Source organism: Herpailurus yagouaroundi, unplaced genomic scaffold, assembly GCF_014898765.1.
Source record: "Herpailurus yagouaroundi ecotype Mexico unplaced genomic scaffold, PumYag 165, whole genome shotgun sequence".
In the NCBI taxonomy this organism is placed as follows: domain Eukaryota; kingdom Metazoa; phylum Chordata; class Mammalia; order Carnivora; family Felidae; genus Herpailurus; species Herpailurus yagouaroundi.
In genome coordinates, this window is record NW_024412406.1 from 28971782 (window position 1) to 29043870 (window position 72089).

The following is a 72089-nucleotide window of genomic DNA, read 5'->3' on the forward strand; positions in this document are numbered from 1 at the left end:
AATTTGATGTCTTTACGTAAATAAATAAGAAATACAGGTAATGTAGTTTTTGCCACGCTCCGTAAAATATTTCGCACCTGCTTTTATATAAAAAGTAATGTCTTCAATCATTTATAACTGATACTGAAAAAGAGGCACCACATTGACTTCCTAACTTCCAGTCTAAGAATCACAGGCTAATGTACAGTCACAATTAGGGTCTGAAATCCGACCACTTGTCATGTCTTGTTGTGATGATTAAACACTTAACAAATGCTCTCGTCCATTAAGTAAAGCTTTATCCTTCCCAACTTCTATCCTGGGGTTTTTGTCACAAATAATGGAGAGACCAAAAAAACGTTTGAGAAAAGGCAGAGATTTCTTTACCGAAGTGGAAACAAATAACGAGCGGGAGGAAAGCAAGAGACTAAAAAAGAAAAACAGTCAGGCTTCAGAGAAATTGGGACAATTTATTACATTTCATTTCTATTCTTCATTTAGCTTTTAGAGGCTTCACAAGGGTTGTAAAGAATGGGGCAGGGGGGAGGAAATGTATTTGGAGAAGTGTTGCCATAGACTGTAAATTAGAAACTCTCGAGTTGGGGAACCTGGGTGGCTCAGTCGGTTACGTATCCAACCCCTGATTTAGGCTCAGGTTATGGTGTTGAGGTTTGTGAGTTCCAGCCCCAGCTAGCGCTCTGCAGTCACGGTGGGGAGCCTGCTTGGGATTCTCTGTCTACCTCTGTCTCTGCCCTTCCCCAATCCATGCTTGCTCTCTCTTTCTCTCTCTCAAAAAAAAAAAAAAAAAAAAAAAAAAAGTACCTCTGCCGTGTCATGTTCTTAAAACTTCGCAAAGAAGGGGCTTCCTTTCTGTTCGTTTGACTGTTGGACTGAGCACATGCTAGCTCACTGAGCAAGGCTGTGTGTTCACAGTACGAGAGGAATTAAAGCTCGCAAGATTGTGGGAAACACGGTACGACAAAAATCCTTTTTTTTTTCTCCCTGTATTTGAAAACATCCGTGGAGGTATTGACGCTGAAACAGACACTTAGGTGTCGTTTTATTGCCCTTCTAAGAAGACCGGATCACGCAATCGCTCAGGCCCAACATCACGCGCGCCCAGGCCACGCGTCTCTCGGCAATTCTTTGTCTCCGCTTCAGAGAGCAGGGCTGGGGTGAAAAGAACACTCTTGCCCTTTTGGGAGGCCGCTCCCCCTATTCAGCAAATCCAGGGCCTCCGTCCTGCCACTTCTCTATCCCCACTGTTCTCGGGAGATGAGCATTTTCCAGGAGGAACTTGCATAATGCACGCAAAGGAAAATGAGTAAAATCCCACGCAAAGCCGTCGGCGCGTTGGTAGCGCACCAGGCAGCCGGGACGCAAAGCCAGCAGGTGACACGGCCCCCAGGTCCCTGTGCGCCCCTCCATGCTGTCCGGCTGCTAGACCGAACCACCACCTTGCAGCTTGAACTGAGGTGGGCTCTGGGTCTGAGCTGACAGCAACCCAGGCCACATGGAATCCCCGACCCCCCTGAATCTGTTGACCAGTGGCTGTGGCTAAACTAGTCGTGTCGCTGGGCGCCTGGCCACCCGACCCTCCTGCCCCGGAACCCGCTCCTCTTCAGTCCAGTCTTGCCGTTCCACGTAATAACACTCACGTGAAAATAATTACGTCAACATTTAGCGCCAACTGCGCACCGGGTTTCATCTCATTTTCCACACGAAGAAAGGAAGGCGCAGTTCACAGGCTTCGGGTCCAGATTCACGAGGCAGTGGGATGCGAGTCAACCTAGAGCCGTCTGACCACAAAGTCCATGCCCTGACCTGACCGTAAGCCTTGGCTTTGAGACTATGGTGGCCTGAGTTTTCAACCTTTCCCTCCCCTGGCAGTCTCTAGCTTCCGGTTCCGTTCTGCACCGGAAGCCTCGCCTCACCCCGGGCCCCGGGCTTCGGAGCTAGCAAGTGTGAAGGCTGTGTCTAATTACAGAGGTGCCCAGCGTCCCTGGGGCAGGCTAGCACCTCACCCCTGCCGCCTGAGGAAGGAGCAGTGCTGAAAGTGAACCCGGAGGGCTCGCCTTGTGCAGCTCTTCAAGGAGACCCTTCTCAACCTAACAGAGACAACCTTCTTCCTACCTCTGAAGCATCTCTGTTCGGGTCACCCACCAAGTTCCTCTTGCTGGAATGCTCCCAGCTCTTGTTCATTTCCACGGTTTGGAAATAGCACGGGTTCCCACCCCCCCCACCCCACCCCACCCCACCCCCACTTCCCACTGGTACCTCAACGTTCTCTCGTCCTTTCCTTCAAACACAGGCATTGACAACACCTTTTCATGTTCTTCTTCCCACCTACAAAACTTCAGACACATCTCCACGGGCATTCCCAAGGCCCTCACATTCTCCTACCCTTTCATGAAGTGAAAGTTATCCATCCACAATATGCCATATTTAAGCCACATCTGATAGATACTAGGCACCGTAGTATATCAGAGATATAATAATGAACGAGGAACAGTCGTACCCTGGAGGCATTGATAGTCTAATGCTGAGGCAGGTCTGCAAACAACTTGATTTGACTGAAGACGGAATGACAGAGATGCTATAATAAAGATAAAAATAAAGGTCTTTTTTGCACACAGAAACGGATAATTTATTTCTGTTAAATGCCATGCCGAATGAAAATGCAGAAAACGACAGGCCGATGATTTGGGAAACGTAGTTGAGTTCAGGTAGCTGGTGGCTTCCAGAACAAGTGAAATGCACGTACTGTAAAGAGCAGATGGTGGGCACGTCGAACGAAGAGTCTGGTCATGGGCCAACCTTATGACCAAAGGCCATCAAGACCCATTGAAAATTGGGTTCCAAGAAAAAACAGTTCTATTGAGTGTATGTAAAAGCATTACTTGAAAACATTCTAGAAACGGGTCAGGGGTCCAAAAGGTCAAGCCTCAAATAAATAGGCAAGAGAGAAAACTATGATTACTGTCTTGTACTTGTCAAATCACCTCTTGGGAGGTAAATGCTATGTTCCAAAAAAAAGAATGTGTTCATTTTATAAACAATATTCGTAAGAAAGTGGAAAGCTGTCTAGCATAATTTTGGCAGTCCTCCAGGGTTCCATCTGCCTAACGTGATGCCTCCTGGGATAGCATACCCCTTCTGCTTTCTGAAATCCCACTGAAATTAGGGGCAGGGCCATAATGGCATTTTTATTTTTATTTTATTTATTTATTTTTTAAATTTTTTTTTAGCGTTTATTTATTTTTGAGATAGAGAGAGACAGAGCACGAACAGGGGAGGGTCAGAGAGAGAGGGAGACACAGAATCCGAAACAGGCTCCAGGCTCTGAGCGATCAGCACAGAGCCCGACGTGGGGCTCGAACTCACGGACCGCGCGATCGTGACCTGAGCTGAAGTCGGACACTTAACCGACTGAGCCACCCAGGCACCCCTCCCACTCCTGGCTTTGGTGTTATTTTCTCATACATGTTTTTACATATGAAGCTTAAGCCAGACAGTATATGGTGATTGGTTATTATTTGGTTTGAAATACCTGATTGTACTTTAAAGAGATTTAAAAGTGGGGGGAAATATTTTTTATATATATCCATATACTTACCATTCTGGTACTCTTCATTCCTTTGTATAAATGCAAATGTTCATCTGGCATTATTCTCTGACTGCCTAAACAACTTCTTAACATTTCTTGTATTTCAAGTCTGCTAATAATGACGTCTTTCAATTTCTGTTTGTCTGAAGGATCTTTATTGCACTTCCGCTTGGCAAGTCTGTCATTCTAAGTTGACGGTTTTATTGTCAGTACGCTAAAAATGTTGTTCCAGTGTTTTCTCGCGTGAATTGCTTCTGAAGAGAAATTGGTTATTCTTCTTTTCTTTATTCTGCTATGCATAATGTGTCTTTTTTCCCCCTCTGGCCACTGCTAATATTTTCTCTTCAACACATGTTTTCAGCAATTTGATTATGATGTGCCTTGGTGATTTTATTTGTGTTTATTCCGCCTGGCGCTAATTGAGCTTCTCAGATCTGTGGATCTATTTTATACATTCAACTTGGAAAGTTTTCAGTAATTACTTGTTCAAGTAATTTTTGCTCCCTACACCCAACCCCCCCACCGCCAGCACCCACCCCCCCACTGCCACTCCTTTCTGAGACCCCATCCCATGTATGACAGGTTGTCGGATGTTGTTCCACAGGTCACTAATCTTTTACAGCTTTTTTTCCCCCTTCTCTGTGCTTCATTTTATTTTATTTTTTTTTTCAACGTTTATTTATTTTTGGGACAGAGAGAGACAGAGCATGAACGGTGGAGGGGCAGAGGGAGAGGGAGACACAGAATCGGAAACAGGCTCCAGGCTCCGAGCCATCAGCCCAGAGCCCGACGCGGGGCTCGAACTCACAGACCGTGAGATCGTGACCTGGCTGAAGTCGGACGCTTAACCGACTGCGCCACCCAGGCGCCCCTCCACCAAACTCTTATATTGAAGCCCTAACCCCCCACAGTGACTGTATTCGGAGTTAGGGCTTTTAGGAGATGTGAGTGAGGTTATAAGGGTGGAGTCCTAACCTAATAGGTTTGGTGGCCTTATAAGAAGAGAAAAGAGATTGGTCTCCCTACACGCCCACCAAAGGAAGACCATGTGAGGCCATAAGGAGAAGGTCACCCTCTGCAAGCCAGGAAGAGAGCCCTCACCAGAATCCAAGCCTTGCTGAAACTTGGTCCTGGACTTCTAACCTCCAGAATTGTGAGAGAATTGATTTCTGTTGTTTAAGCCCCCCAGTCTATGGTATTTGTCATGGCAGCTCAGACTGACTGATACCTTGGATGAGAATTCTAATCAGCCCTCTTGTTTTACAAAGCTTATTCACCCCAGCTTCTGCGGACGTGGACGGTTCCCAGCCCCGGGGAACATTCCCAACCCCGTGGAAGCTCCGAGAACTCTCTGAGCTAACATTTTTCTTTTTATGTTTTTATTTTAATTCCAGACAGTTAACATCCAGTGTTATAGTAGTGTCAGGTGCGCTGGTGATTCTGTCAATATCTGTCAAAGCCTCAAGAGGATCCCTCTGTCACTCTCCAGAGCCTCCTCTCTGGTGACCTACCACCTACCCCGAACTTTCCCCCTCGAATTCTAGCTTCCTCACCCTCCTTGGATTCTGGTCCTTTTCTCCTCCACTCTGCCTGGGTTTCCTGCCCCTGCAGGAGGCCTGGAGGTCACCTCAGACGGTCAACTGGAACCATGATGAGGTTCACCTTGCTTGTTTCCCTCCTGTCAGTCTTGCACTGCCTCTTGTCCGAATAAAAATACTTCTTCTTCTTCTTTTTTGTCTGAATGATTTTCTAGTGGTTTGCGGAGAGAAGGCAAGTTCCATAGCGACTCATTTTTCACGGGTAAAACCGAATTTGAAAATTTTCCCCAGAAAAGTCAGAAGCACTCTGAGTCAATCGATAGCTTTTTGGTGCTCACATCAATACTATCTTCTATGTTATTGTATCGAATCGTTAGTCCCTGGATTACAGGGTTTTCAATCCTTACCAAACACCTGGAATCAATGACTTGGGACCGTCTGTGAGGTTTGCTCTGGGATAGAGGAAGGACAGCAATGGCATTAAAACAGTGAAACCTTTCAAGACTTTTCTAAATTTTGAGCAATTTCAAAATTTGCTAAAATTCAGACTAAAGGGATCAGGTTTGTTATAACATTTATTATAAAACGGAACGCTTCTCACTAATTGTTGTAGAACAATACTGGCAGAAAAAAAAATCTAGGTTTTGTTTTCGGTAACCCTCAGAATTTTCTGTCTATTAGCAATGACTAACTTGAATAAACAATATTAATGTGAAACATATAACATTATTTTTTTGCAAAGTGTGTACTAACTTTGAAACACTTTAGTTTATCCAATGGGTAGATTGATTCTAATATAACATTTAACTCCCCGGGATCCTTTCTGGACTTTCTGAATCCTCAGCTACATCATCTTAAATTCAGCCACTGGGCGGAAGCCTGCCTCTCATACGGAACTATGAACAACTTCATTGCCTGCCATGTGGTTCAGCGGACCAATCAGCTGCAGACAGAAGCAACCTGCCCTTCCTCAGGTGGCAAAATGCCACACTGGCCCTGCTCACAGCAGGAGCGGATGGTCACCCGAAACCATTTACCCCTTTTCAGAAGCCCCTGTCATACACTGACTTCAGGCTCCCAATACAGCTGAATTTTTAAACAGCCATACATTTCACATAGGACCTTGTAGGAATATTGCCAACACTTTCTCGACTTAAGCATAGATTAAACACACGGTTAGCCTGGCCACCATATACAGTTGAACAGTATGACATGTCCTGTCAGCCTCTAATAGTTCAAGGGTCTACCGACAAAGTCCTGAGAAACAAGAATATGACCTAAGCCTGTATTGGAAAGGAATTGATCAGTGCACAAACTCGGTTACTTAAAACACGTACCTGTTTTAACACAACTCAGTGGGAACACCTTTGGTCTATCTGGGCAAGTATTCTAGTCCATTAGGATATCTGCAGATAAAGTGAAAAACAGATGACTCCAAGAGGTATGCTGCTTTTTAAACCGATTTTGTCTTCTTACTTTGTTTTCTGCAAACAGCTTTCGGACTGTGATGAATTTGCATGATAGTATTATTTTTAATTGATACATAAAATCTTCGTGATGGATAATGTTCGTATTTTTATTCCTCACCACCATCTTGTGGTTTTATTTATTTCAAAACCGAAGATTTTGCTTCTTAATTATGAAGTATATCAAATGTGCTGAACGGTCATAAAATAGTATTTCTGAGACCTACGAGAGCAGTGTTGTGCCACACTCACGAGCTCTTTCTGTATTTCCGAAAGAAAATATTAAATGCTAACGACCCCATCCAATTGCCAAACCTTCTCCTCCTTCTTTCTTTAACTCCTTCACAATCATCGCTATATTTAGGTTGGTGCCTATGGTTCCATAGATGATTTTGTCACGTTATTGCATGTACATATATCCGCAATCACGTTTCTCTTATGAACTTGGCCTCGGAGTGGATAGTTCAATAGGATGTAGGAAATATGCAAAATGCCAGGGACAGATGCTAACCAGTTTTCTTTTCTCCCAAATGGGGCTCTTATATCCATCTTTGGCTTCCATAGAAATCATGCACAAACTTATCCTAAGTGGTGGCAGTCAAACGCATATGAGGACTGTGACCTCTACCCCCTGGTTATGAAATACAGTTCAAACTACCAATGTTCCTTTGCATCCATATCTCACCAGCAAAAAGTGAACTACTTTTCCTCAGGAGATGAAGCTGGTTTTTTGCCATGGGAAATTATTCCTTGAAAATTCGGTACATTTGTGGGAATGTCACTGAGAACTTTGTGCGATAGGAAGTAGAAAAACAAATGGAATAACATCAATTGGCCTGTTAAGCATCTCAGGATTGTGCACCGTTCACACTGGGTTGTAATTGGAACAATTCAGAGACAAGTTAATGCAAAATTTAGGAATGGGAACCTTGGAAGGAAAATGCACACGCAGACCGACCTGGTGAGTTGCGTGCGTATGTGAGTGGTGTTAACGAAAATTCAACCAAGTACATTTTAAAGATCTAATCGGCTTTCTTCATCGATTCATGAGTCAGACAATGAGCCGTCTAGCAGGTTGAGGGGAGCTCCAAAGGGCTACAGAAAAGGAAAGGTTTTAAGGTAGAGAGGGAGCAGAATAAAGGAAATTATTATCAAAGAATCTATTGTTTTAGGTAAGGTTACCCTCCTAACAGGAATGGAAGGGATCTATCAGTAATTTCCTAGTGTGACCAGAAAATTCCCACATTGACTGGCTAAAGGTGACATTTCTGAAGGATTATAACTGCAGTTAGATATTAAGTCTTGGTTTATTGACCTAGGGCCTTAACCTAACTGACGCCATTTTGAGACTGTCGTTTCTTTTTAACAGTGTCCACACCACATTCCCTTGGTCCTCAACACACTGTACTCCATTCCTCATTCAGCACCTCAGTCCAACGACTTCACATTCCGGCCTCACGGAGAGAGAACTTGGAAAACAAACGGAAGGGAAGTACCCTTAAGCCACCTGCCCTCACTCAGCGTTCCTGGACAACTGTTCAACTTCACATAACTCAGTATTTACATATGCACAGTGTTCCATTTGGGCTATTACAATCCCCGCTTCCATTTGTCTAAGGAGAAATTGCTGCTTCATATTTACCTGCAGAGAGTTCCCTCCCCTGGGTTCTGAAAGCATTCGCCACATGAGGGCATGGTAATTGGTTCTCGACTTTCTGCTCTCCGAGGTTGTGAATTCTTCAGAGGCAGTGTCTCCTGTCCGGAAGGAGTGTTTAAGGGGAAATACAAAAGTAAAGACAGTTTGCATCCTTGATGAACGAGTAGTATCTTCATTTGGTGAGTGCATACTTCTAGCATGCTCGTGTGCATATAATTTCTCAAAGGATATAAGCTGCTTCTTTCATGTTATTTTTATAAAGTTTTTTAATGTTTATTTGTTTTTGAGAGAAAGAGAGAGAGAGAGCGTGAGTGGGGGAAGGGCAGAGAGAGAGGGAGACACAGAATCCAAAGGAGGCTCCAGGCTCTGAGCTGTCAACACAGAGCCTCACGCGGGGCTCGAACTCCCGAACCATGAGATCATGACCTGAACCAAAGTCGGACGCCTAACCGACCGAGGCACCCAAGTGCCCTGAGAGTTCCATATTTTTAAAAGCCTCCATAATTATATTAAACCTTGATATTTATTATCATCCATAATTATTCAAAGAATTTATTTTTACCTATTATATATGAGACTTTGCTTGGGCTCTAAAGATGCCACAGTGAACAATTTAAAGTTACTGTCAACTGGTTTCTGTTCTAGCACATGCTTTATTTTCCCTGGTATTATGTGCTCTGATTGTTGATCTGAAATACTTTCATTCATCACAACTATGTTTGAGATTCCTTTTCTAGGAAAACATTAAGAACTGCTTTTTTAATAATTTATATCAGAAACAGCCCTTACGATGCAAAAAGTATGCATTACCGCGTATGTTACCTTGTTACTTTCATCCATTCTTCATATCTTGAGGCCCTGATTGGCTCTATTGTACATCTAGCAAAGTAGAGCGGCCCATATCAAAAACTTATGTGAATTCCGGACATTCTCAATTGTACATAACTTTGCAGAGTCTCGCAGAGAATGTACATGGAATTGAAAATAGACCTAGCACCTTCCTCGGGTAGCCAGTGACTAGGAATTGTTGATTTGTACCTGTACAACTTGCCCCACTCGTAGACACAGGCTTCCGGGTATGGAATGAATTGGCCATGGGGAACAAAGACACGGCATGGGGAATACAGTCGATGGTACGGTAATCGCGTTGCGCGTTGACTGATGGTAGCCAGACTCGTGCTGCCCACAGCATCACACGGAGAAGTTGAATCGCTGCGTCGTACCCCTGAAAATAATGCACCGCTGTGGGTCAGCTAGACTCAAACGAAAACATGAAAACAGGTAAAGTGTTTTACTATCACAGAAAAGCAAACTGCCCCACTCCGACTTCAGAGAAATGTCGCAAGGCTCAGCAAGCTAATGATCAGAAGCATTTGGATATCCATTCGAAACGGGGGACTGGATAATGATCACAGGAATCTGAGGTCACACGTGCAGACCTCTTGGTCTGCCAGCTGCTGCCTCCTCACATCCCATCTCACCAATCCATATGGTTGTAATTTTTATATTTATTTTTGAGAGACAGAGGCAGAGCGTGAGCAGGGATGGGGCAGAGAGAGAGGGAGACACAGAATCGGAAAGAAGCTCCAGGTTCTGAGCTGTCAGCACAGAGCCCGACACGGGGCTTGAACCCACGAACCACGAGATCATGACCTGAAAGTCAGACACTTAACCGACTGAGCCACCCAGGTGCCCCTCACCAATCCATATAAATTATACTACCCTTTGGAGAAAAAGCCTATTTGCCTGTAGCTATGGTACCAGTATATTCTTCTCAGGTAATGAGAATCGGGATAACCTTTTTGCTTCCAAATCAGTCAACTTAAAGTGTGTCAATTAATCACCTATTGAAGAATACTGAGATTTTAATTTTAGCTTTATATCCAGTACAGTTTACGGATGAGCCATTCAGAGGAGACCAGCACTTGCCGTAGGTATTTACGAGATTTATTGCACAATAGAGATTGTATTCTGTCAATTAGAGAAACAACCAAACTGTCTGATACAGAATTTTCGTAACGTTCTACTACCTAAGTTAAAATCATTACCTGCAGCTAAATAAACATTTATAAATTGGCAATGTTTGATATTCAAGTGGTCAAGCAAGTTTTTGCCCCCCTACTAAAGGAAACAGGATAAATAAGGACCCCCCTGGGGCGAGCTTAAACTGGACAGTTTGAGCAGTAAGCTAAAAACAAATGACTTTGTTTTCTTTTGTTTTGCTTTGGTTCCAGGTGTTTTCATAGAGTGTGAAGAGTAAGTCAGTTAAAAAGGTTCGTGGAAACAAGCATTTCAGGGAGGTTTGGGAGACTCGGAGGCTTCAACCTGAGGTCCTTCCCAGCGTCTGTCCTTAGGAGGGCTGCTGTCTCATCGTGAGAATGACAACAAATCCTTATCGTTCAAAACGAAATGCACCTGAAAAATAGTATCATTGGCAACTTACACTTTGGGGGAAAACTAGTTCAGACAAGGCTTCCAGGGACAGAGGTGTTATTATATTATTGTCACACTGAATTCATTCTTAGCAACTCTGACTTTAAAAAATTTCTCCCACTGGAGGGGCGCCTGGGTGGCTCAGTCGGTTAAGCATCCGACTTCGGCTCAGGTCATGATCTCATGGCTTGTGACTTCGAGCCCCGCGTCGGGCTCCGTGCTGACAGCTCAGAGCCTGGAGCCTGCTTCGGATTCTGTGTCTCCCTCTCTCTCTCTCTGCCTCTCCCCTGCTCACGCTCTGTCTCTGTCTCTGAAAAAAATAAATAAACATTAAAATTTTTTGTTTTAATTTCTCCCACTGGAAAATGTTCCACAATCAGGACTCTAGACTCTTTCTTCTTTGCCTGTTGATCAGCATGGTCGAGGGGGTGAGAAAAGTAAGACTCTGCAGAGGGAGAAGTTGAGGACTCAGAAGTTGAGGACCCCCCACCCCCACCCCGCGGCAGTGGGGAAGGGGCAAAACTCTGAACCCAGGTCTTAGCACTTCATTGATAACCTCTGTCCCATTTCCTGACCATCTGGGATTCTAACACCAGGCATGGCTGAGCCTTGTCTCCTCTCCCATGAAACAGATTGGACAAGATCAGTTCCTAACTGATCTACCCTTCGGAATCATCCGAGGATGCCTGCTAAGGACACAGACCCTCTGGGCGACACGTAGAGATTCCAACATGATGCATCTGAAGATCTGAAGAGGACGGGCTGAGGGAGGGGACAGTGGGAGGCGGAGGGCCAGGGCTAGTCCCTTTGAACAAATGCCTGGGTTGTTAAATCTGGTGCATTCTCCCAAGCTAACATCCTAACCTCTTGCAACTCCAGGCACACATGAAGCATCCCAGGCATATAAGAGCGTAGAAAGGGGCATATACGAAGCTAGGAATCAAATACCATTGGGCAGGTGGCATTTGAAGTTTCGTCTCCCACTCGCTGCACGTGTCAGCCCAACTGTGGGTGAGAAACAGAATGTCACCTTTCTGTTACACACACACACATCGGATTCACAGGAGCGTAGAGGACAAGGCAGCCATCGAAAAATAATAAATGAGCTTTCACTTCTGTGAAAGTTAGAAGAAAATTCTAAGGTCTGAATATTTTCACATCCCCTGGGAGACAGTCAACAATGTCTCAGTCTCCTGTGGGAACATGAGCGATTTTTGTTATATCTGATCTGTTTCATATGCCAATGGCGAGCTGTCAGAATTAGAGCACTTCATTCCCGAACTCATAAAGTGATTCAAATGAGAGGAGTAGCAGAGAATCTGTCGAGAAAATGAAAGAATCTTAGGCCTATTTCATTTAGGGAGGGTAATAGCTGAGACCCTTTCCCATTCAAAAAGAATCACTTTCATCAGCTAAACCAATTATCTTCTGAAAAAAAATTTTTTTCTAAAAATAATGACACTTTTAAGTTGAGCTACCTTATAAAGACAGGCTAGAAAGTAAGAAAAAACGAACCCTAATACATACCCTTTTTGGAGAGTGCTCTAAGAGTTTATAAATTACGCTGAGGTATGTGACTCTTTTAATGGGCAAGCACGTCTACCCATCAAGACAACTCAAAGTTCTTCTTTCTTCTCAATCTGGGTTCCTCCTTGCAAGGGAAGAAGTTTATAGCTGCTGAGATTTGTTACTAGGTGCGATTAAGCATTTTCTACCCAAGACTTTATCTACAAAGGCCCTTATTCTCAGTTCCCAGTTATAGGGTCCTGGACTGCTATCCTCTGTATTGGCTCAGGGACCACATCCTCTTGGTCCCATTCAGTGGTTACTCAGTTGTTAGCCATGCCTGGAAGACGGGCCAAGGTATGCCCAGGAGGGAAAGCCTGAGGCTGTCAGAAAAGCTTTTCAAATTCCAGAGTGGGTGCTTGAGGCTCTTTAGACCTGCTTCGTTCTCACCTGGCGTCCAGAGACTTCGGTTCATTAATTCCTATCAACAAGATGCTGAACTTTCTCTTGCGCCCTTGTTCCTCACTCAGGTTTGGTACTTCTGTGCTGACCCTGGCCATATATGGCCCTGGCCCTGCCAGAGCTCTGCTTTTGTTTCTTAAAATTATATATATATATATATATCTCAAATATATATATATCAAATATATCATATATCAAATATATCAAATATCATATATATATATATATCTCAAATACCATTGGGCAGGTTGCATTTGAAGTTTCGTCTCCCACTCGCTGCACATGTCAGCCCAACTGTGGGTGAGAAACAGAATGTCACCTTTCTGTTACACACACGCACATCGGATTCACATGAGTGTATGTGTATATATATATATATATATATATATATATATACACATATATATAGGAAAATAGGAAAATAGGTAACCAAGCAAGCAAGCAAGACAGGCATCCAAATTGGAAAGGAAGAAGTAAAAAACTCTCTACTTACAGGTGAACAATCTTGTATAAAGAAACTCCTAATGGATCCACTAAAAAAAAAACCTATTCGAACTAATGAAGGCGTTTAGCAGGGTTGTAGGATACATGGTGAATATACAGAAATTCAGTTGTATTTCCATGAAGTAGCAAAGTACTAACCAAAACTAAGAAAAATTTTTCATTTAAAATAGCATCATTATGTTATACATCAAAAACAAATATAACACCATGTGTTAAAAAAAAAAAACTCCTAGAAAAAAATACTTAAGAACAAAACTTTTAAAGGAAGTGCAAAACTTAACTCTGAAAACTGCAAAATATTGTTGAAAGTAATTAAAGCAGACTTTAAAAAATGGAGAGACATCCATTTTCATGGATCCAAAGACTATATTGTTGAGATGACAAATCAATCTGTAGATGTAACACAATCCCTATTATCAAAATCCCAAGTGGCTTCTTTCCAGAAATTGACAAGCTGATCAATATGGAAGTTCAAGGGACTCAAAATAGTCAAAACAAGGTTGAAACGAACAAAGTTGCAGGTTTCACACTTCCCAATTACCAAACTTACCACAAAATAGCAGTAATAAAAACTGTGTGATACTGATATAAGGATAGACACATAGATTAATGGAATAGAATTGAGAGTCCAGAAAGAAATCCCACATTTCCATTTAGGGCCAACTGATTTTTTTTTTAATTGTTTTTAACGTTTATTTATTTTTGAGACAGAGACAGAGCATGAATGGGGGAGGGTCAGAGAGAGGGAGACACAGAATCTGAAACAGGCTCCAGGCTCTGAGCTGTCAGCACAGAGCCCGACGCGGGGCTCGAACTCATGGAGTGTGAGATCGTGACCTGAGCCGAAGTCGGCCGCTTAACCGACTGAGCCACCCAGGCGAGGGCCAACTGATTTTTAACAAGAATGCCAAAACAATTCAATAGGGAAATAGTCTTTTCAAAATAGCCGTGGGACAACGGGATAGCCACACGCAAAAGAGTGAAGTTGGACTTCTACCTTGTACTATATTCAAAAATTAACTCAAAATATCACAAAAGTAAATGCAAGAGTCCATTTGCAACTACGTGGATGGAACTAGAGGGTATTATGCTAAGCGAAATTAGTCAGTCAGCGAAAGACAAATATCATATGACTTCACTCATATGAGGACTTTAAGACACAGAACAGTTAAACACAAGGGAAGGGAAGCAAAAATAATATAAAAACAGGGAGGGGGACAAAAACATAAGAGGCTCTTAAATATGGGGAACAAACAGAGGGTTATGGGAGGGGTTGTGGGAGGGGGGATGGGCTAAGTGGGTAAGGGGCATTAAGGAATCTCCCCTGAAATCATTGTTGCACTATATGCTAACTAACATGGAAGTAAATTAAAAATAAATCAATAAATAAGCAAACAAACAAAAAGAAAAAAAAAGTAAGTGCAGGAACAAATACTACAAAAGGTGTAGAAGAAAACAGAGACTTAAATCTCAGTGACCTTGAAATCAGGTAATGATTTCTTGGGTGTGAGACTAAAAATATAAGCAAAAAAAGAAATAAAACATAAGTTATACGTGATCAAAATTAAAACCCTTGACATATGAATAATCCTATCAAAAAATGATGACAGTCCACAGAATGAGAGAAGAATTTTGCAAGTCACATATCTGATAAGGGATTTTTATCTAGAATACATTTAAACACTCCTACAACTCAATAACAAAAAATACAAATAATATGATGTTTTAATTGGGCAAAACATCTGAACAGGCCTATGTCCAAAGATAGACAAAGGTCCAGTGAACACATGAGGAGATGCTCAACATCATTAGGCATTACGGAAATGCAAATCAAAACCACAACGAAATACACTCTCACATTCACGAAGATGGCTACAATCTGTCAAAAGACAGATGATAACACGCGTTGGTGAGGATGTGGAGAAACTGAGACCCTCATATGGCACAGGCAGAATGCAAAATAGTGCAGCAACTTTGGAAAACAGTCTGGCACATTCTCCACAAGTTAAATATAGAGTTTCCATATGACTCAGCAATTCAACTCTTAGGTCTATACCCAACAGAAATTTTAAAAGGTGTTCACACACAAAAAAACAAACACCTGTGTGCAAATGTTATATTAAAAACGGTACTAATGCTAAAACATGGATACGTCTTGAAAACATTACACCAAATGAATAAAAAGAGTCACTAAACACCCAGGATCGTGCGATTCCATTTACATGAGATGCTCAGCATCAGCTAATCTTTTGAGACAGAATGGAGACTCAAAGTCACCGAAGGCTGGTGGAGATAAGGGGGCTGGGCTGGGGAGTAATGGCTAACGAGTATGAGGTTTCTTCTGGGGTGATGAAAGTGTTCTAAAATGTATTATGCTACTAGAAGCCTAATTCTGTGAATATACTAAAAATTATTGAGCTGTATGGTATGTGAATTACATCTCAATAAACCTTTTATTAAAATATATTTTAAGGGTATTAGTTAAATGGTTAAATAAAATGTTAAACTCCTGAGCCCTGTAATGCATTCAGGTAGACCTCTTCTCTCTCCTTATGTATTTTAAAGACTGTACGGAAAATCATTAAAGATGCTGAAGAGACAAAAATGTGTGCAGGAGATCAATGAGGCCCTGGTTTGTTTGTTTTTTTTTTCCAGTTATAACAGGAAACCAATAATACCAAAAGAAAAGAATATTTGCTCTCCACACGAAAAAAACTTGACCGACCTTTTGTTGTTGTTGTTAACATTTAAATGATGCAAATGTTCTCTGGTCAAAATATATAGTGTATGTATACATTATGTCATTGTGTGAGAGGAGAATATGACTGAAATTTCTACAAATGTAATAAGCTTCTAACACAACTTTCTGAAATGAGGTTTAAAAAAAACCAGAGCTCATTAAAAATCTACGCAGGAGTCGCACGGCCAGGAAGAAGGATGCGCACCAATCTGTGTCCTTCCGTTTCCCACTCTGTGATGCAACTCCAAATCTCATTTCATCACGTCTCCTCCTCGGCAAACAGCTAATGGTGGTCTTCTACTGACAGCTAAACTGGGGCCTGGCTCTCTGTGGAGGTATGCCACCCTGGAGATCGTCCCTTTCTGGATTGTGTCATTGGGGAAAAGATCAAGGAGTAGAGGCTGTTGATACTCCTTTTGACATCGAGCAGAACACAGCGATTAACAATAGTATTTAATTAATTCGTATAATGGTACTAACATTCATCCATACATAATACTCAACAAAATAAATGAGTCAAAGGCCAGTGATGCTGGAAATACCTGTCAGTCAGTGTCTACAATTCAATATACTTGTCAAAGACCTGATGAGATCAGTTGGGTCTGACTCTTCCTGAGTGAACGTTTCAGCAACTGTTCCTCTGCCTCAGTTTCCTCCTGTTCTTTCCTCAAGTGTTTGGTTAACATCTACCACCCACATGTGTAGTCCTGAGTGAACCCGGACAGGAAGAGGCCGGAAGACTTAGCCACTGTCTTCCCACTAACACAGCCCAAATATTCGTTCCCACCAACCAGGCCTAACAGCCCTTGAACCTCAAAGGCAGAGTCAGTCCGTGAGTCACTCTCCCTATCTCCTGCCCATTCCAGATGCTGGCTCTCTCTAGAGATGAACTTCTGCCCGAGTTTCCCTGAACTGCTTCCAGGTTCCATAACTAGTTCGGCTGCCCCTATCTGGTCCTTCTTTGAGCAGGGAATCTGACAACCTGCCTAGCTCCCCCAGACCCCTTCCCCCAGCACTGGATGCGGGCCTCTGTGCCCACAACTCAAAGGGAAAAAGGTTCCTAGCACCAGCCATCTTGCCCGAGTTCAAAATTGAAAGGAGCTTGGCCATATGCCTTTTTATATCTGGCCTCATCTACCTTCATAGATTTCCTGTCACTTCCTGTAAAGGACAAATGACAAATCTCTCGTCCAAGCACTTACCCCGTCCCCATGGGAATGTTTAGCTCCAAATCGTTAGCTCTCTGAACTCAATCAACCTTCATGGAACACTATTCATATTCTTAACTTATTATTTTAATATAATTTTAGGCTTACAGAACAGTTGCAAAATATAGGGGAAAGAGTTCCTGTGGTTATGTTGTACTGTAGAAGGGATTTTACAGATTTAATTAAGGTTCTGAACAGTTGCCTTGGGGTTCACCAAAAGCAAGATTGTCCTGGCTGGGCCTGAACTAAGAAGTGGAAGAGACTGTGCTGATTTTCACGGAGAAAGCTGTAGGTTGAAGATAAGGTCCTGTTGCTGGGAATAGAGTTTGCATCTAGGATTGAGAAGGGCCCTAGTTGAGAGCCATCAAGAAAACACAGTCTTCAGGGGCGCCTGGGTGGCTCAGTCGGTTGAGTGTCTGACTTCAGCTCAGGTCATGATCTCACCGTTTGTGAGTTCGAGCCCCACATCAAGCTCTCTGCTGTCAATGCAGAGCTTGCTTCGGATCCTCTGTCCCCACCTCTCTCTCTACCCCTCCCCTGCTTCTGTCTCTCTCAGTCTCTCTCAAAAATAAGTAAATATTAAACACACACACACACACACACACACACACACACACACAGTCTTCAGTTCCATAGCACAAAGAATTCTGGCAACACTCTGGTTGAACTCAGAAGACAACCTGAGCTCCAAACAAGAACTCAGCCTTCTCACACCTTGATTTCAACCTTTGAGACTGAACAGAAGACCCTCCCCGGACTCCTGACCCACAAAAACTGTGCTAATGATTACGTTTATTTGAAGCCACAAATTTGAGGCAATTCGCTATGCAGCCATAGAAAACAAATACATACGCTATCTTGCACTTCGTAGTTAACGAGTATTTGGGGAGAGAGACTTGGAAAGTATTCAAATATCCTGTTTCTCCACAAACTGTTGTCCACAAATTTTAGCATCCATCACGGGGTCTTACTGGTTTGCTTACTCCTCCAGCTTGTCAAATTATGAAACCCTCTGAGTTGCCCATCATTGTATATGGGTGTGCTAAAGCAGGTCCCTTAACAAGGGCGCAAGTGGTCTGCACTCATGATGTCGTGTGTCATCTGACTTCTGCAAAGCGTAATGAGTTATAATGGAAATTGTAAAGGAAGGTACAACATTAAGAGCTACTGAAGAGCAATTAAGTCCATAAAGGCAACTGAGTAATTCGGCTAAATAAAAATCCAATAGCTGCATAAGCAAAACAGAAGAGCACTCTGTAATCAAGTAAGTACTAATGTTAAATGCAAAATGACATAGCTAACTAGGTAATTCTGTTGCTGATCGGAATCCTGAGACAGAATTAAGAAAAATGTAAATGGTGGACAACACTATGACTCACTTCCCGCAGTGATGTAAGGTCAGTGTTCCCTGATGGAAATAGCACAGGAATTAGAAACAAAAGGTCTGGTTGGAGCCCTGGGTGCACCATTGGTTGGCAGACTTGAGCATGCCACTTTTTCCAGAATTTTCAAATATATTGAGGGGAATTGGCTTAGACCATCTTTTTTTTGGTCTCAATCTCTAAAATTTTATGATTTCGGCTTCAAAGAAAAGCACTAAGGCCTGGAAATATAGAAGGACCAGATACTTCTCTTTCTTTAAAAAAAAATGTTTATTTATTTTTGAGAGAGAGAGCAAGTACAAGCACGGGAAAGGTAGAGACAGAGAGGGAGACAGAGGATCTCAAGCAGGCTCTGTGCTGAGAGCAGAGAGCCCGATGCAGGGCTTGAACTCACGAAGGTGAGATCATGACCTGAGCCAAAGTCGGATGCTCAACCAACTGAGCCACCCAAGCCAGGTAATTCACAGCCTCCATGGGCATTGCCATAATGGTGTTTGTACCACAGGGTTTCATCTTCTCTCGAGAAGAAGGAGCACTCCTAGGAATTCCTATTCCAGCAAAGCTCACAGCTTACTGGACCTCTGTGGGATCTGTCCAGGCCAACGTATGCCTAGCCTGTGAACCAATCTGCATAGCTTCCTTCATCTGTTAAACACCTCCTTCCCTTTTAAGCAAAGTCAGTTAAGTTCCAGACGTATCCCGACTCTGGTGACTTTGATGAAATGGTAAGATAGTTTCTATCACTGTTTTGAGCTAACCAGAGAACTAAATGGTCCATGGTCGTAATGCTTTTTCTCAAGTTGCATTCAGCCAATTGCCCTATTAATGGCAGACCAGTTAATTAGGTTTTCATTTGTAGGTGAATGGATGTATAACAAAATAGCACTTTTTTCCCCGCTGTGAGATTGGGAGGGAACATGTTAGAAATCACATCAGCCATTGTGATGCTTTTAAAACCCTTGCAGAAAAAAAATAAACGAAGACCAGCTGATGACAAAAACAAAGGCTATTCATTCTGACCTTGCAACGGCAAATAATCAGTCATCGTCACTCAGTTTTGGCAAAGACTCAAAAGCAGGTGGAGGAGTGGGAAAACTTTATATTGGAAAACGGGAAGGCTTCAGATCTATCTCAGTTGGGGACAGCCATCGTGGGAAAGCTGCAGATCGGCTGGGGAGCAGGGAGCCCTATGTGACTGGTCACAAGTGCATATTTGGCTTGTTCGTGTTTGTTATTGTTCAGTTAGTATTTATTGTGTCTCATAAGTGTTTTTTTAAATGTTTATTTTTTGAAAGAGAGAGAGAAACAAACGTGAGCAGGGGAGGGCAGGGAGAGAGGGGGGCAGGCTCCAGGCTCTGACCTGTCAGCACAGAGCTCGACGTGGGGCTCGAACTCATGAACCATGAGATCATGACCCGAGCCAAAGTCGGACGCTTAACCGGGCCTCCCAGGCGCTCCTCCCATAAATATTTTGTTATATGTCTTTAAGGTAAGACTTTTTACCTGTGGCCACATACCATTACCACACCTAACAAAAATGACTGTAATTCTTCAGTATCATCTAATAGTCTATTTTCAAATTTCCCGAAATGCCTTTCTTCAGTTGGCTTAAATCAAGATGCAGACAAGGTCCACAGACTGCACGTGGTTGATTTGTGTCAAGTCCCTTGCGATCTATAACTCTACCCTCTTCCTTCTCTAGAATAAATTGTCCTCTAGACTTTGTGGATTTGGTTGATGACATCCCAAGTATTCTCTGGATGTTTCTCTTTGTCCTCTCTCCTGTGAACCGGCAGTTACATGGAGACATCTGATCAGATTCTGGTTGAATTCTTTGGGCGCGAATGTTCCGTCCAGGGTGCCACGGGCTGTCAATTGCATCAGACAAGGAAGCACGTAAGGTCTGGCTACTTCACTTTCAGCGGCGCTGTGATGGGGGAAGCTGTCGGCCTCTCACCCGTCGTGAAGCTCCCCGTCAACCCTTCGTCTTTTCATTTGGAACATCTTTACCATGTGCAGGTATCCCACTGCAAGAATATTGTCTCGCATTTCATTTAAATCTACATTTGTGTCTTTGAGGAGGGTTTTAGAGTTAAAAAAAAATGTTTATTTTTGAGAGAGAGAGAGAGAGACACAGAGAGAGGCAGAGAGAGAGGGAGAGAAAGTGTGAGCAGGGGAGGGGTAGAAAGACGGGTACAGAGGATCCAAAGTGGGCTCTTTTTGACAGCAGTGAGGCTGGGGTGGGGTTGGAACTCACGACCTGAGCCTGAGTCAGACGCTTAACTGACTGAGCCACCCAGGCGCCCTGAGGAGTGTTTGATAGTTTTAATCAAAAAAGGTTTATACATTTCCAGTGAAACTATTCTCAGAAATTTTGTGTATATTTTTGGCTATAGTAATCTTTCCTGTATCTTTTTTTTCCAGCTTTGCTATTATTGGCGTTTAACATAGATACAAAATGACGATATGGTACACACATATGCTGTGAAATGATTACCCCAATAGGGTTCGTTAACACTCCCATCTCCACACATAATTACCATCTTTTGCGATAATAACGTTTGAAATCTACTGTCTTAACAACTTTAAAGTATAAAAAGACCTTTGAGGTACATAACACAATACTGTTCATTATAGTCACCATGCTGTTTGTTAGAACCCCAGAGCTTAATCATTTGGAACTTTGTACCGTTTTACCAACATCCTCCCCTTCTCCCAAACCCCATGTTTCCTAACAGACCCAAGTATTTTTTTAACCTTCCTGTAAAAATAAGAGACGAAAAGTAGATAAATTGAAAGTTATGTCTAGCAATTACGGTTTTTTTAGTATTTTGGCTTATTCACGGATGATCTCGGTGAATTAATATCCACCTTTTAGATAGCTATAGTTTCAAGGTTTACGGTTACCAAAAGGATTTTGGAAGCTATTTGGAAGCACAAAGGTTCATTATAAATTTTGTCTCATTTACATCCACTTAACCCACGTGATCTTTTTTTTTTTTAATTTTTTTAACGTTTTTATTTATTTTTGAGACAGAGAGACAGAGCATGAACGGGGGAGGGGCAGAGAGAGAAGGAGACACAGAATCGGAAGCAGGCTCCAGGCCCTGAGCCATCAGCCCAGAGCCCGACGCGGGGCTCGAACTCACCGACCGTGAGATCGTGACCTGGCTGAAGTCGGACGCTTAACCGACTGCACCACCCAGGCGCCCCTAACCCACGTGATCTTAATAATTATGCTTGGCGTGTTCATGAAAATTTCATGAGGCTTTAGACAAAACTAGCCATTACCTTCAGTTGCTTTCTTGTTCACAAATTTTGTAACATGGGCATGAGAGGCAAGCATCAGAAACCACAGAAGTAAAAAACTTGAAAGTTAAACATATAACTCTTCCTGCCTACTTGTTTTCTGACATGAATCAAGCTGTTTATTTTTATTATACATTTTGTTCTTAGAATGCTTTTATAATTTTATAATCTCAAATATGTAATAGCGATAACATCAGCTTATTTTACTAGCAAACCCAAGTAGAGTGACTATGTATCCATTTAACCAAAGTGACAATAAGCGATTTTGAAGGTAAGTAAAAGCAACATGGTTTATATTAAATTATTTTAATGTTTATTTATTTCTGAGGCAGAGAGAGACAGAGCATGAGTGGGGCAGGGTCAGAGAGAGAGAGGAAGACACAGAATCAGAAACAGGCTCCAGGCTCTGAGCGGTCAGCACAGAGCCCGACGCGGGGCTCGATCTCACGGACCGTGAGATCATGACCTGAGCCGAAGTCGGTCGCTCAACCGACTGAGCCACCCAGGCGCCCCAACATGGTTTATATTAAAAAAAAAAAAAAGCTTTAGGGTTTTCCATATTGAGGAGAAATGATTTTATATATAATGCAGACAGCTTTGAAGACATACATGTTTTAGCTAAACCAACAGCATTAAATTAGCCTTATTCACCAAAGATTATTCCTGAAAACCACATATATTATGACAAGGGGGCGTAGGGCAGGCTGAAGACACAGTGTAGGCTAACAGCACCCCCCCCCCCAAGGTGGGGTATGTGTGCTATTTCTTGGACACTCCCAGCTGCCCCAGAACAGGGGAAAGGAAAGAAAACAGATGGTTGACTGATGGAGATCACAGTCGTGCAGGGCAGGAGCCTCCTTCACTTTACGGATAACTTAGTAACTGCAAGAAAAAGGCAATCTGATCCATAGCTTAATCTCCAGAAACCTATAGACTCCATTTCCTGGAGCCCTAATATCACCCTCATCGAGATGTAAGGGGGTTTAAGTGCTTGTCGTGGTGATGTGGGGAACAGAGGCAAATGAAAAATGAAATTCCCTTACCGCCTACAGCCCAGTGACGCGTCCTTGAAACAGGCAGGGTGCCCTCCCTCTAGGAGCTCAGATGCATCAATGATGACACTTTGCTACGGGCAAAAGGGACTCTAAGCTTAGCATTATCCTGGCCTCCCCGGGGTCCTGTAAGTCTACTTTAACATGTAAAAATTCCTTTGGAAACTTCCTTTATCTCAACACCCCCAAGATATATGCTGGCAATCATACTCCAAGCTTGTGCCCCCCGATACACATCTGAAGGGTCTCATGACTGAGGTTTTACTAACAGGTAATAAGTGGCGTTTTCCTAACAATACCTAACCTCTCAAGGTTCTGGAAACCTTGCTTCCAAAATACTCTAGAGACTTACTCTATCCGTAACCCCTCCCAACCTGAAGGTATGTAATCAGTTACCCGTCACAACCCTGGTGAAGCTCTTTTTGCCCACGGATCCTGTCCCCCTGCTTTAATAAAATGACCTTTTTGCACTAAAGGTGTCTTGAAGAATTCTTTCTTGGCCATCCGCTTCGAATGCCACCATCACCCCCAAACTCCATCATATTAGTTTCCATATTCCTGAGAATTTTATGAATATTTCATTGATACAGGTACTTATTTTTTTCTAAGTAAGTTAACACAGAGCTCTTTTACAAGTTCATTTTGGTAATACCATCCACAGGTAGAAAAATACCACTACACATAACATACATACATATACGTTCATGACATACATGGAGATAGAGATCTTACAGTAAAATTAAACTATTGGGACTATACCAAAATAAATACAAAGCTTTTGCATAGCAAAGGCAACCATCAACAAAACAAAAAAGCAACCTGCTGAATGAAAGAAAGTATTTGCAAATGATATACCTAATAAGGCGTTAATATCCAAAATATACAAAGAATTTATACAACTCAACAAGAAAAAAAGAGTAATGCAATTAAAAATGGGTACAGGACCTGAATAGACATTTTTCTAAAGACATACAGATGGCCAACAGACACATGAAAAGATGCTCGATATCACTCATCAGGGAAATGCAACTTAAAACCACAATGAGATATCACTATACATCTGTCAGAATGGCTAAAATAAAAAACAAAAGAAATAACAAGCATTGGCGAGGATGTGGAGAAAAAGGAACCCTTGTGCACTGATAGCGCGAATGCAAATTGGCACAGCCACTGTGGAAAACAGCATGGAGACTCCTCAGAAAATTAACATTAGAATTACCATATGATGCAGTAATTCTTCTACTGGGTATTTACCCAAAGAAAAGAAAAACACTGACTTGAAAAGACATATTTACCTCTGTGTTTATTGCAGCATTATTTACAATAGCCAATATGGGGGGCGCCTGGGTGGCGCAGTGGGTTAAGCGTCCGACTTCAGCCAGGTCACGATCATGCGGTCCGTGAGTTCGAGCCCGCGTCAGGCTCTGGGCTGATGGCTCAGAGCCTGGAGCCTGTTTCCGATTCTGTGTCTCCCTCTCTCTCTGCCCCTCCCCCGTTCATGCTCTGTCTCTCTCTGTCCCAAAAATAAATAAACGTTGAAAAAAAAAAATTTACAATAGCCAATATGGAACCTAAGTGTCCAATGATAGATGGAACCCAATATGGAACCCAAGTGTCCAATGGTAGATGAATGGATAAATGGCCTTTCATTTCATTCATCACCATTCATGATGGATGAATGGTACAAATGCTATGGAATATCACTCAGCCGTAAAAAAGAATGAAATCTTGCCATTTGCAACAACATGGGTGGATCTAGAGGGTATAACGCTAAGGGACATAAGTCAGTCAGAGAAAGACAAATGCCATATGATTTCACTCATACGTGGAATTTAAGAAACAAAACAAACGAACAAATTAAGAAAGAGAAAAACCGAAAAACAGACTTTTAAATATAGAGAACAAACTGGTAGTTTCCAGAGGGTAGGTGGGTAGGGGGATGGGGAAAATAGGAGAAGGAGATTAAGAGTGTGCTTACCTTGAACATGAGTAATGTATAGAATTGTTGAGTCACTACATTGTACGCCCGAAACTAACATAACACCGTATGTTTATTATCCTTGAATGAAAAACAATGTTAGCCATGAGTCAGGTAAACACAGTAATACAAAGTCACAAGGTCCATATAAAATAGTTAGATCCGGGCGCCTGGGTGGCGCAGTCGGTTAAGCGTCCGACTTCAGCCAGGTCACGATCTCGCGGTCCGTGAGTTCGAGCCCCGCGTTGGGCTCTGGGCTGATGGCTCGGAGCCTGGAGCCTGTTTCCGATTCTGTGTCTCCCTCTCTCTCTGCCCCTCCCCCGTTCATGCTCTGTCTCTCTCTGTCCCAAAAATAAAATAAAAAAAAAGTTGAAAAAAAAAATAATAAAATAAAATAGTTAGATCCAATTTGTGTTTCTGGAAGACGGAACAAGTTAAGATTATCCACTCAATGACGGCTAAAACTTTTTACCAATATCAGTGGAGATTACTTTTAAGATTTTCCCCGATACGTAATCTAATGGAGACTGTGAATTAAACTTTGGGCAAGGAACCTTTTGGAAATGCCAAGTGGCTGTCTGGACGTTTTTAAAGGTCATATGAGTGGGTAATATATCTAATTTGTTTCCAAGTAGCACCTTAAAATTTTTTCCAAATGTGTACCTATTCCAAATGTGACTCAAAACTAAAACCAATAAGCTTTTTTTTTTTTAATAGCTTAACCACGAACGCAAGAAGGTGCAAACGATATGGTGTACAGTCACTTCCAAAGTGACTAGCCGAACACAGTGACAGCTGACAGTGGTCAGCAGGACATCAGGAAGTGGGGGTCCACCTCCCATTCGCAATAGAGCCCATCACAAATTCTCAGTGCCCCCAACCTCACAATAAACAACCTCAGGCCCGACAGGCGGACCGCTGGCAGGTCGAAAGCTAGGGAGATCCAAGCCAAGCTCTCAGGATACCAAACGAGGCAGAAGGAGAATGTTACCCTGTGATTCGCCTCCTTACGGCGAATGACACAAACGACATAAAAAGGAAAACAATGCTGTCCCTGGAAGGAAAAGAACCAATAACCAATGCGGACCCCAAAGCGAGAGTCACCCTAGAGGGATGTCCAGAGAACTAGCTCCTTCAAGTGGTTTCTCCTGCTGATTTAGATTTAGACGCGACGTGCTTACTGCCCTCCTGTGCCTGGACTCTGAACAGAAGTCAGAGAGGCCTGCCGTGGTAAGGATTTTTGCCTTTTCGGCTTAGATGTCTCCAGGCTCAGCTACAGCCCCCCCAAAACCCCCCCAGGAGAATGGCAGGCCCACGCCATCCCATGTGGGTCTCCAAAGCTGCAACGCGAGGAAAAATGCTTTTTCTCTCTCCTCTTCATTTCAGTAGCTGGAGTATGAAAATGAAAGAGAGGAAGAAAAAAAAAAGCCAGATTAACAGGAGACACTGTTTATTTCACATGTGCACAGAGGCTTCGCAGAAGAGAGGTGAAGGTCCACTGTGGGTTAGACCTGGGAGCTTATACACTGTTTTTAGAAAAGCACAGCCGACTGTGGAGAAGTGTCTACACAGAGGAAACGGGGTGTGGGCTTTGGGGCGGTGAACGGTGGGAAGGTAAACACATGGGGGGGAAACTCAATGAAAGGCCAGGGTTCTTTCAGCGAGGTTGCTTTATGCAGACTGAAGCCACGCCATCTCCCCATCTCCGTGACTAATTCTTCTCTTCCTAGGGCAGGAGAGGGGAGGGAGCCCCTCACAAAGGGGATTTTGTGCTCTGCTTCTCAGCAGATTGGGGGAAGAGCCGGAGCTCTGTTTGTTTGTGACTGCTGTTTCTGAATTGCCAGCAGCTCAAAATAATCCCCCTATTTGGGGGGTGGTCTCTTCTGACCCCCTTGCTGACCCATAGCAGGTGGCTTACGGGGCTGTTTGTTGCAGATAAGGGGGTGGTTCCCTGGGTGAGTTGTTGCCGGTTGGTTGCGAGTCAAAGTTCTATTTTTATCTGTGATCTGGCCATCGTTTGTGTATTCTGTCTCTTTCCCTCTTTGACTTTGTGATACCTGAGGACCTGGCAAAGATCGAAAGCGGCACCAGAAGCCCTTAAACTCCTTTGCGGTGGTCTGTCCCTACAAAATAAAAGGTTAAAAACATTAACATAATTGTAAAATAGAGAATTTAGTAACTGTTCACATAATTAAAGAAAAATTAACTTCAAACCCCACCAATATTTGTCTTGGAGCCTGTTTGGGTGGAATTATCGGGACAGTCATAATTCTGGAGATCTGAAACAACTCACAATCAACTTCCCCAGCATGTCGAGGACAAAGATCAAAAAAACAAAGTGATATTATTGTTGCTTCACCTGTCGCATAAAATATTGTGGTATTCGGTTCCTTAATGAGTGCCTCAGAGTTGTGTGTTATGATGAGAGATAATAAGATGACATCTAGAAGTTACTTTGAATTAAAAAGAAAAGTAAGATACTACCTTGAAATAAAGGCTTGTTATGATTTTATTGTAAAATTTTCTTTATCGCCTTTTGGAGCAAATCTATCGTTTGCGAGAATAATGGAATAGTCATTCACAGATCTCTGTGCAACAACATACAGCTGACAGTAAAATGCTGAGCTAAAATCTGTGTTGTGTATGATTATACATTTGAAAAGCTAAGATTTAAGAAGCTACAGTAAAGATCACATTGCATTAAAATTTTTTTTACTGTTTATTTAATTTTGAGAGAGAGACAGTGTGAGTGGGGGAGGTGCAGAGAGGGAGAGAGACACAGAAACCGAAGCAGGTTCCAGGTGTAAGGGTTAGATTGTAGCGTAGGGCTAACACTGTAGCTTGAGAAATAACAGCTTTGTTCTGACACTGAAGGTCAAGAGACAACAGCCTTGCTTTACTCTTGTAAATTACGCGTCATTCTCTTGTAAATCAGGCTTCACCAAAGAAGGAAACAAAAGCTCAAAGAAAAGAGCATCAGAGGCAGGGTCTAGGAGATCCACTGGTTGCAACTTAGCGGCAGAAAGTCTAAAATAATCACCTCATCCGGCAACTGTTTCTAACTCCTCTGGGAACTGTTTCTCTGTTCTGTTCCCAGGTGATGATAAAACGTGATCGGCCGTAAAAACTCTGTACCCCGGCTGTTGGAGGCCACACTCTTATCAAGAGTGTTGGTCCCGATCGGTCGGCCTTGCCTCTCATTGGAATAAACTTTGCTGTGACTGTCACTGGCGCCCGTGGCATTCTGTTTCAGGAGTCGTGTGGATGCAACACAGGCTCTGAGCTGTCAGCACAGAGTCCGAGGTGGGGCTCGAACTCACAAACCAGAGAGATCACGGCCTGAGCCGAAGCCAGACACCTAACCCAGCTGGGCCACCCAGGCACCCCGATCACGTTGCATTTTATCAGGCATTCCGGTTGCTTAGGGTTAATGGGAGATGCAGTCAAGTGTTGAGATCGTTTTCCAGCGGACGAGTAGCATCGCTGACTCATTCAGGGAATGAGAAACAAGATCAGTTATAAAGTCCCTCAGGGATCTCGTCAAATGAAGGATTTCTCTCCCTGCGGTGAGTTGGTGCTCGCCAGGAAGGCCACGCAGCTCCGAGAGAGAAGCCCCTGCGCGCACTTGACTCTTGGCAGCCTCGGGTCACAGGAAGCGACCAAGCCACGGAGCTTCTCGGCGCAGTTCTGGAGGCTCCACTTGCAAACCTGTCCGGGGGCCACTAATTGGGGGGAAAACAAAGTCCCCGATTGGGCAGACACTTGAGTAAAAGAAGCAAGCCCTCGGGGCGCCTGGGTGGCGCAGTCGGTTGAGCGTCCGACTTCAGCCAGGTCACGATCTCGCGGTCCGTGAGTTCGAGCCCCGCGTCGGGCTCTGGGCTGATGGCTCAGAGCCTGGAGCCTGTTTCCGATTCTGTGTCTCCCTCTCTCTCTGCCCCTCCCCCGTTCATGCTCTGTCTCTCTCTGTCCCAAAAATAAATAAATAAATGTTGAAAAAAAATTAAAAAAAAAAAAAAAAGAAGCAAGCCCTCGTCAGAGAGGGAACATTCTTTGGGTGAGTTTCAATAGTTTTTGGACATCAAGAAATCCTGAAAAGCCTCCCATTATCTGCATTCCTTCCCCTGGGAGAAAGGCTGTTTTCTCCCAGAGGCCAGAATACAATAGGCCCTCCCTGTAAGATGCAGGGGTGAGCCCTTGGGATGGGGCAGGAGGCGGTGCAGGACGGAGGCGGCTTTGCTGCTCACAAGTCATTATTGAAGGCTGGTGTGTGCAGGCCCAACAGTGTCACGTGGCTAAGTGAGCGGGCGGGGTGCTTTCTGATCTCCTGAGTCTGGCGCGACGCGCACTGGGCGTGTTTCCCAGGACAGAGGGAAATGTCCGGCAGTTGAGATGCCCCAGACCAACCACCAAAACGAAGGGAGCCTCGCTGCATCCCCCGGGGACAGCAAAGTACCCCGCGGGAGGCCGGGACACGCTTAGAATACTTGGAGGGTGCTTCGAGGTGCTGAAATGAATAGGAGCTAATACTAAGTGATAAGAAACTCCACTGCTGTTAGCACTTAGCTTGCAAAACTCCTTCCCACGCATTGTCTCGCCAGATCTGCAACTCAGCCCCGTGAGTTTCAGTGGACAAATGCCGCCATCTCTGCCTTAAATGAGGACACTGAGGGGTGCTTGGGTGGCGCAGTCGGTGAAGCGTGGGACTCTCCATCTCAGCTCAGGTCGTGATCTCTTGGTTTCTGGGTTTGAGCCCCGCACAGGGCTCTGTTAAACAAATAAACAGAAAGAAAGAAGGGAAGGGAGGGGGGGGGGAGGGGGGGGGGGGGAGGGGAGGGAAGGGAAGGGAGAAAGAAAGAGAAAGAAATGAGGGAATTAAGGCTTGGAGCAGGTGCTAGAATTGCCCAAGGGGAAGTTGCCTCCTAATGGAAACAAAGTCTAACCACCGTCTCATGAAATCCAATACAAAATATTTGCTTTGTTTCTATTAAGTGTTAATTCCAGTACAGTTAACACACAGTGTTATATTAATTTCAGGTGTACGATTTAGTGATTCGACAATTCTGTACATCACCCAGTGTTCATCCCAGCAAGTGCACTCCTTACCCATCTAATTCCAAACTGGGATCTTGTTCAATGGCCATAAAATCTCAGCTTCTTTTTAACCTTTAAATCGGGAACTGAAAAATAATTGTCATGAAAGTGATCAAATAATGTAGCTAAGTATTTGAAAAACACATATTTTAAAATATGTGAACATTTTAGCCATTCTATTCAAGTCTTTTGACTATAATATTTGTGGAATTTTTATAATAGAAATGCCAATGTATCTGTTTTTTAAAAAATCCACTATCACGATAAAAAAAAATTAACAAATTATTTAGACCAAGCCAAATTCAACTCTTTATTAGCACAAAATAAATAGACCATTACTGTTCTGGTTATTTCTGTGCAAATAACCAAATTAGGGCAACTGCTTGACCATATAATTAATTGTTTGGGCTCAGCTGTTTCATAGCAGAAAAGAGCCAATTTAACATGATCGTTCTTGGAGGCATGCAAACGCATTGACAACAAATGCTACGTTTAAATATATATTTTTTTAACTTCCAGGAAGCCAAAAAGACAGTTTTCTGCGAATATCACGGTATTCCCTATAGAGGGAACTGTATCCATATTTATCCTGGAGCATCTCCTTACTGGAGCGGTCATTTGGCTATGATGGGAAATGTGGACACCAAAGCAAGACCAATCAGATAAGAACAAGCCAAACGCTGTTCATTCAGAGCTTGCTGTCAGCAAGCCACCGTCACTGACATTCGTCACGGACTTGACGTTAGGCACAGGAGAGGGAAAGCTTTACAGAAGAAAGAGGTTTCAGGCGTGCGCTGATTGGAGGCTGTTGACCTTGAGGAGCTGAAGTTGAGCTAACTAGAATTGGGGACCCTATTGATCGGTTAGGGGTGTGTTAGACTTTCTCTGGTTGGTCTTAAGTTGGAAGTGGGGACAAAAATTAGGAAAGCTACCAATTTGAATCAAGTCCTGGCTGTTGGGGGCTGATGGTCCCAGGGGCCATTGTTTGGCTTCCCGGGTTGTTACTGGAGATGGTGGTCTGACTTTCTACAAGCTGACGTAAAGGTGGCAGGCTAACTTCCTGGTCTGGTTGCTGCAGATGATGGGTCAGAGTTTTATTTTTAGATACGGTCTGACCATTCATTGTCCGTTCCTTTATTCACTCTCAGGGACCTGGAGACTCACTCTTATAAGAAAACCGTGGTCAGTAAAAACCGCTTTGGCAAAATTCAGTTCTCCTCTCAGGAACGGCGTGCTAATGACCCGGAGCTCCACATCCGCAGCAAGACCTTTTCCTTCCACACCAGGCTCACGGCCAACCGCCTGACACGTATTTCCACTCAAATACCTCAATTAAAATGTGTTCAACATGGAGCTCCTAGGATTCCCGCACAGTCTAGTTCCTTGTGGTTTTCTCTAAATGAGCCAGGGGCAGCTTCATTAAACCTGAAGTCACTTTTGAGGTGCTTTCTCTTACAGTCTGTCTGGAGGCCGTCCGCCCATGCTGCGAGCTTTACCGTCGGAACAGATCAGGGACCTGGACCCTTCTCCCACCCCAACCCCCTCGCAGGGACCGTCCCCTGCACGCTGGACCATTCCAAAATGGTCTCCTTGTTTCTCTCCCTAACTCCTGCCTCTCTTCGACATACTGTCTGAAGGCTATAGTGAAAACCCGAGTCACACACCTTGTCGTGCCTTTGCTCAAAACCCTCCGACAGTTTTCCCCTTTACTAAGGGTAAAAAGCCAAACTACTTACTTTAATCCACAAGCTCTACATGATCTGGCTTCCCATATCTCTGCTCCAGCACTCTGGTCTTCATATATTTCTCAAATACTCCTAGGGTGCTCCTGCCCCAGGACCCTTGCACTTCCTGTTTTTCTCGTCCTGGAACCCTTTCCCCAGATATCTGCATGCTGACCTTCTCTTTTCCCCCCAGTCTGTCATGGTGAGCTCCCGCCCTTACCTAAAATTTCAATATGCTCTTTCATCATCTAATATCCCCCCTCTCTGCTTTATTTTTTTCCCCCCTTACCACTCATTATTACCAATACTCTACATATTTTCCCTACTTACAGTGTTTCTTTTCTATTCCCCCAACAGTGATGGCAGCCGTTTTGTTTGTTTTACTCTACTACCAGAACTCCAGAGTCTAGAACAATGGGCATGGCATCTCAGAATTTTCCATTTTGCAAATCCAGAGACTCATCCCAGCAACTTGAGAGACTAGCTTAGTCAATGGCTTGGAAGTGACAGAATCTAGTCTCCAATGTCCATGCCCAAAGCTCCTTTGACCAACCTCTCAGGTCTTTCTGAAGACCACGTTTGTTTCCATAGTCAGTCTCATGGCTCTTTCCCACATAACTTCTAACCCAGGCTCTGACAATGACGGTCTCCTGGTAGTCTTCTGCCTCCAGTCTCCCTCGTCTCCAGTCCATCTTTCCCTGTTCAAAAACCTTTACTGGACTTCCCACTCTGGCTCCAGCTGGCATTCAAAGTCCGCCAAAGCCCACATGTGATCTACCTTCCCAGCCTCTTTGGAGACTCTACGCCCAGGTGGTGCCCATCCAGCTAGACCCTCCTTTTGCCTTCCACAGCTGCAAGACACACTTCCATGCCTCTGTGTCCTTATTCAGCTCCCTTGTCTAGAATCCCCTGCCATCATCTCCCACCATGCACCGAGGTCCTTTCTGGAAGCTTTGTACAGAGCCTTCATCAGAATGAGCACCTGGCTCGAGGAGGCCACATCACACCCTCTTCCGTCTAGAGCGGGTCTCGTGTTTATCCGTGAGTGGGTGTCTCTGTCCTTGAACACAGAGATCATCTCTCACTCTTCTCCCTCACCTGTCCCACCACACGGCACATAAAAGGTGCTCAGCAGACACTCATTTAATTACGGTGAATAATGTCCCATTAAGAGGAAAGGCAGGTTAACAATTTCTCATCGGCAAGCATGAAGTCTGGTCAAACCAGGGAAAGCAAGTCTTAGAGACCTGGGATCCACCTGGACTTCTCCTCTGAGCACACGTTCCGCATATTTTTCCTTTTATTTAGAATAAGGGAACAATTATGCCCAGTGCAGTCTGTCTTACTGGCTTGTGACAATGATAGGTTGTCAGGTGAGGTAAGAGTCTCAAGGGAAAGAGCTGATTATACCCCAGAGGGGGTCATTTTGATCCTTATTCTTCTCTCCTCCTCAAGACAGCAAAGGGAAGAGTACCTACCGAGCACGATGCCTGCCCAAGAGGAAACACTCGACCAACAGCAATTCCTTTCTCTTTTTTCTATCTGTTCTTGCTCGTTCCCACATTGCTTTTTCTTTAAGATTATTTTCCCCCTTACTTCTAAAGCTAAAACTCAACATAATTAGCCAGGTGTGTATTTTTAAAACGCTGGCCTTATCATGATCTCACAGTTCGTGAATTCGAGCCCTGCGTCGGGCTCTGTGCTGACAGCTCGGAGCTTGGAGCCTGCTTGAGATTCTGTGTCTCCCTTTCTCTCTGCCCCTAACCCACTCACATTCTGTCTCTCTCTCTCTCTCTCTCTCTCTCTCTCTCTCTCAAAAATAAATAAAGCTGCAAAAAATTTTTTTAATGTTGACCTTATTTTCCACACTTGTAAAAGCTAAGGTCTATGTTAGTTATGGAATAGAGTAACCTCCTATCTACGCAAGAAAAAAATGCTGATGATAACTCACTTACATTTTGATATTTTAATGATGCGTTTCTAGGCCAACCAAATCCAAGTTTTGACAAACTATGAGGTATTTTTCTTTCAAGGTGACATTTAGCTTAACTTTTTCATACCAAACCATGGGAAACAAACCATAACAAGTTACTTACGAAGCAGAAGACTCAAATTTATACCCGCTTTGTCAGTAAAGTACATGTTAGACTGTGTTAGTCTCATTAAGGACTAACTTCCTAGGTGCAGAGGTGATCTATGCACAAGTCGTTTTTGCTCTGAATGTGTGAGACTTTGCAGCGAGATATAGTATGATTAAATACTAACAAGCTTTAATACCACCTCTTGTCCTATTCCTGGAGGGGTTAAAGGTTACAAATTCTTGTCATTTCACTATTCCAAACAGGCAGGCACTGGTGGCAAAGAAAGGACGCAATTGTTCTGGAAGTCTGTGGGTCTCCAAAGAAACCCAGCTTCTGTCAACTAGTCAAAGGGAAAGTCTCTCCAAAAACCAGCAACACCGGCACTGGTCAGAACGTTCTGCACTGCCTCAGGCATGGCCATTGGGCCCCCTCAATCCCAAGGGCCAGGAAGTTACCCGATTCCACCCTAGCATTCAGATGGGGCTGCCGAGGTCCCAACAGCCCTCCAGCCTTTTAGGAATGGATCGCTAAAACCAATCACATTGTTACTTTCAAACATTTCAGGTCAAGGTGCCTACATTCAAACTATGTGTTCTGACCAAGTCGCATCGACTTCGAGTCTGAAATAATTTATGGGACACTCTGGTGATGGACGAAAATGCACTCTTTATCGGGTAAAACACATTCTGAGAGCCTGTGGTCCAAGGGAGGCTGTACTTGAACTTCTACCAGCACTGAGGGCTTCGAGCAGTCAGAACACAAAGGGGAGAGACTTTGTGGAGCCCATGGCCTCACACCCTACTGCATGCCTCATGGTGGAAATGAGCAACTATACAAGAAAAGTAGAAAATGAAGGGGGTCAGAATGTGCTACTCAATACGGCACGTTAGCATGCGGACTATTTTGAGCTGAAGGCGATTAAAAGACACCAGAGTACCTCCAGGCTCTCGTCCTTTCTGCCTAAGAAAAGCAGGCCATAAGTCTCCTTCTGTGAAGGTGTCCCCCCTCCTCTCTCCCCCATACCAGGAGGAAGAGAACAACCCTTATCACAGGGAATGGACAGTCAGCACCAGCTTGAATCTGCATAAACAAAGCTTGCCGAAATCATCTTTATCTTCCAATAATTTATCCTGAAATATTTAGCTCCCCACAATGTATCCTCCCTAGAAGCCCAACCCCCCCGGCCTTTAGCTAGCCACTTCTCTACAGTTTATCAGCCTTTGGTCAAATGGTACAGGGGCTCTCACATCTGGCCAACTCCTTTGGGGTTTCATTTCTCTTACGCGAAGCTTCTGTGTGCATGTGAAATAAACCTTTTCTCCTGTCAATCTGCCTTCTTCTTCCTCTTCTTCTTTTTAGTTTAATTCAAAGGCCCCAACTACAAATGGAAGAGGGTAGGGGCACCTGAGTGGGTCAGTCGGTTAAGCATCAGATTCTTGATTTCAGCTTAGGTCATGATCTCAGAGATGTAAGATCGAGCCCAATGGGTCAGGAGATGGAGCCTGGCATGGAGCTCTGCACTGGGCACAGAGCCTGCTTGTGATTCTCTCTCTCTTTCTCTCTCTCTCCCCCTTTGCCCCTCCCCTGCTTGTGCTCTCTGTCTCAAAACTAAATCAAAGAGGGGAGAGGGAAGGAAGGAAGGAGAAAGAGAAGAAGGGAGGGCGGGAAGGAGAAGAGGGGAAAGGAGGGAGGAAAGGTTGGCAATGAAATAAATGTTCATTTTCTCCTAATCATCAAAAAATGAAATCGCTACCTGGGGCACTCGGGTGACTCAGCGAGTTAAGCGTCTATTGACTTCATCTCAGGTCATGATCTCACGGTTCATGAGTTCGAGCCCCGCATCAGGCTCTCTGCTGTCAGCACAGAACCCGCTTTGGATCCTCTGTCTCCCTCTCCCTATGCCCCTCGCTCTCTCTCTCTCTCTCTCTCTCTCTCTCTCAAAATAAGTAAAAAAACTTAAAAAAAAAAAAAAAAAAAGGAAAGCCTAGAGAGTAAAGAAAAAGACCTTACCATAAAATAACCATACACCGTCCAAATCACACATGCAGGTGAGAACCACAGCACAGCACTCAAGACATGTGGTTTTCACACCGTTTCTCAGCCATTTGCTTCATTTGTTTCCCTGTAAACTCCCAGTAAGGATGCTACCAAAAGGGTGGGTAGGCGGGTATTAAAAGTTGCATCGGAAGCTTTTCGCAGCAATGGGCATGTTCGTTATGCGGATTGCGGTGAGGGTGTCAGCTTTACGTGATTAGAAAACGCAAAAATAGTTTACACATGTCTCAAAGACGATCACGTGGAGCCCTTTAAATATACCCAATCGATTGTACAATATACCGCAATTAAGTTCTAAAACATGTATTGACAACCCGCCCCCCACCAAAATCCCACTGAGGTAGATAAAAGTTCTTATCTACCCTCCGCTACTACCGCTGTGGGCTCCGACACAGAATGAGCCACAATCTGTGAGTTTTCTTGCTTCGTTTTCAGCGGCAAATCCATTGGGAAGGCTTTTGAATTATAAGGTGATTTCCAGTTTATTAAAAATTTTCATTTCTTTCTTTAAAAAGTTGAAGAATTTCACAAAATGTTGATACGTACTAACATTGTGTCGAGCAGATTGGTGTCCTTAAAGTAGACTTGACGGAATTTAAATACACTTTCCAACAACAGCAAAAAGCCACAGCCGCGGCAGTGGAAAGGGGATTGTCCTTTTAGGTGATTTCAATAGCCTTGGAAAAGGGTGAAATTGAGTTTCCTTCTTAAAGCAGCATAAATAAAAGGAAACAGTTAAGAATTAGGAAGGTTAGAGTCAAGAAATCAAGAAATAGGATTTGCCAAAATGAACCATCAATGTACTGGCAAGGTATCTGGATGGAAGGAATGGTAAACTAGAAAAGAAAAGGTCCCTCCATGAAGATGTGAAACCACAATCCCTGTGACTCAGACTATCTGGAAGTCAAGCAGACAAATGGTCCTTGTCAACCAGGGCCGCTATAGGTGTTTAAAAAAAATTTTTTTTTAATGTTTTTATTTCTTTTTGAGACAGAGAGAGACAAAGCGTGAGCAGGGGAGGAGCAGAGAGAGGGGGAGACACAGAATCGGAAACAGGCTCCAGGCTCTGAGCCATCAGCCCAGAGCTCGACGCGGGGCTCGAACTCACGGACTGTGAGATCGTGACCTGAGCTGAAGTCGGCCGCCCAACTGACTGAGCCCCCCAGACACCCCAGGTGTTTTTTTTTTGTTGTTGTTGTTGTTTTTTTAATTTTTTTTCAACGTTTATTTTTATTTTTGGGACAGAGAGAGAGAGAGCATGAATGGGCAAGGGGCAGAGAGAGAGGGAGACACAGAATCGGAAACAGGCTCCAGGTTCTGAGCCATCAGCCTAGAGCCTGACGCGGGGCTCGAACTCACGGACCGCGAGATTGTGACCTGGCTGAAGTCGGACGCTTAAACGACTGCGCCACCCAGGCGTCCCCACCCCAGGTGTTTTTAACAGTCATCACCCCATCCACTAATCTGCCGGTAGGTCATGAGGACTGACAGCTCCCACGTTCCAGATAATCCCTGCCATGCTGAGATCGGGATGTGTTCTGCGATGGGGCAAAAGCTTGAAGGTCTCATTTGGAAGCAAAATATTTTGCCCCGACAGGGAGGCGGATTGGCTAACCTTGCAGTGAATTTCCACCCCCTTCTTCTCAAAACTCACATACGTGAGAATTCATAAAAAAACGATCCCACTCTAGCATACACAGGGGAAGGATCAATTACCACACCACCCAGCTACCCTCTGTTACGCAATTTTTTTTTTGCGATTTACTTTGTTGCTAAAAGGCAATGCTGTTGAACACTTAAAGTAGTAATTTGAATGATTGAAAGGTGTTTTTCTAAATTTAAAGTGAACTTTAAGGGGGCGTCTGAGTGGCTCAGTCGGTTAAGCATCTGACTTCGGCTCAGGTCATGATCTCACAGTTCGTGAGTTCAAGCCCCACATCGGGCTCTGTGATGACGGCTCGGAGCCTGGAGCCTGCTTGGGATTCTGTCTCCCTCTCTCTCTCTGCCCCACCCCTGCTTGCTCTCTGTCTCTCAAAACTGAATAAACATTAAAAAAAGTTTTTTTAAAGTGAACTTTAAGAAATGAGCTCCATCACAAAAGAGTGAGATTACCTTAGGAAATCATTTAAGTAGGAGAATAAGCCGACAACACATAAAACTTTCGCATGTCCCAAGTCCTAACATATTAAATAAGCAGAAAAAGTAGAATGAGAGTGTTTTTGTGAGAGCTGCAGACTTGATTTTCCAGATTGAGAAGCTGGCCCGTGAGACTCAGATGGGGAAAAGAGATAAGGTGGAGATACCATTACCTGGATATTATGATCACCCAATGAGACGTGATGTGATCAACCAATGTGATGATGGTTTTGATCAGGAAGGTAGCCGTGGAGGAGAGGACAGTATGACAGACCCTATGTATATTTTTTGAAGTTAAGAGGTGACAGACTGGGTGTGGGATATTCGAAACACGAATGGGAGGTCAAGGATGACACCAAGGGTTTGGGCCTGAGCAGCTGGAAACATACATTTGGAAATTGTAAGACAATAATAAAATCTTGAAAGCAGCTAGAGAGAAATGACAGATCCCGTATAAGGAAATACCAATTTGAATTGCATCCTAGTTTTTACCTGAAACCACGGATACTGGAAGGAGATAACACAATGTTTTTTAAGTATTGAAAGAAAAAAAAATCAACCACAAATTCTATATCCATTGAAAGGGTCTTTTGGGAATGAAAGGGAATTAAAAACAATTTTGGATAGAGGAGAACGAAAAGGATTTGTGTCATAAACCCATCCTTAAAGAATTTCTAAAGTAATTACACTAGACAAAGCAGAAATGATAACAGAAGTCTTAGAACTCGGGGGGGGGGGGGGAGAAAGAACATCTGTAAAAATAGGGGAAAATATAATAGGTTATAATAGATTTTCTCATATAAAATATAGGAGGTTATCATAGTGCAACATATAAGTGTGTCAGATCAGACCACAGAGCTTAAACGCATGCACCGTTAGATGTCATTATATCTCAATGAACTAGGGATGGGGGGGGAGACAGGAGTGACGATGCAAACACTAGCACCTTCCGTAATGTGGCCTGTACAACGAAGCGGGGGATGACCACACTCAGAAGGATTGGTGAGTAATATGGACCAAGAGCACAAGCTACAAGCTGAGGATTTTGAAGAAAGGGGAAGGACAGTCATCTGGATGTGGCAGCAAGCACAAGGGAAGACCTCCCTCCAGGCCTGGTTCTGCGGGGGTGAATTCACACCGACACTGAAAGCTACAAGGAACCAGCCATTCTTGGGTGAGGTCTAGACAGTTAGATGAAGAAGGACAAGGGCCCACACGGGGTCTATAAACAAGTTGCACGAGCTCCAGAGGCTTCAGGGGAAGGGTTTCAAGTGTGGAAAAGGGATAGGAGATAGAGAAAAGAGGTGAAGTCTGGAGTGGTGTTCTGGGAACCAGGAGATTCTTTTGGTGACTGATAGAAATAGAAACAAAGAGCCTTGTACTACTATGTCTGATGTTCTGGTGCATAGACGTGCCGAGGTTGTGAGCACCATGATAGAAGGGAGAGAGGAGAAAGGAGTGGCCAGGACCACACAGCTCTTGGGGTGGGGGTGGGGGTGGGGCATTTAACTCCTGCCTATGTCTGTGTGGTGACAGGGGAGCAGTGAGGTTGCCAGGAACATGGAAGTTTGGGGGCCTTTCTCAACTTTGCTGACGTCAACATGGAGGCTGAAGGAGTGAAATATCCCCGTATGTCTGAGTGAGCCAACTCTGGACCTTGAAGATGAGCATCTAGAGATCTCAGAGTTGGGGCTCCACCCCAAATTCTACCTTCGAGGTTTCCCCCCACCCCTCAGCGTGCTAGGGAATGCATGTGGCAAAGGAAAGGTCGTCAAGTCAGTCAACAGTCTTGACTGTGATAGCTACGGGGTACATGTTAGGGTTATGAGAAGGCAGACAATGCCCTAGGGTGGGTGCGGAGGACAAAAGGGTAAAGAAAATGAGGTGGGGAGGTAGTCAAAGGATTAGGAAAGTCTTTTAAAGCCTAAGAAGAGTGGGAACCCACTGAAAGGTTATTCTAGGCAGGGGAAAGGGATCATCAGATTCACTTTTCAAAAGGATGCCTTCCCTTTGGAATATGGCATCTATGGTCTTAGGTTTTCAAATGGAAACGGAATAGCTCCCGCTAGATTTACCAACTACAAAATGAATAACACAAGGCAAATTTTATAATAGTAAAAATAATAGAATCCCCCTAAGCCTTAAACTAGAGTGTCATAATAATGAAGATAATGTGGATAATAGCATCCACTTCTGAGGTGTTAGAGAATTAAATGGGTAATCCATGGCAAGGATCTCCCATGTACTTGATGCTTAGAGGTACCCGATAAATGTTAGATCTTCCACAGGACCCTTTTCTAGCATGTACTTGTTAGAATTTGGATTCTGTTATTTGGTATGCGAAAACATCCATAGCATTTGCTAAGAAAAGATAGAAAGTGCAGACTTCCAGAAAACTGCCCTTTGATCATACACGTAGCAATTTGCACCGTATCCCTTGGGATGTGTTTCTGTCTCTTGAAAGAAAAATGCTGTTTCAGATGAGTGGCAAGTTCTCAGAAAAAAAAACTATCATTTATAAGCATAAAAAGACTCTATTATTTGTTCTCCATACTAATAAACATAGTGAAGAGAAAGTGAAATCATCCAGAGCCCATCATTCCGCCCCCCGCCCCCACCATCCACCGTTCGATGTTTGAAGGCTATCAAATAACCCTGAGCCAAGGAGATGCCTTTCTAGCTCTTCATCTTTTCTTTGATGTAAAAGCAAAAAGTTAACACTAGAAGTATGAGGGAAAAAGTTAAAAATAGGTAAATTAGACTTCAACAAAATTCACAACTTTTGTGCACTAAAGAGCATTATCCAGAAAGTTAAAAGACAACCGGCAGATTGGAAGAAAATATTTGCAAATAGTATATCTGAAAAGGGTCTAAGATCCAGAATGTATAAAGAACTCTTACGGCTCAACAATAAAAAGACAGAAAACCCAATTTGAAAATGGGCAAAAGACTTGAATAGACATTTCTCCAAAGAGGACGTACAAATGACTACCAAGCACCCCCAAAAATGCTCACATTATTCGTCATTAAGGAAATGTAGATCAAAACCTCGGTGAGATACCACTCCACACCCACTAGAACAGCTATAATTTTTTTAAGGAGAAAATAACAAGTGTTGGTAAGGATGTGAAGGAATTGCGACTCTCATATGCTGCTGGTGGGAATGTAAAATTGCGCAAGAGAACAGTCTGCCAATTCCTTAAAAGGTTAAACATAGAGTCACCTTATGACCCAGTAATTCCATTCATTTTCACCAGAGAGAAATGAAACCATGTCCACATAAAAATCCGTACGTGCATAAGTGTTCACAGTAGCATTGTTCATAATAGCCAAAGGTAGAAAATATAGAAAAGACGTCAAATATCCATCAAGTGATGAATGGGTAAATATAATATGGTACAATGGAATACTTTTCGGCCATTGAAAGGAATGACATAGTGACACATGTCACAGTGTGGGCGGATCTCAAAAATGTTACGCCAAGTAGGGGCGCCTGGGTGGCTTAGTCGGTGAAGCGTCCGACTTCAGCTCAGGTCATGATCTCACGGTTCATGAGTTTGAGCCCCGCGTCAGGCTCTGTGCTGACAGCTTGGAGCCTGGAGTCTGCTTGGGATTCTCTCTCTCCCGCTCTCTCTGCCCCTCCCCTGCTCACGCGCTCTCTCTCTCAAAAATAAATACAAATTTAAAAAAAAAATTAAAAAAAAAATCATGCTAAGTGAAAGAAGCCAGACTCAAAAGGCCACACGTTGTATGATTCCATTTATATGAAATATTCAGAATACTTAAATCCTTGGACACAGCAGATTAGTGGTTGCCAGGAGGTGGGGGAAAGGGGGACACTGCTTAATGGGTTCAACGTTTATTTGGGGGTGATGAAATGTTTGGAAGTGGATAGAGGTGGTGGTTGGATGCACTAAATGTCACTAAATTTTTCATTTTGTTGTTGAACTTACGTTATAAGAATTTCACCTCAGTTGAAAAAAAAAAAAGAATTAAAAAGTTAACTAAGGCTACATTATGGTGAACTACAAATGACGGGTAAAGGTTTTAGATTGTATCCTGTAAATAATAGAGAACATTTCTTACAATGTTTTTAAAATATACATAACATTTTAGGACAATTATTTTCCTATGTGTGTAGTGTTTATCAAGCCCCAAACAGCCAGCTAGAGGTAGAACATTCTACCAGTTTGCTGTTTTGTTTAAAGGACGCTCCTCAATTGTCAAGACTATTTTTTTTTATTTTTCATTCTCCCATTCTCCCCCCAACTCATTTATGAAACCGATAAATATGGAGGCCAGTTTTGTAGTCAATGATCCTCTTTCAGCCTTTATGTATATTGTAAATATAATATAATTAATAATATTTATATATAATTAATTGTGATGACCCGAAGAGAGCATGGGGAAATCTATACAATAAACACAAAGTGTAAAACTCAGTCAAATGAGTCCACAGAAAAGCGTGAGGAAAAAGGGGTAGACACAGAATGAGTGGGAGGACCCTAGGGGTCAACCTATAATACAGATAATTCCCGGCCTGACATGAGGTGCGAACACGGGGTCTGCCCTTTGACATCCGACTGTAGGCTCTTGTTTCTTTAAGACTCAGGCAATCTGACAGATAAGACTTTAGTAAAACAAAAGATGAAAGCAGGATTCTGGATACTCAGTCAATCCAGGGGATCTACTGGGTTATACTGGGTTTATATAATTGCCCTGAAGTTGTGCAGCTCATGTCCAAAATTATGCATAGTTTTGACCTCAAGTTGACAAAGGCTGCTGTTGAGGCGAGGAAGAGGGAAGGGAGGCAAAGACGAGACCCCACAGGTGGCGGGCAAACCACCAGGAAACCCCAGTTTCCAGCCACATGAGGCTCAGGGAAATAAACGGTTCAAACATACGGAACTTGGGTTTTTTCGTTGATGTTGTTTTCGTTCCAATTCTTGTTTACGAGTCAAGAGCCACATTTAAATGTCATGATGTCTAATCATTTACTTTTGTAATTAGTTTCTCTGTCTGCGTTTTCTTTAACTATTTAATTAATAAAAGGGATGTCAGTGATACACTATAAGCCAACAAACTAATAAAAAATACTCAGCTCAATGCTACCAAGTGCTTCTTTCCGATCGAATGGAACACTGTTTCAGGCGCGATTAAGATGAAACGTTGTCACGAACAAATTTCCTAATTCATTCCCACAGCTCATTATGCTCGCCTCAATGGCAGAACCTTTGGCCCGTATTGGATGTGTCTGTCTCCACCATTAATCCAAGAGCTTTCTGGAAGTGGGAGCCTTTTCTTATTTCTCTGTAACCCTCGTGGTCAGCACCGGTAGGAGGAGCAGAGAAGAAATGTTCAGTTAATGACTGTGAACGCTGTATGGGTTTCATGCCCTGCTCACTGCTGCGTCTTTAACATGGAGTTCCGATCTAGCACATGGCAAGTCCCCTGATATGTACCTGTTGAATGAACGAACGAACGAATGAATGAATGAGTAGGCTAATTAAGAGGTGGATCCATTCAGCCATTTCATTCCTTTGAGCTCTTTGCCAATATTAAAATATGCAAATAGGAGTTTTTTAAATTATTTTTTTCGTTCATGTATTCATTTTGAGAGAGAGAGAGAGAGAGAGCATGAGCGGGGAGGGGGAGGCGGCAGAGAGAGAGGGAGAGAGAGAATCCCAAGCGGGCCCTGCACTGTCAGCACAGAGCTTGATGTGGGGCTTGAACCCACGAGATCATGACCTGAGCTTAACTGAATAGACCCCCCAGCCAGCCCCAAATAAGAGTTTTAAAAAAACAGATGCCCATTTTGTCCACATGTTGCCTAATGTCTGCATGTTGGATATATCGAGATACTTGATACTATGAATCTAAGTGACTGAATAGTAGACTTCTCTAGACATTTTGCTGTGGTTAGATACAATCATTTTCTTTGGGAGTACTATTTGTTAACCCTCTTCTATGCCAGACTACATATAAAAAAGGATTTCTAATCTAGCTTCTTTCTAGATAAAAATCATTCTGTGCCAGGGAAATCAGCACACTGACTCCACATGATTTTCCTGCCTTCCTTTCTTAGCTGAAATGTCCTTCTACCTCTGAGAAATGACTTGAAATTTCTGCTCATGATTTGTCTGTCAGAACTTTGTGTCATCAGGGATGACTGTGGCTTGCTTTCTTCCCTTTATTTTTATTTATTTTTTTAATATGAAATTGATTGTCAAATTGGTTTCCATACAACACCCAGTGCTCATCCCAACAGGTGCCCTCCTCAATGCCCATCACCCACTTTCCCCTCTCCCCTACCCCCCATCAACCAGCAGTTTATTCTCAGTTTTTAAGAGTCTCTATGGTTTGGCTCCCTCCCTCTCTTTTTTTTTTCCTTCCCCTCCCCCATGGTCTTCTGTTAAGTTTCTCAGGATCCACATAAGAGTGAAACCATATGGTATCTGTCTTTCTCTGTATGGCTTATTTCTTTTAGCATCACACTCTCCAGTTCCATCCATGTTGCTACAAATGGCCAGATTTCATTCTTTCCCATTGCCACGTAGTACTCCATTGTGTATATAAACCACAATTTCTTTATCCATTCATGAGTTGATGGACATTTAGGCTCTTTCCATAATTTGGCTATTATTGAAAGTGCTGCTATAAACATTGGGGTACAAGTGCCCCTATGCATCAGTACTCCTGTATCCATTGGGTAAATTCTTAGCAGTGCTATTGCTGGGTCATAGGGTAGATCTATTTTTAATTTTTTGAGGAACCTCCACACTATTTTCCAGAGTGGCTGCACCAATTTGCATTCCCACCAACAATGCAAGAGGGTTCCCGTTTCTCCACATCCTCGCCAGCATCTATAGTCTCCTGATTTGTTCATTTTGGCCACTCTGACTGGCGTGAGGTGATATCTGAGTGTGGTTTTGATTTGTATTTCCCTGATGAGGAGCGACGTTGAGCATCTTTTCATGTGCCTGTTGGCCATCCGGATGTCTTCTTTAAAGAAGTGTCTATTCATGTTTTCTGTCCATTTCTTCACTGGATTATTTGTTTTTCAGGTGTGGAGTTTGGTGAGCTCTTTATAGATTTTGGATACTAGCCTTTTATCCAATATGTCATTTGCAAATATCTTTTCCCATTCCGTCGGTTGGCTTTTAGTTTTATTGATTGTTTCCTTTGCAGTACAGAAACCTTTTATCTTCACGAGGTCCCAATAGTTCATTTTTGCTTTGAATTCCCTTGCCTTTGGAAATGTGTCAAGTAAGAAATTGCTGAGGCTGAGGTCAGAGAGATTTTTTCCAGCTTTCTCCTCTAGGGTTTTGATTGTTTCCTGTCTCACATTCAGGTCCTTCATCCATTTTGAATTTATTTTTGTGAATGGTGTAAGAAAGTGGTCTAGTTTCATTCTTTTGCATGTTGCTGTCCAGTTCTCCCAGCACCATTTGTTAGAGACTGTCTTTTTTCCACTGGATGTTCTTTCCTGCTTTGTCAAAGATTAGTTGGCCATACGTTTGTGGGTCTAGTTCTGGGGTTTCTATTCTATTCCATTGGTCTATGTGTCTGTTTTTGTGCCAATACCATGCTGTCTTGATGATTACAGCTTTGTAGTAGAGGCTAAAGTCTGGGATTGTGATGCTTCCCACTTTGGTCGTCTTCTTCAAAATTACTTTGGCTATTCAGGGTCTTTTGTGGTTCCATACAAATTTTAGGATTGCTTGTTCTAGCTTCGAGAAGAATTTTGGTTGGGATTGCATTGAATGTGTAGATTGCTTTGGGTAGTATTGACATTTTAACAATATTTATTCTTCCAATCCATGAGCAGGGAATGTCTTTCCATTTCTTTAAATCTTCTTCAATTTCCTTCATAAGCTTTCTATAGTTTTCAGCATATGGATCTTTTACATCTTTGGGTAGGTTTATTCCTAGGTATTTTATGCTTCTTGCTGCAATTGTGAATGGGATCAGTTTCTTTATTTGTCTTTCTGTTGCTTATTAGTGTATAAGAATGCAACTGATTTCTGCACATTAATTTACAAAATTAATGTGGAGAAATCAGTTGCTTTCTTCCCTTTGAAGTAATTTTTTTTTTGGCCAGAAACGTTCCTACGTTGTACTGTACCCCACAAAGTAATGTCGTTTCACCTTCTGAAACAATAACAGAAGTAAGCAGGAACACAGTATAGTCTCCTACGCTATTGCAATTTAAATTTTTTTTTAATTTTTTTTTTTGTTTTGAGAGAGACAGAGTGTGAACAGGGGAGGGGCAGAAAGAAAGGGAGACACAGAATCCAAAGCAGGGTCCAGGCTCCGAGCTGTCAGCACAGAGCCTGACGCAGGGCTCGAACCCACCGACTGCAAGATCATGACCTGAGAAGTCGGATGCTCAGTCGACTGAGCCACCCAGGCGCCCCTCTCCTACGCTATTTCAAACATCCTTTTTTTACATTCACATATATTAAAAACTTACTTATCAGATGTTTTAGGAAATGTTTTTAATTGGTAAGTCAATGTAAGTATAACAAAGTAATGATATTCAAACTTGTCACGTTGACCAGAGACATTATGAAATTTAAAGTCCCTTTCGAATCATAGAAAATGTGTTATTACAAAAGTGTTTAAGTAACGGGTATACACTGTTTTAGCCAAAGTCTCAACTCTTTCAAATACTTGTAGTATAAACTATTGTGTGTACGTATAAATATGTGCATATATAATCATAATCTCAGGTTTTTTCAAATACTTATGTTATCAACCATTTCATATGATGTGTTTCTGAGACATTTGCTTCTATTTATAGTGATTAGTGCACATTATCATTTGCATCTTTGGAACTAAATGTTTGGCTGTTACTATGGCAAATGTCAAACCTATGACTAACAGAGTAGAAAAAAGTAACTGAGTGTTGATATGATATGTATCTGTTTCCTGGCCTGCCAGAATGTTCTGAGGATAAAGTGGGTAATATTAACAGATACAGATAATCAGAACCGTTCTCTATCTAGGGGCACCTGGGTGGCTCAGTTGGTTATGTGTCTGACTCGGTTTTAGCTTAGGTCATAATCTAACAGTTTCATGAGTTTGAGCCCCACATCGGGCTCTGGGCTGACAGCTGTCTCCCTCTCTCTCTGCCCCTTCCCCACTCACACTGTCTCTGTCTCTCTCAAAAATAAATAAACTTAAAAATATATTTTATATCTATAATAAATGTTAAAGTGTTAGGTTCTGGGGGAAGAAAAAAAATCCCACATTCATCTTGCAAAGCTCTTTGCCAGTCAGAAACATTCCAGGAAAATGTAAATCCGGGTGTTTTGTTTTTTTTTTTTCATTACTACTGTGTATTCTTTGACAGAAGACTCTTGATTCTCAGCTTGCCTAATGGAGCTTTTCCAAAACTGTGCTTTTTGAAATAGAAATTTTCCTTTGCCAGCATTAAGTCAAATCTAGATTTTCATTTGGTTGCTAGCTTACATATGTGAATAGAGCATTTAAAATTAGGGCCCGGGGCGCCTGGGTGGCTCAGTCGGTTAAATGTCTGACTCTTGATTTCGGCTCAGGTCATGATCTCACAGTCGTGAGATCGAGTCTTGCACTGGGCACCACACGGGGCAAGGGACCTCCTAAGATTCTTTCTCCCCTTCTTCCTCTGCCCCGACCCCTTCTCGTGCTCTCTTTCTCTCTAAAATAAAATAAGATAAAATAAAATAAAATAAAGTGAAATAAAACGAAATAATAAAATAAGGGCCCAAAACAAAGATGCCTGCAGATACTGTTTCGAAATATACTGTTTCCAGCATCAGTACAGTGAGCTAAAATGAGCAGAAGCAGAGGTGGTTAGGAACACAGAAGACAGATGTTGCTCTCTTATAGGACAAAGGTATTGTAACAAGGCTGGTGAGTTTGTTACTGTTATTGCTGGTTTTTGTTTTTCTCCAAAGCTCCTTCTAGGAGAATTAAACTAAAGACACTTATGCCATCAGGGTTGTTCAAATGTCAACAACTGTTGAATCTGTCATATCTCCACATTTAACTTCCAATTTTTAAGTATAAGTCATCAAAGAAAATCAGCTACATACATGTTGTAGAGTAGCATCCTATATCGGCAATGGTGCTCAGATTAATGGGGAGACTTCTCAATAACTGTCAGAGTTGAGATGAACAACTTCCTAAAATATTGGCAAACTGCACTGTTATAGTATAATTTGCAAAAACATAAAATCATTACTGTCACGCGGATATAGAATGAATATATGTGAGAAAAAATCTTAGCTGAGTAACCACTTGAAGGAGACAGTTAGATGTTAAGCCAAATCCAAAGGCACTTAAGTAAGAATCAACGTGTGCACAGTTTGCATTCCCACCAGCAGCGCAAACTGGTGCAGCCACTCTGGAAAATAGTATGGGGGGTTCCTCAAAAAATTAAAAATAGAACTACCCTACGACCATACTACTAGGCATTTATCCAAAGGATACAAAAATGCTGATTCAAAGGGACACGTGCACTCCAATGTTTACGGCAGCACTTTCAACAATAGCCAAAGTATGGAAAGAGCCCAAATGCTCACTGACTGACAAATGGGTAAAGAAGATGTGGTATATATATATATATATATATATACACATATATATATACACAATGGAATACTACTCCATGATCAAAAAGAATAAAATCTTGCCATTTGCAACAACATGGATGAAAGTAAAATGTGTTATGCTAAGCAAAATAAGTCAGAGAAAGATAAATATATGATTTCACTCATGCGGAATTTAAGAAACAAAACAGATGAACATAGCGGGGAGGGAAGCAAAAATAAGTTAAAAACAGGGAAGGAGACAAACCATAAGAGACTCTTAAATACAGAGAACAAACTGAGGGTTGCTGGAGGGATCTTGGGTGGGGGGATGGGCTTAATGGGTGACGGCCATTAAGGAGGACACTTGTTGGGATGAGCACTGAGTGTCGTATGTTAAGTGATGAGTCACTAAATTCTACTCCTGAAACCATTTTTACGCCACATGTTAACTAACTTGGATTTAAATAAAATTTCTTTAAAAAAGAACTTACGTCTATAGGCTAATTTGACAAGAAAAATTTCAGAATAAAATTGTTACATTAGATATAAAACTGGCTTGTGTCCAACAGACCGTTGACCGCAATCTCTGGGGAGGCTAGTGAACTGACAAAAATTGCTTGTATCTCTATGAGGCAACAATCTACAAGTTAACCTTTGCTTGTACAGAAATAATGTACCCAGACAACAAAAATCAAGCCCAGCGCTGCATTGAAAGAATGGCTGGTGATCGTTTGCCTAATTCCAAGTTTCAGATGCAAAGCATGTGTCTGGGTTTCTTCCATATCCAACTATCTTATTTTACCACGTTGCTAATTCTGTACAGCAAAGTACGAGAAACATCCACACGACAGCAATATCAATATTCCAAAATAGATAAGTAAGTACTGGCCTCAGAGAATTTAATTTAGATCTATTCATTCAACAAATATTTTAATAATAATAATAATAATAATAAAATATTTAATTGAGTTTTTCCTGTGTTCCGGATACTGTGCTTACAAGATATAAGTGTTATGATGCAGTAAGTACAGATAAGAGAGGACCAGGGCTTATTATTAAGGCACCAAGCCCAATTCAGGGGGTCCTGAAAAGCTTTTTAATGGGGATATCTATAAATGTGGCATTCCTTCATTTGGTAATGTGATTTGATTCTATTTTCTACATTCATTAAGCCCACCATAACTAAACCCCAAATTGTAACCCACTGCCAGCCTATCCTCTTTTATATACTCCTCACCTGGAAAAGAAGGTAGGAAATGCTCATTAAAAAGGGGAACAAGCCTTTGGGTCTTATATATTATTTTTGTGGTATTATATCTAAAAAATTATTTTTCAGATAAAAAGTGATCGTGGTAATACTGTGAATTTAATCCCTAATAACAGTGTTGCAGATTGATTGTTATGCATCCCATTTATATATTAATATCCATTTAAATGTTATGGTATGGATGGATATATCTTAGCTTATAAAAAAAAGATGTCAATTACATGCAGCTCAGATGTGCACCTAAGATAAACACCTGGTGGCACCTTCTAGTCTCTGTAGACCTCAGTATTTTCAATTCCGAGTTTCCCATGAGATTCTTTTAGGGGAACCTTCATAACAAGTAAGCCTACCCAGCATGTGCCAAAGTACATGATTTTTCCTGGTCTCTCTGTATCACTGGCTTCTTTGTGCCATCTAGTGAACGTTTACAAAGTATTTATAGAGAAAAAAAAATCTGGGGAGCTTTAGCTGCAGACATGCAATTTAATATTTAAGGTATATAATCTTTTTATAAAATCCACTTATCTTTGCTATCACTGAACAGATATTAATGCCCTTTCCATAAAATTCATAGTCTCAAAATAAGGGTTTTACGAAACCTACAGAGAAAATAAATTTTGAAACAACACAAAGGGGTTTACATTTATGAAAGAGCATTTCCATTACATTTTACTTTGCTACTTTGAAGCGTTTCTTCAATACTCACCCTCTCCATTTTTGTCCACTATGCCCTTAAGTGCGTAGCAGTTTCAAATGAAACAATTTTCATTTCTTTGCTTGACTGGGGAAGAATTTTTCATTTAGATTTTCTTACTCGATTCATTTGAATGTATTCTACTAGTGACATACATACGAAAAATATTGCCCACCTTCTTCTAAAGATTGTTCAGTTTTCATTCCATGTGTAGAAACATGTTAGTGACATGGCATGAGACACAAAACCTCATTTTTTTTATATGTTCCTTTTCTTCACCACCCCTACTACTTCCCAAACCCAGATTTGAAAAAGCTGCCCCTGACCATGGTTTAGCTCCATGTTCTCAAAGAAAAAGACTTCTGAAAGATATAGCATAACGTCGTCAACAAAGTATAACTTCTAAGAGGAAAGCAAACTTTCTTTTTTTTTAATTTTTTTTTCAACATTTATTTATTTTTGGGACAGAGAGAGACAGAGCATGAACGGGGGAGGGGCAGAGAGAGAGAGGGAGACACAGAATCGGAAACAGGCTCCAGGCTCCGAGCCATCAGCCCAGAGCCTGACGCGGGGCTCGAACTCCCGGACCGCGAGATCGTGACCTGGCTGAAGTCGGACGCTTAACCGACTGCGCCACCCAGGCGCCCCGAGGAAAGCAAACTTCTAATACAGCCTTTGTAATTTCCTTTACACCTGCCTAGATCATCATTTTCATGACACCAGGGGTGAGAATGCTTGTTTAAAAAATACTCAGCTCAGCAAACAAGGAATAAGGGGAACTTCCTCAACTTGATAAAGAATATCTACAGAAAACCTGTACTAACAGGTGAGAAGCTAGAAGCTTTCCTACTAAAATCAGAGGCAAAGCAAAGACATCCCTTCTCATCACTCCTTTTGAGCATCTTGTGGGAAATCCTAGCTAATGCACTGAGACAGGAAAAGAAATTAAAAGGCCAGGGAAGGAAGGAAGGAAGGAAGGAAACAGTCTTTCTTTTCAGATGACCTGATCATTTATGTAGAAATAGAAAGTAGAATGGTGATTACCAGGGACCAAAGACCAGGGGATGACAGGGAATTGGAGAGATCTTGTTTGAGATCTCTTTGTAATGGATAACCAAGCCCTAAAGATCTAATGCACAGCCTAGTGATTATCGTCAACAATACTATTTTATAAACTTCAGAGTTGCTAAGAGTCTACATCTCACTTGTTCCCACAAAAAAGAAATGATAAGTATGTGGCATGATAAAGGTGTTAGCTATGATGGTGATGATATCACAATATATAAACGTATCAAATCAAAATGCCATGCCCCTTAAACGTCACACGTTATATGTCAATCATCTCTTAATAAAAAATTGACATAAAAATGGATCACGGACCTAAATGTAAAATGTAAACCTATAAAACTCCTAGAAGATGACACAGGAAAAAAACGTATATGATATTGGGTTTGACGATAACCTTTTAAATACAATACCAAAGGCATGATCCATTAAAGAAATCATTGTGCTACATTTCACTAAAATTCCGCTTTTCTGTTTTGCCAAACACACTGTCAAGAGAAGAGAAGAGAATTCACAGACTGAGAGAAAATGTTTGCCAAAGACATGGTAACTCATTCAAAATGTACGGGCAACTCTCAGATCTCAGGGGGACATGTGGCTGGCTCAGTAGGTAGAGCATGTGCCGCTTGATCTCAGGGTCATGAGTTGAAGACCCATGTTGGGTGCAGAGATTATTTACAAATAACTCTAAACTTTCAGTAGCAACATGAACAGCTCAATTTAAAAACTGAGCAAAAGACACCCTTCCAAGGATGATATGCAGATGCCTAATAAACATAGGAGGCACCGCAAACTGAAGTAACAAATACCTCGACATACGTATTAGAATGCCTGAATCCAAAACACTGATAACACCAAATGCTGGAGAACTCTCACTCATTGCTGGTGAAAATACAAAATGGTACGGCCAGTTCAGAAGACACTCCGGCAATTTCTTACAAAACTAAACACACACTCACCGTGCGATCCAACAATCACAGTCCCTAACATTCACCCAAAGGAGTTGAAAACTTCTATTCACACAAAAACCTGCACTCGGATTTTTAGAGCAACTGTATTCATAACGTCCAAAACTCGGAAGCCACCAAGATGTCCTTCAATAGATGAATAAATGACCAAATTCTGGTACATCCGTAGGATGGAATATCATCAGTGCGAAGAAGGAAAGAGCTATCGGGCCATGAAAAGACACGGAGGAAATTTAAAAGCATATTGCTTACTAACTAGAAGAAGCCAACATTAAAAAGCTACATACTGTATGATTCCAGCCGTATGACATTCTGAAAACACAAAACTATGAAGACAGTAGAAAGACCAGTGGTTGCCAAGAGGTTGAGGGAAGGGAGGAGTGGATAAGGTGGAGCACCGGGGATTTGGGGGGGGGGGGGTGGGCAGTGAAGCTACTCTGTACTATCGTGTAATGCTGGGTACATATCATTATGCATTTGTCCAAACCCATAGAATATACAGCACCAAGAACGAGCCCTAATGGAAACATGGACTTTGGGTGACGAGGTTCCTTTCTTTGCAACAGGTGCGCCAGTTGGGCACAGGATGTTGATCTCGGGAGAGGTTGTGCATGCGTGGGGGCAGAGAGTATATGGGCACTCCGAGCTCTCGATTCAATTTTGCCATGAATCAAAACTCTAAAAGTGACATATCATTTATCTATAATACCATACCTACGTATGTATTTATATCCGTTTAGGATGGTGTAACTCGTAAAAATTTGTCCCCACCTAACGTTAAGAAAATGCCAGGGAAGCTACAAACTCATAACTTACTGGAGCCCATCCGAGACAGAGGACAGACCGTCTATTTCGTCGTTGGGAGAATACAGAGGAAAACAAGCCAGTCCTAGAAATACTCCAGAAGAACACAACTGAAATTTTAACAAACTCTTCATGACCGAGCGTGGGGTAGTCTGATAGTCTCAAGTCCTCTAGAGCTGGGGTCCGAGAAGATGATGCACTGTTTATTCCCAGTGGCTGATATTAAGCTTTTCTTTACTGTAGTATGAGTGCCTGGCAGGAAGCTTGCGATCGCTGGGGCGATCATCTCAAAGACCTCCATCTCGAATAAACATATTGCCCGGCTGTACGACACAGCTACTACCTAAACACCTAGGATGAGAAACCAGGCTGCCCCATCCATGAAGTTCTCCTTTTAGAAAGCCACTTAGAAAACGGAGCGCAATCTGGCTTTTCCCTTCCTGTGCCCTAACTTCCATCGTCAGGCTTTAGGTTTGCCGGTAAATAGTGAACCCAGGAAGCCCTCGGCACCCACCCTGCCCCGATGAGGGCAGAGCCCCGGGGCTGTGGCCCTCGCTCTGCCTACCTATGACCTCGCCATGTGGCCCTGAGGCTTGCTATGCGCCCTTTAGGACCCGTGAGTGATAGATCCTGACGGTTGTTGCTGAGGCACATCCCACCATCATAGTAAGACCTCAAGGGCCGGTCCAGTCACGCAAGACTTCAGGCAAATGCCTGTGGGGGCTTGCCACAAGCACTGTGGGCCCGGGAGAGTGCCTCGGGCGTTTCTAGCCAATGCCTCACTCTCAGGAGGCTGAGGTCAACACTGCACGCTCACTGGGATCCTCTTCCCACCAGCATCCATGGGGAGAGGGGGCAATGGGGGTGGCGGGAGAGCCACAAGAGAATGTGGGAGCCAGGAAGGCCTGAAAGAGCTACCCTTGTTGGAGCACAGACCTGTCCTGTGGGACCTGTCCTCCTTCGCAGACCAGTTTTTACAGGAAAGAAAGCTGTCTTCCAGGAAAAAAAACAAAAACAAAAACAACCATCCAAATGACAGGCTTAGGGACGTGGCTCTGGGAGAGGACTGGAAACAGACGCCAACTCCTGCTGCTGACGGGCACGAAACACTTCCAACACCTGTACCCAAGCAAAGGCCCCCAGTCACCTGGGCCCAGTGGGACAAATCCCTGCGCGGGGCCGGCCCGAGGGAGGGCCCAGTGTCGCCTACCGCCACGAAGGGGAAGTGTGCTGCTGTTGGGCAGGGGAAGGGAGGAACAGAGGGCGGCCCCGCCCCAGACGCCCCTCCCGCACCAGTCAGAGGGTGGCGGCCACAGGAGGAAAGCCAGAAAGCTGAACCAGACCCACCCCTGGGGCCCGGCCGCACAGGCCCGCCTCCACGTGAGCGGGAAGAAGAGACCCAGGAAGGCCCCAGCACTAACCTGAGCACTGCCCTGAGCGCCCCCCTCAGTAGTCTGTCACTGGGGAGTCGCAGGGTGCAGTAGAGGGGAGCTGGCCTGGGTCATGCTGAGACCTGAGAAACAGCCTCCAGCGCGCAGGCTCCACGCCTGCTACCAAAGTCCCCGGGGCCGGGGAAACTGGAAGGCTGTGGCACACCGAAGGGGACAAAGCTCCCACGGATCCCAGCCCGGCCCAGTTACGGACCGGGGTGATGCCGACCCTCATAGTAATGTCTCGGCGGGATGGCTTGGGGTCCTACGAGACCTCCCCGACCCTGACAGGTGACATGTGTCATCAACGGGTGAAAGATCTCTCTCCGCTGGTTCCCCACGACCTCCCCCGGCCGGCTCTGGCCCGAAGCCCTTTCCTGGCTTGCTCATGGCCTGTGCACCAAAACAGGAAAAGCTAGCTCATCAAAAAGCCTCCAGGCATAAAAGCAGGACTGGACAAGATATCCACTCCGCTGCCTTTGTTGCTTACAAAAAGAAAAAGATCTGACAATCCAGGAATTGCACAGGGGTTGCCAAGAGGATAAAAGGTCTCCTTTTTCCCTTCAGTAAAACTCCAGAGAGACTGCAGGTCCCCATAAACAGAACCTGCAGGTATTGAGACAGGAACAGGACCCGTGACTCACGAGGAAACGGAGGACATGATTCATAAAGCGACATGGCAAATGGCAAAGACACACAGCTTAACAGGGACCTAGATGGAGACGGCTTGATTACGCGTGGTGACAGTTTCTAGATTCGGAATCGGACAGTGTGAACGCTGAAGACGCATACTAATCTCACACAGCATTTTCTAGGGAGGAAATGTAGGGCAGGGAACAGTGGCCACCCCTCTTCTGCTGCTGGCTACCTCCAGGTCCCGTTGACTCTCTTGTCTATCTGTCTATCATCCATCTATCATCTATCTATCTATCTATCTATCTATCATCTATCTGTCTATCCTATCTATCTGTCTATCTATTATCTATCTATCTATTTATATAGACAGTGCAAGTGGAGAGGGGAAGAGAGAGAAGGAGAGAGAAAGAATTCCAGTTCCGCACTCTGTACTTGGGGCTTGAACTCACAAACCGTGACACCATGACCTGAGCCAAAACCAAGAGTCAGACGCCTAACCAACTGAGCCAGCCAGGCGCCTACCAATTGACTCTCTTTTTTGACCGAACAGAATCTGAGGGTTGATCTGCATCACGAGAGGCAGAGGAGGAAACAAACCAGGACGCTACCGAGAATCACACAAGGTAACCTGCCTTCCATGGGTGCATTTCTGACAGAGGACAGTGCCTCTCTCACTTGTCAGAGACCCAGGTCCTTCTCTGCCCTGGCCAGAGAAACCCACTGCATGACTTTCAGATTCTCTCTCTTCCCTGCTAAGGAACGTGTCCCGGGCACTCAGCCCTTATGAAGAAAACATAGCTGGATGTCCAATCAGAAGCAAAAGTCAAACCAACAACAAACTCAGACACTCCCAGGTCCAAAGTAAAAGTACAAGATACATACACATGCATCCCTGTCTGCTCAGACACCCGCCTACCAACATACACACGGTAGGCACGCATGTGCACAAAAATCACATCATCTGGTTACACTTTCCTTGTGACATTCACCAGAAATTGTCTTGCTATTGATTTCTTCTTTGCTTGTCTTCCGTATACCTCTCTCGTCTAGAATGGAAGTTCCGTGTGCACTGAGTCTCAGTACCCAGTACCCAGGACCCAGTACCCAGAAGAAAACCTGCAACACAGTATATATTCCATCGCATCCGTTGACTGAATCAGTGAATCCACACCCACATTTGCCTCCCGCTACGGTCCGGCTCAAAGAGAGTGAAAACTCGAGCGTGCCTAGACTGTGAAAAGAGAGAACCAGCGGCGAGTGAAGAGGCAGGGGCAAGACTAATGGATGGGAGTATTTCATGAGGGACATGGGACCACAGCACGGGCACCGGCTTCCGCTTCAGGGGAAGGAAATGGTATCTACAATTGCGCCAAAGCTGGAGGGCAGGGGGCGTGTGGAAGAGTAAGAAAGAACCCCCACCTACCCTGCCCTCCTTTAACGACCGTCAGTGGAAAGACCATCTGTTGCAAGTGGAAAGGGGGGAGCGGTCAGTTCAGGGTGTGTTTGTTTGTTTGTGGGACTAGAGCTGGACTCCTTTCCCAGGGCCCTTTTCTTTTTTTTTTAATTTTTTTTCAACGTTTATTTATTTTTGGGACAGAGAGAGACAGAGCACGAGCGGGGGAGGGGCAGAGAGAGAGAGGGAGACACAGAATCGGAAACAGGCTCCGGGCTCTGAGCCATCAGCCCAAGAGCCCGACGCGGGGCTCGAACTCACGGACCGCGAGATCGTGACCTGGCTGAAGTCGGACGCTTAACCGACTGCGCCACCCAGGCGCCCCTGCAGGGCCCTTTTCTGATGGTGATTATCAATTTAAAAATGTAGTCATCTGCTCGGCTCTGCATGTGATCCCAGATAGCGGGAATGCTGTCAGCACCGAGCCCAGCACAGAGTAAGGACTTAGTAGATGCTCCTTGAGTAAGAGAAAAGTAAAGGTGTAGAAAATCCCCTGAAGCCAACTGAAGGGGGGTGACTGGGATCACACAAGTGGATCTCCAGGTGGGACTGAGGGCTCGCTTGGGGCAGTCCCTGAATATCAATTGTGCCAATCTAAAGGCAAATGGCCCGAGGGTCTTACCACCCATGCAACCTTGGCTCAAGTGTCCTGAGTTTTTAAGCCTCGGTTGTATCCTTTCTAAAACAGGTGTGGCCAAACTATCTGCACAGGGATGTCATCTGGAAAAAAAAGAAGGACGCTTGTCAAACTCCTGAGCCAGGACAATATACACACGAATTACTGGTTGCGTGATGCAGTTTACTGTATCTTGATGGTTTCGTGGATTCCGCGAGAGCATACCAGAAGCCAAGAGCCAGTCGTGGCCGCCTCTGTGTCCCTAATGTCTAGTATGGTGCTCAGTCGTATACAAACATGGCAGAGGCTTATAGCTGCCCCCTCATATCACTTCCCTCTTTCTTTCTCACAGCACTGATTGTATTCCAGGTAAAGATGTGCACAGCTAAAGCATGCACTTTGCCAGGCTTCCTTGCAGCTCAGGGTACCATGGGAAATGGTCCCGGATGTATGGGCAAATCCACTGGACATCTCCAGGGAAATTGTGGCTTTTTCTATAAGAGTATGACCTCATCCTTTGTTTCTTTTCTTTCTCCCTGAAGGGAACGTAGGAAATAGGCTGGAGCTGGGGCAGCCTTCTTGAGATGATGAAGTGGCAAGACAGTGTAAGAAGGAGTTTAAAGGACCTGGAACATTCATGACATCACAGAGCCATCACATCAACTCTGAACTGCTGGCCTCCAGACTTATAAGAAACATTCCCATCCAAAAAAAAAGGAGTCATGTGGAGAATAACAGTACTCATTTGGTTATCATCTATCAGTTACTAAAAGGCTAATTTATCTTGTAGTGAATTACCCAGGTCTATCAACATTCACATAACAGAATTAAAAGGAGGTTATGTTTAAATTGATTGTATCTGGAGAAATCCAAGTATTTGAGATTATATAAAAATAACATCCGGGGCACCTGGGTGGCTCAGTCGGTTAAGCGTCCGACTTCGGCTCAGGTCATGATCTCATGGTTCGTGAGTTCAAGCCCCGCATGGGGCTCTGTGCTGACAGCTCGGAGCCTGGAGCCTGCTTTGGGTTCTGTGTCTCCCTCTCTCTCTGCCCCTTTCCCACTCAGGCTCTGTCTCTCTCTCAAAAATAAATACACATTAAAAAAATTAAAAAAAAATAAATAAATAACATCCAAGTAAAGCTACTGATAAATTAAAATCCTGATGTGTTAATCATGTAGATGTCACTGTTGAATTAACAATTTAAGTTTCCTCACAACAATATATTTCCAAACATATGTCAAACTCAAAATAATACAGAAGATGAACATAATTGTTGGAATTGTTACAGGCCAGAATTATTTTAGGATTATATCAATGTTTTAAATTTGGTGGGTTTAATTGAACTTTGCAGTTTTGGCTTTAAGAAATCAGACACAGTTACATAATCATGAGAAAATTGATCTGAAGGGAACCGGGTGTCTTTACAAAAAAGATCCAGCAGACTTGAATAATTAATAATTGTGAGTATTTTTTCTAACAAAAATTGTCTCACTGCTCCATCTGGTGGCTGCAGTCAAAACCAGCCTTTTATCAGCTCCCTGGGTTTAAATCATTTTCAGGATTTTTTTTTTTAATTTCGAAGAAAATGTACCCAAACTTTAAGCTCCGGTGATAAGTGCAAAAACATGCAGTGAAGCTGCCTTAAACCTCGGTGTCTGGGTTTAAAGATAGTCATTTATCCCTCTACCCAAAAGCATTCATTGAGGACCTATTGTCGAAAGATAAACCATATTAAAAAGTTTCAGAGTTCATGTGAGAAACGAATCTACTTAAACCAGGCAGCACCAGCCTGGAAGTGATCTGGATCATTCCACCAGGAGGAGGCAGAGGAAAAACTTTCATGGAGAAGAGGTGGGAGCAAAGAAAGGAAATCATTTGGGTAGAACGTAAGCAGTTCCTGCATTTGGGAAAGCCTGTTTGGCTGTTTGTGACTGTTTCGACTTCTCAACCGTGAGCCATTCCCAGGCTTAATTTTCGGTTTGTTCACACGGACTGGAAAGGCGCTGGAACCATCGCACTCCACTGGCCTCTTTGTTTAGTTAATTTAACAGCACTGCACACCAGATCGTTTTAGACGTCAGGATTAAGGGGTAATCCAGGAAGCCTCCTCCAGCGCTCTCCGAGGGCTCGCATTCCTGCGGGAAGCACAGGCCAAAGGTTGAGTAAATGAGGAAACAAAACACCGAGAAATTGTCATTGAAACAAACAAGGACTCAAAGTGCAGAAGAGCAGCTGGTCGTATGGCAGGATCTTCCTTGTAAGGAGATAAAATTTAGGTTGACTTCAAGGACAAGAAAAAAATTGGCCAAACCCAAAAAGTCAGAAGGGTTATGAGGCCTCCCCCCCCCCCGTTCCAGGGTCTATATTTGCACCGAAAAATCAAGATCAAGTGATCTTTGCCCTTCTGCTCTCGGGAAGGTTTCTGTTCTCCCACACGAGAGCTGAGGAAGCATCCCAGGCACAGCAGACAGCAGAGAGCAGGTGCAGTGGGCAGGGGCTGGGCACGGTCACGGTGCAGGCAGGCCCCGGCTGCTGCAGTGTGGTGACGGCGGTAAAAAGTGGCCACGTCATGAAGGAGCGTGGAATCCTGCAGTGCCTTCTAGAGCGTCGTAAGGAATTGGGATCTCACTCAAACTGTGATTTCAGAGACATAACCAGGGCAGCGAATGAAACTTTATATTTGAACGGGATCACTCTGGCTGCTATCTGGAGGGCGGCTGGGACGGAAGCAAGAATGGAAGTCAGGGCATCCGTTGCAAGATTGTCTCAATGGTGTTGGCAAGAAATGGTAGTGGGTGGTGCTAGGGTGACTTCAGGGAGGAGGGAGAGAGAGGGACGGAACCAAGGACAGAGAAAAGAGTGCCGAGCACTCATTCGAGATCTAGTTTAAAGATAGAATCGAAAGCCCCTGCTGATAAACTGATGATAGAGGCAGATAAAGGGCAAGGGAATGGAAACAAATGTCCAGAGGGACAAGCATCCGGGAAGAGCAGGAACACACAGGTGTAGGATGGGGCTGGATTGGGGAACAAGTGGTCTGTTTAAGGGGCTTGTCACGCAGAAGATCGTTTTTGAGACATCTGAGTCACATGTTAGGGGGAAGTGAGACGTACAGCTGCATATAATTGACATCTTCTGGAACCGCACGGTTCTCTTTTTCCTGTTCCTTATCCCCGGTTTTTCTCTGTCAACCAGGAGTTAGTCAAATGCTTAAGTTATGCTGTACCCATTACAGCACCTGGAATATGTCTGTGAATATGGACATTACAGTCCGTGGTATCGGACAGCCCTCAATGTTAGGCTGTCGGGTCATTAGTCGTGCAAAATTGGTTACCTGAAAATCCAACGAGATGTCCCCTTTAGAAAGGTACCCCTTTTCCCCTGACACGTAGCAAGTAATCTCTGGAGTGCTATTTCGGCACGATGCAAATATTCTTGTTCTCGATAAACCTTTCACCCAACGGTCTTTGGCATTCGTTGACAAACCTCGCCTGAATCAATTATTACAAAGTGGTTGATGGGCCAACCGCAAACTGGCGATTTTTCTAATTCTGTCGTTCCTGCTACATCCATCAGCTGGCATTCGTCCACAAAGAAAACTCGAAGGAAAAAATGTTTTAAGATGTTGAAGTTACTAGAATGCCGATGAGCATCCTGTAGTAGAAGGCAGATGTAGGTAATTCAGAAGAGACTGGAGATAGCCAAGAGGAACAGCTGAGAAGGTGAGAAAAGAAAAGACTCAAGAGCACACGTGATGCAGGGGGCGGTGCCTGATGGGGGGGGGGAGACACCCCCTTCATGTGGCAGGAGGGAGAAGGGAGGGTGGAGGGCTGTAGACCTTAGATGTGAAGAAGTAAGGGCGTGATTCTCCTTCCAGCCATACCGTCAGGCAATGATCTTTCCAAATATAAGACGTATGCATGAAGACGATGCCCACGGTGATAATAAGGAAAAAATATTTGAAATAAGAATAGTGAAGAAACAACAATAGAGAAAGGGTAGAAGCTGTTACCTTTTCACTGTCTGTAGAATATGATGCCACTAAAAACAGTAATTAAGAAATCCGTTAGAAAGAGAGGAACCCAACAAGAGAAAAAACTCATTTTTTTCTGAAGTTTTCTGATGAATACATTCTCCTGTTAAAAAATAAGCTGCGATTTTTTTTTGAACGTTGTGATTTTTTTTTTTTTCTGCATGAACCATCCTTAAGGTGGCAGGCAAGCCCACTTTTCACAAATACCTTAAATAACTAGAGAGGAAAACCTAAACTCCTACAGGTTTAGTCTATCAGTGCGGCCCCTCCTACTGAGAATAACAAATAAAATTAATCAAACCAGTTTTCTTTTTTACTTACTGAGCATAAACTACTATTCACAAAGAGAATGCTATTTTGAGGGTTATTTCTACTTCAATATATCAATAGCAAAGGCAAATAGACCTTTGAAGCACTCCAGTGGGCCAAAGGAATAGTTCTCACGTGAGCGTTTTTTTAATCCCTACAATCAAGAGATCCCTCTGCTCTGGGAAGCCTAAACAGTCAATATTTTGATATTGTAGGCACTATGACTAGTTACTGAAATGATTCTTCTGCGGTATTATAAAATAGAATTTAAATAGTGATTGGGCAAGAAAAAGCAAACACTTCTGAAAAAAGATCAGTTCAAGGCAGGCCCCAAATCATTTATGCAATGATATGTAAGGGGAACCTGAGTGGCTCAGTTAGTTAAGCATCTAACTCTTGATTTCGGCTCAGGTCATGGTCTCACAACTTCATGAGTTCGAGCCCCACATTGGGCTCTGCACTGACAGCTCTGTCTCTCTCTCTGTCTCTCTGTCTCTCTCTCTGCCCCTCCCCTGCTCCCACTCTGTCCGTCTTTCTCAAATGTAAATGATATAAAAAAAAAATCTTGTCCAGCATCTCAGTTTTACCACAATAATGCCACACAGCTCAGTGGCATACGATGACAAGATCTCCTTCTCCACAGAGACGTCGGCTGAGTAGCTCTGTTCCACATGTCTCATTGTGGGATCCAGTCAGGGGGCTTTAGAGACACTACCACCTTCAGCACCCACAGAACCTGATTTAAAAGGTCTCAAAGGCAGGGGCACCCTGGGTGGCTCAGTCGGTTGAGCATCTGACTTCGGCTCAGGTCATGATCTCGTGGCTCGTAGTCTGAGCCCTGCATCAGGGTCTGTGCTGATGGCTCAGAACCTGGAACCTGCTTTGGATTCTGTGTCTCCCTCTCTCTGCCCCTCCCCTGCTTGCACTCTGTCTCTGTCTCTCTCTCTCTCAAAAATAAATAAACATTAAAAAAAATTTATTTTTTTTTAAAAAAAGGTCTCAAAGGCAGCCTGGGAGTATCAGAATAAAGCTGCCTAGGCCAGCCTTGCCCAGGAATGGGGGGGGGGGGGGGCACAGAATTATTGTAGAGATGCATTTCTGCTTCAAGTGGCTTGCCTTTCTTTGACAAGACTGCATGTGGGTATCTCCAAAGAGCAGGATGTTTGTTATTAGAGATACTTAGTATTTTGCGGTTCTTGAATTTATTATTTCATTTCCAGCCGTTTTATGGCATTTTAGATGACATATCTACTTTTATACACTTTTTCCCAAGTAACTCATTTCGTACTGAGTTCTTCTAGATCAATCAGAAGATTCACCAAAATTTCATCAAATCTGTTGCTTCGGGGAACGATGTCACCATAGATCATTTGTGACTTCACACCTCCTCACGAGAAGAACTAGTAACTATTCCTGGATAAGACAGCGCTGAGAGAATTCTAGCACATGGAGGGGAGGCTGTGGCAGCCCCTGCACCCCAGAGTCCACGACAGACCACACTGGAAGGGAAGAGAAGCGGCTCACCCTGACCGCATTGCCCCTCCCCCAGGCAGCGCAACGCCACCCAGAGAGTCTGCCCCGAGTCTATGGCTCCCCCAGTAAGAAAAGAGAAACCAGAGGGAACAATCAGCATTGTGAACTGCTTTGTGGGGCCTCTGCTCTGGTTTTGCTCCACTGGGATCTCCAGGGGATCTGCAGGGTCAACAATTAAGAGTCAGACTGTGTCTGAGAAGGGGGAGGGGCTCACAACCACCAGCACTCAGATCTTGGCAGAGGAAGTTCATACTTGCAGAGACCAAGCAGTCGTCCCAACCAGCGGCTTTGCTCATCTACGAGACCAAGTCAGGGGTGTGGTCTGCCCCGGGGAACTCAATGGGATACAGGTCTGCCTGATTTGGGTCTTTAGAGAAGGAGTTTTGGTGGTCCTGGGGCTTGATCTTCCCATGTCCAGGCAGGAGAGCTGAGGTATAGCCCTACCTGCTGTGGAGTGTGGCCCCCAGCCCCATCTGATAGGAAGGGCTGGCAAGAATGCCTGGAAGCTTCTGTAAATAGCCCAGCAACATTCCATCTGAGAGGTCACCCACATCACAAGCAAGAGTGCACTGAGTATCCTGGTCAGGTAAACCTACCAGGTTCGCCCTGCAGAAAAGGAAAGCTATGGGCTGTGCTCTCCATTCTCGTGCCACCTGTAAACAGCTCTGTGTGTGTGTGTGTGGGGGGGGGGGTCACTCAGTTTCCTGTGTCCCCTGATAAGGTTCCCTGGTTGGGCAGGCTGACACTGTATTCAGCAACAAGTGGGGCTACAAATTAGTTCTCTGCCCAAATGCAGCGAGAAAGGCAGCTCCATAGCCACTAAGGCTCTCTGTGGTCTTTAGTCAAGCTGACCCATGTCACAAGTAGGATGGGCACACCCAGTGGGTTTCCCTGACCGGGAAATTCAGGGCAAGCTCTGGCTCGTGATGCGGGTCCCCAGACAACAAGCTGTGCAGGTCCTGGGTCCCATCCCACTGGCCTGCCAGGGAAGGGAAGCTAATTCATAGCCCCACTTACTGCTGAGTGCAGGACCAAGTCCCGGCTGGATAGAGCCTGACCACAGAATCCATGCCACCACGGAGCCCATCCGACAGCGTCACCTGGGCAGGGAACCAAGTCAGCAGGTGTACCCAGCTGTTCTCAGCCAGTGGCACAGCCCCCACCTCCAACTTCAGAGCTTGGACAGTTGCCTCGCCTAAAAATAGACCTTGATAGCAGGCTTTCTTGCCCAAAGATGTTGCCACCAGACACATCCAGAAACCCAAACTGGGCTGACTGGTGAAAACCGCCTCCACCAGGGGCACCTGAATGGCTCAGTTGATTAAGTGTCCAACTTTAGCTTGGGTCATGATCTCGTGGTTCATGAGTTCAAGCCTCGCATTGGGCTCTCTGCTGTTGGCATGGAGCCTGCTTTGGATCCTCTGTGCCTCTCTCTCTCTCTCTGCCCCTCCTTCACTCATTCCCCCCTTCTCTCCAAATAAATAAATAAACTTTAAAAAAACTGCCTCTACCAAAACAAAACTGCAAAGTCTAAAAGAGGGGACCACTTTCTCTAATATGCAGATACCAATGTAAGAAATCAAGGATAACAAAAAATTAGGTAAATATCACACCACACACACACACACACACACACACACACACACACACAAAGTTCTAATAACTAACTCTAAAGAAATAGAGATTTGTGTACTTTCAAAGAACTCAGGATAGTTCCATTAAAGAAATTTGGTGAACTAAAAGAACACACAGAGGAACAATTAAATAAAATTAGGAACATAATGCATGGGGAAAAAAAAAACAACAACACAAGAATTTCAACCAAGAAGTAGAAACCATCAAAAAAATACAAACAGGGGCACCTGGGTGGCTCAGTCGGTTGAGCATCTGACTTCGGCTCAGGTCATGATCTCACGGTTTGTTGAGTTCGGGCCCCGCATCGGGCTCTGTGCTGACAGCTCAGACCCTGGAGCCTGCTTCTGCTTCTGTGTCTCCCTCTCTCTTTGCCCCTAAGTCACTCGCATTCTGTCTCTGTCTCTCTCAAAAATAAATAAATATTTAAAAAAATTAAAAAAAAATACAAACAAAAATCCTAGATCTGAAAAACACAATAACTAAACTGAAGAACTCAGTAGACAGTTTCAAAACAGACTCTGTTATGCAGAACAAAGAATCAATGACCTGGAAGATAGGACACTAGAAATTAGCCAGTCAGAGGAGCAAAAAAAAAAAAAAAAAAAAAAGAATGAAAGAGTGAAGAAAGCCCACTGGACTTGTGGGACACAATGAAAAGAAACAATATTCATATTGGAAATTCCAGAAGGAGACGAGAAAGAAAAAGGGACAGAAAGTATATTGAAAGCAATAGTGGCTGGAGCGCCTGGGTGGCTCAGTCGGTTAAGCATCCAACTTCAGATCAGGTCTCACAGTCTCATGATCTCACAGTTTGGGTGTTTGAGCCCCGCATGGGGCTCTGTGCTGCCAGTGAAGAATCCACTTGGGATTTTTTCTCTCTGCCTTTCTCTCTCTCTCAAAATAAATAAATAAACTAAAAAAAAAAAAAAAAAGCAATTATGGCTGAAAACATCTCAAACCTGAGGAGAGAAATAGATATCCAGATCCAAGAGGCCCAAAGGATCCCAAATGGGTTAAATCTGAATAGGGCTACACCGAGGTATGTTATAATTTTCAAAATACAAAGAGAGAACTTTGAAAGTAGCAAAAGATATGCAAGGGAACTCACACGAAACTATCAGTGAATTTTGCAACAGAAAGATTTCAGAATGGTATGGGATGAGAGCTATAAAATATTGAAAGAAAAAACTGTCAACCAAGAACTCTATACTTAGCAAAACCATCCTTCAGAAATGAAAGAGGGATAACTCTTCCTGAACAAAAAACAACAACAACAAAAGCTGAGGGAATTTATTGGCACTAGACATGCCTTACAAGATATTCTAAAGAGTCCCTTGAGTAGAAATAAAAGGATGCTAATTGACATCATTAAAACGTAAGAAAGGAGTGTAAAACTCACTGGTAATGGCAAATATACAGTCAACGTTAGATCTGGCACATAATTCACTTACAACTCTAGTTTAAAAGTTTAAAACAAGTACTAAAACCAATCATGACTGCAAAAACCTGTTATTAATTACACAATATAAAATATAAGTAAATTGAAACATCAATAACCTAAAATGTGAGCGGGAGGAGAAGGAAACATGAAAAGTGTAAGAATGCCTTTGAAGTTGTTATTGATTTAAACAGAGTGCTATAATGTGAGAATATTTGTATAAGCCTCATGGTAACCACAAGGGAAAAATCGGTAGTAATTGGACAAAAGAACATGATGAAGAAGTCAAACCATACTGATTCCAAAAGCCATCAATACACAAAAATAAAGACAGCAGGATAAGAAACATGGGGCAATGGATCTACAAAACAACCAGAAAACAATGAACACAATGGCAATAGTCTTTACTTGGCAATAATTACTTAAAATGTAAACAGATTAAATTTATCGATCAAAAGACACAGAATGGCTGAATGAATAAAAAACTCAAGATCCAATGATAATGCTGCCTACAAGAGATTCACTTAGCCTTAAAGGCACATAGAGACTGAGAGTGAAAAGATGGAAAAAAAAATATTTCAAGCAAATGGTAACAAACAAAAACAACAGCAAAAGCATGGCTATACTTACATCAGACAAAATAGACTTTCAATTAAAAGTAGCAAGGAGTTCCCAGATGGCTGGGTCATTTCAGTGTCCGACTCTTGGTTTTGGCTTAAGTCATGATCTCATGGTTCTTGACTGCACGCTGTCAGTGCAGAACCTGCTTGAGATTCTCTCTCTCTCTCTCTCTCTCTCTCTCTCTCTCACTTTCCCTCTGCCCCACCCGTTCATGCACATGCACATGCTCTCGCTCGCTATCCCTCTCTCTCAAATTAAGTACATAAAAACTTAAAAATAAATTCATTAAGAGTCGCAAAAGGAGACAAAGAAGATAATTATTTAATGATAAAGTTGTCAATCTATAGAGAAGATATCAATTATAAATATGCAGGGACCCAACAGCAGAGCATGTAAACATTGACGCAAAAACTAGCAGAGCTAAAAGGAGACATAAACAGCAACACTATAATAGGGATTTTACTACCCCACTCTCAACAATAGATAGATCATCCAGAAAGAGAATCGACGAGGAAGCAGTACATTTGAACAATACAGACCAAATGGGCGTCTCCAGAATACAGAACATTCTATCCAACAACAATAGAATATACGTTCTTTTCAAGTACACCAGGAACATTTTCTAGGATAGACCATATGCCAGGCCAAAAAAAAAAACCCAAGTCTTAGCAAATTCAAGGCTATTGAATTCAAACCAAGCATCCTCTCTAGCCACCATGGTAAGAAATGAGAAATGAAGACCAAAGAGGAACTGGAAAAATTCCAGTTACATTAAAATTAAACAACACTCTTCCCAACAACCTACAACCTATGGATTAAAGAAGACATTAAAGAGAAGATAAAAAAGCATCTCCAGACCGACAAATATGGAAACACAACATGCCCAAACGTATGAGACACAGCAAAAGCAGTTCTAGGAGGGGAGTTCATAGCAATAAATGCCTACATTAAGAAGCGGGAAAGATACCAAATAAACAACCTGACTTTATACCTTAAGGAACTAGACAAGAAGAACATACCAAAACCCAAAGTTAGCAAAGTAATCTAATAAAGATTAGAGCAGAAGTAAAAGAAATAGAAGACAGGAAAACAATGGAAAAGATTAGCCAAAAGCTGGATTTTTGAAAGATAGACACAATTGACAAACTTGTAGCCATACTAGCCAAGGAAAAAGAGACAGGACCCAAATAAACAAAATTATAAATGAAAAAGAGAACATTACACATGAAACTACATCAGTGGAAAGGGTCACAAGAGGCTACTATGAATAACCATCTGGCACCAAACTGGAAAATCTAGAAGAAATGAGAAAATTCTTAGAAACATGCAAACTATGAAGAAAGGAACGAGGAAGAAATAGAAAGTCTGAACAGACTGGGTGGCCTGGGTTGGCTCAGTCAGTTGAATGTCTAGCTCTTGATTTGGGCTCAGGTCATGATCCTAGAATGGTGGGATCGAACCCTGAGTTGGGCTCTGCACGGAGCATGGAACCTCTCTCTCTCTCTCTCTCAATCTCTCTCTCTCTCTCTCTCTTAAAAAAAAAAAACAAAACTCAAAAATCCAAAGAGACTAAGTAAGGAGATTCAATCAGTAATTTAAGATCTCCCAATGAAGAAAAGCCCAGGACCAAATTGCTTCACTAGTGAATTTCACTAAATATTTCAAGATGAACACCCACTTCCCTCATACTCTTCCGAAAAAGTTGAAGAATATGGAATTCTGCCAAACGCATTTTGTGCCACCAGCATTAGCGTGACACCAAAGCCAGAAAAGGATGCTACCAGGAAAGAAAACTACAGACCAATATTCCTGGTGAATGCAGATGACAAAGTTCTCAGCAAATAGTAATGAACCTAATTCGGCAGCACATTCAAAGGATTTGTACCATGATCCAGTGGGATTGATACCTGGGGTGCCAGGATGGCTCAACATATACAAACCAATCAATGTGTCGCATCATATTAATGGAATGAAAGAAAAAAACCATATGCTCATCTCAGTAGACGCATAGAAAAGTATCTGCCAAAATTCAAGATCTGTTCATGCTAAAAACGCCTAATGAATTAGGTGTAGAAGACAGGTACCTAAAAATAATGAAGGCCGTATATGATAAGCCCACAGCTAACATCATACTCAATGGTGAAAGGTTGAAAGCTTTTCCCGTAAGATCAGAAACAAGACAAGAGTGCCCACACTCACGACTGCTCTTCAACAAAGTGCCGGAAGTCCTTGCCAGAGAAATCAAGTAAGGAAAAGAAACACAGGAATCAGAATTCGAAAGGAAGAAGTTAAGTTGTCCTGTTTGTACCTGCATGATTTTATATGTAGAAAATCCTAAAGATTTCACCAAAAACTGTTAGGTCTAATCAACAAATGCAACAAAGTGGCAGGATATAAAGTTAACAGATTAAATTCAGTAGCATTTGTATATACTAACACTCAATTATCTGAAAAAGAAATAAAGAAAACAATCCCATTACAATCGCATCAAAAACAATATAATATTTAGGAATAATCTTAACCAGGCAAGTGAAAGATCTCTATTCCGAAAACCCCAGGACAATGATGAAAGAAATCAAAGAAGGTACAAAAAATGGAAAGGTATTCCATATTCATGGATTGGAAGAATTAATATAGTTAAGATGTCAATAGTACCCAAAGCCATCTAGAGATTCAATGCCCATCAGGATCTAACACCATTTTTTATAGTAGAAAAAACAATCCTACGATTTAAATGGAACCACAAAAGACCCCAAATAGCCACAGTAATCCCAAGGGGGAAAAAATGGGATGCATCACACTTCCTGATTTTAAGCTTAGCTATAAAGACATATGTACCCTTATGTTTATTGCAGCATTATTTACAATAGCCAAGATATGAAACCAACCCAAATGTCCATCCATAGATGGATGGATAAGAAAACAGTGGTATACATGTGTATGTATGTACACATATGTAATAGAATATTACTCAGCCATAAGAAAGAATGAAATCTTACCATTTGCAACAACATGGATAGATCTGGAAGGTATGATGCTAAGTGAAATAAGTCAGGGAAAGAAAAAAAAATGTGATTTCACTCATATGTAGAATTTAAGAAACAAAACAAAGAAAAAAGAGGTGAACAAAAAAACAGACTCTGAACTATAGAGAACAAACTGTTGGTTGCCAGAGGGGAGGTGGCGGGTGGGGGGGGGGGAGAGATGACGGGGATTAAGAGGACACTTACCATGATGAGCACTGAGCAATGTACAGAACTGAATCATTATATTGCACACCGGAAACCAACATAACACTGTATGTTAACTATACTGGAATTACAAAAAACACCCGGGACACCTCTGCCGATCACCCAGTCTTTGTTAAAGAAAAGAGATGCTTTCTTCACAAAAACAGGTTGAGCTGACTCCCCAGGCCATGGTGCAGTGGGCCATCTGGTCAAGGACCGCACTTGAGGCGTCTGCTGTGGATACAAACTACTCCTGATGCCAGAAGGTATTTGTCTAAAGAGAAATCCTGTTCCGGGTTGTGGGAAGCAAGCAGTTCGTCCTTTTTAATAGTTTCTAAGAGATGTCATTTTACCTTTTCTTCCCTTTCCCCATTTTTTAATTGATGGAATCTGTCTTCAGGTAACCTTATAAGATAAGGCATAAATAAATAAATGTACCTTGCCCTAAACCGAAGGACAATGGCATCTATTGCAATCTGTATAAACAGAGGTACCATTAACATCCTATTTTCCGTGGATGGTGCATCCCAGAGCACCACTCCATATGCAGAAAGCATGGGGATTACAGGGCATACGGTGTTTTGCAGTGGAGGGGGCCATGCAGCCCGCCCTCGTCCAGGAACTTTTTATTCGTATATAACCTTTAGCAACACCATACCCCTTCAAGATTCTGAATTAGGAGCGACGTTCTATTAGTAAATCTTATCCCTTATCCTCCCTTTGTATCCCATGATGAAACAGTACACACACCTTGCTTAAAACAATTAAATCTCTCCAAGACGTCAATGTCTTCTATGGCCTAATAATTCCAAATTACCCACTTGCCATACACCTCATCTCTGCTGGAGCAGGATGAGACGATTCCTAGAAGAGGAAATGGCTCTGGTTGGTCTTGATTAGTCTTTGTGTACCTGGCCAAATGCCCCCCCCCCTTTCCTTGTATCTTACTTTTCCTGTATATGAAATGGGACGAATATGCCGGACCCAAAACTACCCTAGTAGACGACTATTATGTGAAGCATCCCCCGATCCTTTCCTTAATGGGGGTAAGTATAGATGAGTGCCATCCGTGGTGGGATATCGTTTGTTGTTTTCTCAGCAAGTTGCTGGGGAACAGCAAGCTTTCTCTAAGTGCGAGGGGCTTTCTGGTTCATTTCTCCACCTTACACATGTGAGCCCTACTTGTACTTACCGTCAACTCAAATAGTGACGTGTGTGCTAAATAACATAAGCCTTCTCTCCCATCTCACTCTCCACACGAGTGGCTCAAATATTAAAGAAACGAGGCCTGGGGCGCCTGGGTGGCACAGTCGGTTAAGCGTCCGACTTCAGCCAGGTCACGATCTCACCGTCTGTGAGTTCGAGCCCCGCGTCGGGCTCTGGGCTGATGGCTCAGAGCCTGGAGCCTGTTTCCGATTCTGTGTCTCCCTCTCTCTCTGCGCCTCGCCCGTTCATGCTCTGTCTCTCTCTGTCCCAAAAATAAATAAACGTTGAAAAAAAAATTAAAAAAATAAATAAAGAAAGAAACGAGACCTGTGATCATAAGATAAAAGCTTATCGTGCTTTTCTGCCCAGCCTACGTTCTCGAGTTTTTTGTCCTAATTAGCAGTTAGACATCATTCCCACAATCCACCGAAATAAAGGAGAAGAAGATTTCATTCTTAATCTTGCCCTGTCAAACACTTCTATTTATTCGCTGGCTTCCCCATTTAGGGACCTTTTCCGCGGAGGCACTGAGGCGACTGAATGATGGTTCCCATGTTCTCGGGCAATGGAACATCCACTCATCAAACAGAAAATGTTTCAGCTTTTATTTTAAACTGGGTTTGTCTCCAGGTGGACTAGCGATTTGGATATCTCCATGCTAA

At 43.2% G+C, this 72089-nt stretch overlaps 1 long non-coding RNA gene across 1 annotated transcript; it reads right to left on the bottom strand.

Moving 5' to 3' along the window:
* Positions 1-26254: 26254 nt before the first annotated feature.
* Positions 26255-32005, bottom strand: LOC121038354 (uncharacterized). Its single transcript, XR_005794312.1, has 2 exons — positions 31967-32005; positions 26255-26944 (listed from the first exon to the last, which is right to left on the bottom strand). It is a non-coding gene; the product is annotated as an uncharacterized LOC121038354 (long non-coding RNA).
* Positions 32006-72089: the final 40084 nt, after the last annotated feature.